The sequence below is a fragment of the Theropithecus gelada genome, chromosome 4 (assembly GCF_003255815.1).
Source record: "Theropithecus gelada isolate Dixy chromosome 4, Tgel_1.0, whole genome shotgun sequence".
NCBI lineage: Eukaryota > Metazoa > Chordata > Mammalia > Primates > Cercopithecidae > Theropithecus > Theropithecus gelada.
Window position 1 is genome coordinate 31,356,801 of NC_037671.1, and position 72,089 is coordinate 31,428,889.

Sequence of the window (72,089 nt, forward strand, 5' to 3'; positions counted from 1 at the left end):
GTATCAAAAAAGAAGAAAGATGTCAAATCAGTGACCTAACTTTCTACCTGTAGCTTTATAATAAGTTTTGAAGTCAGATATTGTGAGCCCTTCTACTTTTATCTTCTTAAGCAATAAGCAGAATCTTTTGGGGGCTTATATATACCCAGATACTTTTTAATATATAAATTAAAAATCTCAGAGAGGAAAACCAAGGAACTGCTGAATATGGTTGCCTCTAAAAGAGTGGCCCTAGACAGACATGCTGTGGATTTAGGCAAGAATAACCAAGTGTTACTTATGTAACACACACACACACACACACACACACAAACACATATTCTCTTGAGTGATATATTCTGTTTAATATGACAGGAGAGGATACCATTGAGCAGCTAACATTATCTCTGTTTTATCATTTATGCAATGATGATATTAAAATAACTGATTTATAAGTCATCTTCCAGCTCTAGCAATAAATATATTGATTATAAGCAAACAAAGTTAGAAAGATGAATCTGGGTTTATGAGAAAAGAGATGAGGTATCAAATTGAAATGTTTTAAAGAACTTTTGTACAGGAACGTTAGTTTCTCTTCTATGAACTAGCTTTGTCATATTTGTTAAGCTGTCATGGTTTGAGGAAATGGTAGTGGGCAGAAAGAAAAAATTTTTGACACAAGGAGATAAGACAAAGAGAAGGAAGAGGAAGAACAGTTGCAGTCCTAAGGCACAAGGTGTCCTAGATGTTTTTCCTGATGCATAGGTACCACTTGAATAGGACAATAGTGAGACACCTTCCCTTGTCCTCCCCACTCCGACCCCTGCCCTATCCCATGGAGCTGAATTCCCCATCGCTGCTGTCCCTACCTCCTATTGCTGAGTTGGGTAAACACCAGGAAGTCACCTATGTGGATTCCTGTCTCATCTTTGGGAGCTTTTCAGAAACTCCAATGTTCAAAAGTAAAATTGAAAATAAGTGAAACAAAGATTTGTTTCATAAATCATTCCCTTTAGCTCTTAAAGCTTCTGTACAATATTGAAGAATAAAAAAGTAAGAAGACTCACATTACCAGACTTCAAGAAATACTGTAAAACTACAGTAATCAAGACAGTGTGGTATTGGTAAAAGAACAGACACATGGAACAATAGAATAGAGACTCCAGAAATAGACCCACACAAAGATAGCCATGTGATCATTGACAAAGAAGCAAATATATAATTCAATGGAAATAAGGACAGTCCTAGATATTTGCCCATTTGATTTTAAAACTCTTGTCCACACAAAATGCCTATACATGAATGTTTATAGTAGCTTTATTCATAACATTCATAGTATTCTTCAAAAACTGGAAGCATCTAAGATGTCCTTCAATGGGCAAATATCTTTACAAGCTGTGGTACATTCATACATTGGAATTTTATACAGAAATTTAAAAGTGTGCCATAAAACCATGAAAAGGCGTAAGTGCATATTGCTAAGTAAAAAAAAAGTCAGCCTGAACAGGTTACAGACTATGATTCCAATTATATGACATTGACCTTCTAAAAAGGCAAATCTACAGAGAGAGTTAAATGATTCTTCATTTCCAGGGGTTTGTGGGGAGGGGAAGAGGGTTGAACAGGTGAAGGGCAATAGATTATCATTTAATTCAGTAAGCTCATATAGAAAAAAGAGGAGGAGGGTCAAGGTGAAACACAAAGTTTCGATATCAAAGTGGAAAACGAAGAGAGAGGGAGATAAAGGAAAAGAGGGTGAGATAGTGAAAGAACAGGACACAGAGGGATAGTAAGAGTGATGACTGGAGCCAGAGTGCAAGGGAGAGAGGAAGGAGAAGGCGGGGAGCTAGAGAGAGAAGGAGGGAAAGGGAGAACAAAGCGAGGGTGAGAGGAATGAGAGAGAAAGAAAACGGAGGAAAGAGGAACAAAGGGAAAGACAGTGTGCCCAGTTATCAATGTATTGGCTGCCAGCTCCAAATCGCCCCTTCCTTGTCCTGCTCTATGATACTGGAGGTGGACCTTGAAAACATTTGTTTCGCCAAATGGTAATGTTTAAGCTGTGCTAGGCGAGTACACTGCAAGAGGAAGGGGCCTCTGGACTCCATAATTTTTCTGCTTGTTCCTGCTGAAACCAAGGTGTTAATCTGATCGGGTATGCCAAATGTAGCCTGCCCTGTTTGCTTTTGGCCGCTGTTATTTTGTGATTTTTTTTTCCCCCATGAAGCTGAGGGCCGCTCCGCTGAACATTAGAACTTAACCCTTACCAGCGACCGTGTAGATAATGTCTGTAAGTCGCCATGGTAACGGTAGCTTCAGTTGTTTTTCAGGAACCTGGGGCAACTCCTGTCCAGTTTAAACCGGTTGAGACCACCGACCCTTCAACGGGATCTGCGCAAGTGCCCAACAGGTGGCCAAAAACTCCACCCTCAGATCATACTAACGCCGTCATTTTCTGTACATTATGTCCAATGCAATACCGTGAAATTTTGCGCAGAACGAACCTGTTACTTCATTTTCCCTCACTGCCAATCACTTTTCCCCACACCTTAGACCACCCCACTTCCCTAACTCGTAATTATCCCTAAGCCTTCTCTTCCGGGAAACGGATCTGAGAGCTGCTCTTCTGCCTCCTCCCTGGGCTGCCCTGTGACTAAATCTTTTCTCTTTTTCACAAACTGTTTATCACAGTGATTGATTTTCTGTGCGCGGGCAGAACAAACCAGGTCAATAACACTGCGGTGTGGGGTGGGCTGTGGGGCACCCAGGGCGATCATCCCTCGCGAGTTTGTGAAACTCCCGGCCGACGACTTTCCAGTGAACCTTACACAAGCCCTAGCAGGCGGCTCCCCAGAGAGCTCATTCCACACTCTAATAATGGGTGATTGCCTGAGTGCCAGCTCCAGCGTATGGCACCTCAGAGAACTTTTCAGCCAATGGCAGGGGGAAGTGCTTTTCCCACTTTGTTCCTGTCTTGGATGCTCTGCCTCAGGCCTAGAGGCAGTGGCTGCTCCGAAGAGTTCTCTACTCTTACTAGACAGTGCCCTGTTACTAGTTAATAATTCTTTAAGTTGAATATTTCTTGTTCAAATTGCCATGCGGTTTCTGTCTTCTGACTAGATCTTAACTGTTAAAAATAAGTAATGGATAATAGAGAAGGAAGCTGGGAGAGGAGGAAAAATGAAAGGGAGAGCAAACGAAATAGAGTAGAAAGTTGAAGTGATTAGTATGGGTCCATACAGCTTGATGGAAAAGGTTCTGACTTTGGATCAGAATCAAGTCTGTAGGAGGAGTCTTTCAGCCTCCTTCTGAGAATACAGCCACAGTGTGTGAATCTGAGTTATCTTAGTTCAGCTCCCTAACTCTACAAAGGGTAGGATCATTTTCCCTTTTATTTGATGCCTATGGAGATGAAGTCCTCTTCTTGTGCATAACAGGTGATCAGTAATTTTGGAGCGAAATGTAAGTAGCTTATGAAAGAGAGTTGTCTTGCTGAAGTCAGCTGATATGCCACCCCCTTTTCCTTTTTTTTTTTTTTTTTCTTTTTTTTTTTTTTAAAGGCCATCTTAGACTCAGACTTCCTTTTTCAAAAGAAGGTCCTTTTCATCATCTAGGTAAATCTGTCCACCTGTGATTTTAACTCTATTTTTACTTGCCTCCTTGAAGTCTAAATCCATCAGTAATCCCCATTTCCATCTCCAGTCTCTTCCTGTCATTCTCTCTCTCTCCCCTTCCTCTCTGAGTCATAGTCTTAGGCACTGCATTGAAAATACCATCTTATCGGCTTCCTTCAAAAAGCTGAGAGTTTCTTAGAGGACTATATCATACTCATCTTTTTTGATTCTGAGTCCCTGGTAAAGTCATATAGTAAGCCCTCAATAAATATTTATTAAGGAAATGAACAAAGCTAAAATCTGTCTACACTAGCTGTTACCTCTTTCTTACTTCTTAATAATTCGACTCACTGTAATGTTTTCTTTTCTACTACTCCACTGAAACCACTTTGAATTAAACAGAGTAATCAATGACCTCTGTTTTTACCAAATTAATAAACTGTATTAATTAAAACTTATGGTGTCAAATGGCACAAATCCTAAACTAACCTAAGCAAAAAGGAGAATTTACTAGCTCCTATTAATAGAATCCAAGGAAATTTCAAATAATTGAACTTTGGAAAGGACAAGAATATAGCGGATTCTAGGTGACAATTGAAACCTGGAACTCTAGTGATGTCAAGGGCTTTCTATTATATCTACTTCCTTCTGCAAGTTGGCTTTACTCTGTCTCTTGTATTATCTCTATTCTGTACTCTACGGAATCGCTGTCTTAACATGAAAAAGAAACTCTCAAGCTTTACATCTTGGCTTAAGCCAAGAGACAGAACGTATCCTGATCCTTTTATTTGCTCTCACATCCAAAATCCTTGAAAGTCCATCACAAGCCTAGCTTATATCAGCTGTGCAACATGAAACAATCAATTCTGGTCAGGTCTGTGGATTTGTGTAAGATCAAGGTACTTGCCAAAGTATCCAAGAGGATGTGGGTGGGGTACATAGGAGAAAATAAGGGTTCCCAGAAGGGCAGGAGAATTACTGAGCAGGCTATCCAAGTTCACTTTAGATCCATCTTACCAAGACTTTATCTTACCAAGAATTTTGTATGGTTGACAATTACTCACATGCATATCTCTCATTTCATGGCTACCATTAAATTATTACTTCCCAGCTGTCTTCTGACTTCTTACCATTTTCTTCTCCCTATCTTTTTTTTCTTTTTTTGAGTACTGTTTTTCTGTCTGAACCTTATATGTGGTGTTACCAAGTGTTTGGCCCTAGAAATATTTCTCCTATCACTTCATACTTTCTCTCTTAGATTATTTTATTCAGTTTCATGCTAGCCAAAAATTTTCACCCTAGCTCCAAACTCATGATGCAGACTCTGGTTGGAGACCTGAATTTCCCAGGAAACACTCCAAACTCATCAAGTCAGAAAAAGGTTACCTTCTTTTTTTTTTTTTTTTTTTTTTCGAGATGGAGTTTTGCTCTCTTGCTCTGTCACCCAGGCTGGAATACAATGGTGTGATCTCAGCTCACTGCAAACTCCTCCTCCCAGGTTCAAGCAATTCCAATCCTCAATCCTCTGCCTTAACCTCCCGAGTAGCTGGGATTACAGGCACCCACCACCAGGCCCAGCTAATTTTTGTAGTTTTAGTAGAGACGGGGTTTCACCATCTTGGCCAGGCTGGTCTTGAACTCCTGACCTCGTGGTCCACCTGCCTCAGCCTCCCAAAGTGCTGGAATTACAGGCATAAGCCACTGTGCCCAGCCAAGATTACCTTCTTTCGTCTATCAATTCCTCCCTTGTTCTCTGATCCCAAATCAGTGAAATAGCAACTATAACTGCACTGAGGTAAAATATAGGCCATCATAAGGGCAAGGCAAAATTCTTATGCTGGTATGATGGAAGTATCCATGTTTAAAAAAAAAAAAAAGGCAGATATTTTGAAGTTTTTTAAGAGACCATTTACACATATAATTACAGATATTTTCTTTGTGAAGTAGATTTTCATCTCTGTGACAGTTGCTTCAGCTTATTCTCTTTCAACACAAAGAAAATTTTCTTCTCCTTTAAAAAATGAAAGGTATGTATTTGTGTCAAGGGTTTAGACAGTATACTTTTCCTAACCCACAAGATAATTTTTGGTTTTGTATATAGTAAAATTAATTATATTACTATTAGTAAGTTCATAGTCAGAGGGTTAGTTAACCAGGATTAGCATGGAAATTCATGAAAAAAGCATAATTTATGACTTTAAGGAAAAATCTCAAAATTCTTTAACATGTATCCTTAACAAACACAGTTTCCTGTGATAAAACATTTTACTAACAAATACTGAAGGTAATTAATATTAAAATCTTTAAATTTTACAGAAAAATTTCTTGTTCATCTCAGTAAATAAATTAGCCAGAAATTAAATTTCATGAGGACTATATATATAAAACTTAAGTATGACTTTAACCTCACCTGGTAAATGCACTATACTTTTACGGCAATTAGGATATAAACATTTTCCAAACTTCTCCCCTTTCTTTATAACAAAGAGTAATGACTGTTTTTTCAAAAGCACTTGAGTCAACAATCATCTTTCACTTTCAAGATTTTTAAACTTGTAATTATAGTTTTAAAAGTAAATTTTATTTTAATCAAAGTTGAATTACAGATTTTGTTTGTTTGTTTGTTTGTTTGTTTGAGACTGAGTCTCACTCTATCGCCCAGGCTGGAGTGCAGTGGTGTGATCTGGACTCACTGCAGCCTCCACCTCCTGGGTTCAAGCAATTCTCCCGCCTCAGCCTCCTGAGTAGCTGGGACTACAAGCGTACGACACCACACCTAGTCAATTTTTGTATTTTTAGTAGAGACAAGGTCTCACCATGTTGCCCAGGATGGTCTTGATTTCCTGACCTCGTGATCTGCCCGCCTCAGCCTCCCAAAGTTCTGGGATTACAGATGTGAGCCACAGCACCTGGCTGAATTAGAGTATTTTAAGCCTATAAATGTATATTCATTAGACTCATCCATCACTTAATGATTTTGCAAACTCTACTATCTCTGTCTCGATTTGCACTGTTGACATTTTTGGGAAATAATTTTTCAGATATTCTTAATACACATAGAATACTATTTCCAAATTAAGACTGTACTATGTAAACTGTTTTATAATCTTCTTTTCCCAGTCAACACAATGTTTTGACCAGCTTCTCATGCAAGAAAATGCATCTCAATCTTTATTATTAGGATTGCTTAATATTTAAATACATGAAAGAAACACTACTTCAGTAAGCAGTTCCTCTAAAGTTGGCCTGTGTAGATGGTTTCCTTCTCTGTCTTAGATTAGACTAATATAAACTATCCTAATGTTTTAATTTCATAATTAGGTTTGTATATATATTATATAATTCTAACAATTATACTTGGTCAACTGTTTTTAAACTCTTCTATGCTTATTTCTAAATCATCCTCCTGAAAGGCTGTAAAAATTTACTCTTTCCAGCAAGTATCCAGAAAGTATTTGCCCTCATATTTATCAATGTTGACAGACATGGAGGATTGCCAACACGAGAGCTATTTTCTGCTTTTCTTGGTAACAGGATTCCTACTGCATGATAAAGTACCCTGGCATAGGGGGTGAATCATGATTTTTCTAAGGTTTTCTTTTATGGCAATCTTATTGCCCTTAAGTAAAGATGTGTAGGGTAAATTATGTGAGCCAATTATGGGTACTTAGTTGAAGGGGGAATCTACTAGAGATTTTTTTTTAAAGACTTTTCCTTATTGATGGAAGAGAGTTCCAAGAAAAAGCTCTTTTGCCTTATGACATTGCCATTCTTAAATGATTTTTTATGAGTAGCTAACACTGAGGGTGACAAAGTCCACTTGTGACCTCTGATGATGAACCTGAGTGCAAAGGCCAACAGATGGAGGAAGGAAGAGAAAATAGGACAAAAACACTCTGTCCCTGGTGACATACATTTCTGGGCCATTCAAATAATGTTTAGACCACTTTATCCTGTGACATAAAATATGTGTTTATGGTTTAAACTACTTTGATCAATTCTAGAATATTCTTATCCTTTATCTTGACAATTACTTCTCCCTGTTCTCTCCTTAGGAGTAGATATTGGAACTCTTTGGTTTCTCCTTGATAACTCTGCTTCTTTCATTATTTTTTAATCTTTCTATTCTGCTTTCAGCATAATTTTGTCAGATTTATATTTAACTAATTCCTTTATATTTAAAACTTCCAAAACAGATAAAATAATATTTATAACATATTCACAAGCCATTTACAAAAAATAATAAGCTGAATATCCTTGTTCCCCACCCATGTTAAGAAACAATATGACCTTAGTAGCTCTGCCAAAATCACAATCCCTGCCTTCTTCTGTCATCCAAGAGAGATAATCCCTATCCAAAATTCTTTGTATTTTGTGGGCTTTCTCTTGCTTTATAGTTTTACCACATAGCATCTCTAGTTTATGCTGTTTAGTCTCTTCACATACATAAAACTTTTTATAAAGTTTTTTTTTAAACATAAGTGGTACAATGTTTGTGTATTCTTCTGCAACTTGGTTTTCTTTTCCAATATTGTATTGTTAAATTTAATCCACATTGATGCATGTAAATGTAGGTCATTTATTTTTAAAGTTGACTTTATTGATGTATAATTTACATAGAATAAATGCACCCATTTTAACTATATAATATGATGATTTTTGACATATATGCATTTACATATATATATATACCCACTACTTAATCAAGATATAGTCCATTTCATTACCCCCAAAATTCTCAGTAAGCATTCATTTTTACTACTGTATTCTAGTTGTTGAATATAGTACAAATTTTAGTTGTTGAATAAATATATTACAACTGTCCTATGAATGGACATTTGGGTTGTTCCCAGTATGGGTTTTTATATTGGTGTTATAAGCACTCAAAGACATGGCTCCTCACAATGCATGTAAATAAGAGTGGATTTGTGGCCGGGCGCAGTGGCTCAAGCCTATAATCCCAGCACTTTGGGAGGCCGAGGCGGGTGGATCACGAGGTCAGGAGATCGAGACCATCCTGGCTAACATGGTGAAACCCCGTCTCTACTAAAAATACAAAAAACTAGCCGGGCGTGGTGGCGGGCGCCTGTAGTCCCAGCTACTCGGAGGCTGAGGCAGGAGAATGGCGTGAACCTGAGAGGCGGAGCTTGCAGTGAGCCGAGATCGCGCCATTGCACTCCAGCCTGGGTGACACAGCGCGAGACTCTGTCTCAAAAAAAAAAAAAAAAAAAAAGAGTGGATTTGTAAGATTGCAGGGCATGCACATCTTCAACTTTACTAGAAAATGTCATATGGTTTCCTAAAATGCTTGTACCAACGTGTACATAAAATGCAGAGTATAAGAGCTTGAGTTTGATTCACATTCTGGCCAACACTTGATACTTTAATTTGGGCCAGTCTGGTGAGTGTAATTGTAATTTAAATATGTATTTATATGATTACCAATTATTTTGACTATCTTTTTTTTTTTTTTTTGAGACAGAGTTTTACTCTATTGCCCAGGCTCACTGCAACCTCCACCTCCTGGGTTCAAGCGATTCTCCTGCCTCAGCCTCCCGAGTAGCTGGGACTACAAGCTTGCGCCACCACGCCCGGCTAATTTTTGTATTTTTAGTAGAAACGGGGTTTCACCATGTTGGCCAGGCTGGTCTCGAACTCCTGACCTCAGGTGATCCACCCTCCTCAGCTTCCCAAAGTGCTGGGATTACAGGCATGAGCCACCACACCCAACCTGGTTACGAATATCTTTTTATATGTCGTTGGGCATTCAGACTTTTTCTTTTTTGAAGTGCCTATTTTGCTAATTTTTCTATTTAGTTGCTTGTTTTTTCTCATTGATTTATAGTAATTCTTATATTCTGAATGATAATCCTTTGTCAAGCACGTGTTGCAGATATATGCTCCAGTTTTAATTAATGGTTTCACATTTGATGGTGTCTTATGGTAGGCAGAAGTTAATCATTTTAATACAGCTAGATTTCTTTTTTATAGTTTGTGTTTCTGCATCATAAGAAACTATTTCCTTCTTCAGGTTCAAAAACGCATTCTCTTTGCCTTTCACATTTAAGCCTAAAATATTTAGAATGCAGGGATCCAATTTCATTTTCTTCCAAATAGACCATCAATTTTTCCTCTTCCTCACTGAGGAGCAAAGTTCTGTTATATACCAAGTTTCCTTATATCCACAAGATTGTTTCTGGATTCCCTACTCTGTTCTAATGGTTTATTGATTGCTGTCTTAATATCACATCTTAAGCACTATAGTTTTATAATAAGTTTTGTTATCTGATAATGCAAATTTTCTCCTGTTTTTGTTTTTAAATGCCTCTAAGCAAGTATTGACCTTTGCTCTTATTTTAGACACAGTTGTAGCATTGTGTGAAACCTCTATTGGTGTATTTGAGGAAAGAGACCATTTTTCCTGGATTTTCCCTCTGCCTCCTATGGCAGAGTTGCAAAGGAGGAAGTAAACGCTGAAAAATAATAGAAGTAGTGTCAGTGGCCAGACTGACTGACGCCACTGACCAGGCCTGAAGGTAAAAGACTAACCCCTACCCTAACTGCTTGTGCAGTTAAGTGCTGGTTGATTCCAGACATTGTATGGAGAAGCATTGTGAAACTTTCTGTTCTGTTCTGGTAGCCCCCACCACTGATGCATGTAGCCCTCAGTCACATAGCCCATGCTTGCATAATCTATCACGACCCTTTCACTTGGACCCCTTAGAGTTGTAAGCCCTTAAAAAGGCCAGGAACGTTTTCAGGGAGCTCGGTTCTTCAGATGCAAGTCTGCCAACGCTTCTGGCCAAACAAAGCCTCTTCCTTCCTAAATCTGGTGTCTGAGAGGTTTTGTCTGCAACCCGTCCTACTACATATTTATTTTATTTTAAAAATATTTTTAATTTAAAAAATCTGAGGGGTAGACAGGACCTTGCTCTGTAGCCCAGGCTGGAGTAGAGTGACATAATCATGTCACCTCACTCCAGTCTCAAACTCCTGGGCCCAAGCGATCCTCCTGCCTCAGCCTCTCAAAGTGCTGGGATTACAGGTGTGAGCTACTTCACTTGCCCCTTACTGGCATTTTCAATACAATTGCTAACTGGCACCTTTATAATATGGAGTCTTTCAAATATATCTGTAGTGGCACAAGCCGCAGACAAAACCCCTCAGACACCGAGTTAAAGGAAGGGCTTTATTCGGCCGAGAGCTTCAGCAAGACTCACATCTCCAACAACCGAGCTCCCTGAGTGATCAATTCCTGTCCCTTTTAAAGGCTCACAACTCTAAGGGGGTCCGCGTGAGAGGGTCGTGATTGATTGAGCAAGCAGCGGGTATGTGACTGGGGGCTGCATGCACGGGTCATTAGAATGGAACAGAACAGACAGGGATTTTCACAGTGCTTTTCTATACAATATCTGTAATCTATAGATAACATAACCGGTTAGGTCAGGGGTCCATCTTTAACTACCAGGCCCAGGGTGCGGTGCCGGGCTGTCTGCTTGTGGATTTCATTTCTGCCTTTTACTTTTTACTTCTTTCTTTGGAGGCAGAAATTGGGCCTAAGACAATATGAGGGGTGGTCTCCTCCCTTGTATCCACTTTCTTGAATCCCTACTCACATTTCTTCAGTTCACACCATTATTATAAATCTATTCCATTACAAAATTCTTCCCAGTGTCCTGCTGTCCTTCAGCATTCCAATCTATTTTTTTCATTGTATTCAGAAAAGCTTTGCTAAAATGTAACTCAAGTCACTTCTACTTATCAATCTTTTATTGACTTCCCAGTGCCCCCAGGATTATGGCTAAACTCCTCAACTTGGTTCATCTATATGAACCAGCTTCTGTTCTGGCCATCTTTTTCCAACCTGCATCATCTTGCATTTCTCTATGCTCCTGTCACTCTGAGTTCAGTTTTGATTCCTCAAATCAGCTGAAAGAAGGTTTTTCTGCTTTCAAGTGAAGAAAATGGCAATTGGAAAAACTTGCTCTCCCAAATATGCAAAAGAGATTTCAGTCACAAATTCATTTGCATTTAAATCCTAAAATAAAGTACATCATTCTTTCAGCATAAACTCTTAAAAGTCATGCAATCCGGCCAGGCACGGTGGCTCATGCCTGTAACCCCAACACTTTGGGAGGCTGAGGCAGGCGGATCACTAGGTCAGGAGTTCGAGACCAACCTGGCCAATATGGTGAAGCCCTGTCTCTACTAAAAATACAAAAATTAGCCTGGCATGGTGGCACATGCCTGTAGTCCCTGCTACTCCGGAGGCTGAGGCAAGAGAATCGCTTGAACCCGGGAGGTGGAGGTTGCAGTGAGCCGAGATTGTGCCAGTGCACTCCAGCCTGGGTAACAGAGTGAGACTCCATCTCAAAAAAAAAGTCATGCAATCCTTAACAACCTCAGGCTTTTCCCCTTTTTATAATTGTAATAAGCCCAAGGTTTGATTATTAAAACAACTTACTCCTAAAACTCTATCAATCATAACAAATTGATCATAAATTCAATTTAACACACATGTCAGAATACAAAGCACATAGTATGTTCTTTGAACCAGTAAATAAATGTCTTATTCTTTATCATAATGATTTCTAATTGTATAATGTTTGAAACTTTTGCAATCTTTCTATCTTGGTGAACACTGGCAAAGACATTCTGGGAGTTATTCAGGAGAGATCCACTGCAGAAAGTACACAGCCATATATCAGAGAAGGGACACTTTCTAACAGGGATCATTTTAGAACCTGACTCAAGATTCTTTTGCCTTTGAAATATCTAAGCAGCCAGCCAAACCAGAAGAACCAAAATCCAAAAGCCCAGAGTTTGCATCACTGAGATCACTCAAGTAATCTCTACCCTTCTCTCTCTGCTATAAAAGCCCCACCTTGGGTTTCCCCTTCACTTTGGTTCTTTCTCAAGTTTCTCACCAGCAGAGCTGAAGGAGAAGTGGTCTTCCACCCAGGTGGCTGGGGCAATACAGAGGAATCTGGACATAAAATTGTACAGGCCATCGGGCCCCTCAGCTGCAATTCCCTCTTGTATCCTGCTTCCTCAAACCAGGGCTAGACCAAAGACTTCAAAACGTGTGTGTGCGCGCACACACACACACCAAGTGTAAATGTGTAATTTGCCTTCTAAGCCCCGGAATTCAAGCTTTCTCATTCTTTCATGAGGAGCATGTGAGAATTCTCCAAGATATTTGTGGGGGCCTTACCCACAAATATATACGTAGATAGAGAACTTAATGGCTTTCACATCCTTCAGCTGTCAATAGCTATAAATGCCCACAGGCTTTGTTGGAGAGTTCTCCAGGCAGGACAGTTTTCCTGAATGTGCCACTAGCTGAGAGGTCAGAATTAATTACATTCCTTGGTGTCACTTGACCCACAGGAAACTTGCATATCTTTGTTACCCCAAATTGTGGGAATACAGACTAAACTACTGCAAGTCTAATCACCTCCCCTCCCCATCCCCACCTTCCCTTTTATTTTCCTGATCAAGTAGGCAGAAAGCAGATGAACAAGTTTGCTGCCTAAATTAACATCCAGTCTGGAAATAAAATACAAGTCTCTCCTTCCTGAAGGCATCTTCAATCACTACCAGCGATTCCCTTGGCAGAAAGCACTATGTTGGGAGCTAGTTCTACCACTTCTTAATCATCCTTCAAGTTAGGTCTGGGTGCTGTGCATGGGGGCAGTGGGTGGTGAGGCTTTCTGATTCTAGTCATTGTCAGATTTCTTTAAAAAGTGAAGTACTTAGCATCTTCTTGACCCATCGTTGACTCCTCCCTAGTTGCTTTTCTTTGAGTAATAGGAAAAGCCCAACACAACCTCCTGTTATACATAAATACAATTTTTTAAAAAACCAGCACATATATACATGATAGATGGAAATAAACACTACTGCATACAGTAGTCATAAGTATACACAAACAAGGTACCTTTGCAGTGTATTCATATACCACATGTTTATAGACATGTGAACTTGCTGCAAAACAAGCAGAAAATAGGAAGAGAAAATCAGGTTATCTACAGAATCACTAGTCATAAAATTCACGTTAATAGGCAGTAAGATTTCACGGTCTCAATAAAGCTGTTGCCCTAAAAAAAATGTACAGTGACACAATAAAACAAGGAGGGAAGGGAGGAAAGACAAATATTCCTATGTCTTGAAAAAAAGGTCAAGCAAGTTAGCCTCCTGGTACTGAATCATTTGCAGAAAAAAATAAAAATAGGTGTTCAAGTATATGAGAAGGCTTTGTACCAATCTCAGATATCCAATACTTTATATTTCTTAGAGAGAACGTGAAGGCTTTGTACCAATCTCAGACATCCAATACCTTATATTTCTTAGAGAGAATGTAAGGGAATTTAGTTCTCTTTTAATATGTAGTCTTAATTCCCTCTTAGTTTATTTCTTCCAGATTACTTTAAGTTTTTATAGAAACAAATATAAAATCACCACGTTGCCTTTTGAAATTAAATATGGGAAACACAATACTTTATTCAATCAATAAAACAAACAGTAAAACATTTTAAAATCCCTTAGTTCCAAAATATGGTCCAAAAGAGGGCATATAATTTGTAAAATCCCTTAGTTCCAAAATATGGTCAGAAAGAGGGCATATAATTTGTCGGTGGGAGAAATTAAACCACTATCTTCTAAATATATCCACCATTGTAAGGTTTTTTGTTTCCGAAAAGTTGTAAGATTTTATTAAAACAAACACACGATAAAACACAATCTAATCGAGGTTTCAGGACTAAATATGAACCTTTCCTCTACTTTCAAAGGTTTGGAGGATCCTTGAAACTTTCATTACCAAAAGGTTAAACTATTAGTAACATTCTGAATCACTGAATAGCCTTCCTTTCCTTAACTTTGAACATTACATTTATTTGAAATGAAGCACTTACTATAAATTGCTACCCTGTCTAGGAAAAGATATTTTCTTCATGGATTCTGTCATGTTTTTATGCTAAAGAGCCTGTCTTATCTGATTAATTTGCTTTCAATCATTTTAAGTGAGTTCACAGACACAAGAGCAGATGTTTGTGGCATTTTTCTGAATCATCTCCAAACAAAATAGAGGTTGTTAAATCTAATTGAGGAGCCAATAATGTCTGACTTTGTCCCAGAGCACCTTAAAGGCAATCAGCTCTAGCAAAATCTAGAAACCTTGTCAGTATGGCCCAATCGCCCATCCTTATGAAATCAGAATTTATCGGCCGGGCGCAGCAGGTCACACCTGTAATTCCAGCAGTTTGGGAGGCCGAGGTGGGAGGATCATCTGAGGTCAGGAGTTCGAGACCAGCCTGGCCAACATGGTGAAACCCCCGTCTCTACTATAAGTACAAAAATTAGCCGGGCTTGGTGGTGGGTGCCTGTAATCCCAGCTACTCGGAAGACTGAGGCAAGAGAATCACTTGAACCCGGGAGGTGGAGGTTGCAGTCAGCAGAGATTGCACCAGTGCACTCCAGCCTGGGTGACAGAGCAAGACCCTGTCTCAAAAGAAAAAAAAAAGAAAGAAAGAAATCAGAATGTATTAATATGAATCCAAGGTCATAACACCATTACAAAATAAGTGTTTCCTTCCATCCCACTCACACACTTTGTCTAAACATGCATCTACAAAACAAACTTAACATCAACTTCCAACCTAACCACTCTGGATCAGCTTAACAAACTTCATATCCTACTGACCTGTCCCCTGCATTTGAGTTCTAAGCCTACCCCCTTGAATTCACTTCCCTTCACTCACCTAGTCTATTTCAAAGAAACCATCCCCCATCCTGAAGTTTTCCTACCATCTTAACGTGCTAATGAAATACAATAAGAAGACACAAGATATATGATCAAATGTTTTAATATTAGAATCAACAGATCTAAAATTATATTTTAATAAATATGACAAATACAACAGGAACAATAAAAGAATTATAAAAACTGTACAGTCTTAATTGAAAATATACATATAGGCAATTTATATAGAAAATTGCTGTTTCACTCATAACTTCATACTTCCATAACTGTAATTAGACAGAAAGTTTAAAGCGAAATAGCAAATTCCTCACACTCAATGCTTATATGCATACTTTGAACAAATACCTTACATATCAATATTTAAAGCTTTTAATGTGATAAGTGAGCTTGCTTCTTGCTTGTTAATTTGTCTAATCTAGGTTGGATTGATGACAATGCTACCCTCAGGGGATAATGTATATTTAAACTGTTTCTATGTTTTGTTTTAATAACACTTAAAGTAGAGAATCCGGTTTCACAGAGGTACGTTGAGGGAAAAAGAAGAAGCGATTTTAAAGCAATCTCAGCAAGCTCAGGATATTCATTTTTAGCTTTTATCCAAAATGAAGGAAGAGATGCTGTATTTTCAAAACTGATTTTCAATCCTTCATCGGTAGCCAGCTTCAACAACTTATCCTGTAGAGTTACAGTTAAATTTAAGTTATCCTTTGATGAAAGAAATGGATTTTGGATCCACAAATTTCCTATGCGTGGATCTTCTTTTGATGGAAAATAAAATTCAAAGCATTCTAACAAATTTGTAAGATGTTCACTGATAACCGTTCGCAGATGTGCAATATCAAGATCATTACCTACTTCATTGATAATTGTTGTTAAATTATGAAACATGTCATAACAATCTGTAGAAATTCTGTTTTTCCAAGCTTCTAACTTTTGTTTTTGTCCTTCAACTTTATCTGCCATTGAAAAATAAGTTGCATTCTTCCCTTGCATAGAAGCATTAAGATCATTAAAAATACTGAAGATATCAGACAAATAAGCAAGTCTGGCTGTCCAATTCACATCTTTAAAAAGTTGGGACCAAATGGGTTTCTTGCCTTGCAGAAACACTAAGAGTTCATTTCGTATTTCAAACATTCTTGACAGAACTTTTCCCCGTGATAACCACCGTATCTCAGCATGCAGTAAGAGTTGCTTATGATCAGCTTCCATATTATCACATAATAAAGAGAATAATCTTGAATTCAATGCATTAGATTTTATGTAATTCACAATTTTTACTATATCATTAAGTACACTATTTAGTTCAGCTGATATTTTTTTCATAGCAAGACTTTCTCGATGAATGAAGCAATGTGTTGTTTTACATTCTGGTGCAAGTTCCTTAATCTGGGTTACCACTTCAGAATGTTTTCCTGTCATTGAAGCTGCGCCATCAGAACATACTCCTACACAAAATTTAAATTCCAAACCACATCTGTTAACAATATAATTCTTTACAGCTTCATATAGTTCTGAGCTAGTTGTGTTTGTAGGCAAAGAGGCTGAAAAAAAGAACTCTTCCTTTATATCATCATCATGTTCAAACCTCACATAGACTAAAAGAATTATCATGTTAGCAATATCTCTGCATTCATCAAGTTGCAATGAAAAATACTTTGCTAGTTTTATTTGTTCTATAAGTTGATCTTCCATATCATTAGCCAGTTCCTGAATACGTCGAGCTATGGTGTCATTGGAAAGTGGTACCTGAGCCACCTTCTTCGCTGCAGATTCACCCAACATTTCCAAGCAAACTTCTTTGATGCAGTCTTTCACTAGTGTCTCAGCAATTGTGTATGGTGTTTTAGACTTAGCAACCGGAAGTGCTACTTTATACGAAGCCCGCAAAGCACTAATGTTTATATGAGAAACGTTGAACACCTGCTTTGGTTGGCTTTTCAATTCACTACTCTTTCTTTCAAAGAATTCTTTTGGTTGTGAACTTATTTCTTTATGTTTTGAATATAAATGTCGCTTAAGCTTTGATGGTTTCATTGCTTCATTAGCCAGTACATCTCCACAAATAATACACTGTGGTTTTAGTACTTCACCATCAATTACAGCTACAAAACCAAACTCAATATATGAAGGATCATATTTCCGAGTGAAACTAGCATGAACTCTTTTGGTTCTCCCTTCTTCAGGATAACTTCTATTGGTAACATTTCTTTTATTACTACTACTGTGTTCAGAAAAGGCATGTCTTTTCTTGACAAAGAAGTCCAGTGAAGCTTGTTTCGCCATCTGAAATTAGGAATAAAAGTAAATAATATGAATTTTACTTTCCTCCTTTAGCTAACAATGTTAAACCACAAGTTAAAAACTAGACTTGATTAAAATAAAAAATTATTTTAAAGTTAAGTTATAAAAATAAATAAATGCCTATATTTTCTCAGTTTTATACATCTTTGGGTTATGGCTGATAAACTAAGCATAAAGTATCACAGGTTGTAATGGGGACCTACTGAGTTTGACTAGTGTGTAACTGCCACCACATGTGACTCACCTTGAGAGTTTAACAATACCTAAATTGGTCTATATTCTATTCGGTAAGGTAAGTCCATTAATCATTTGCTTGAATGTTGCAGTAATGTCAATTGCTATGTTTCTAAATACTTATGCTCAAGTTTTATACTTATTTCCTTACAGACTGGAGTTTTTATACCAGTACTGGTCTACTGATCACACTTTGAGTACCACTAGTTTAAGTCATGAGTAATCTCCATATTTCAAAACATTAACCCTACCTCACAAAGCCTCCTGATGTTAAATTTTTTTGGTTCTATTTCATACTCTCCAATTAAATTCCCAAACTGAAGTCTTTCCCAAGGCAAACCCTTATCTTCCAAGCAAATTTATCATCCCCTACCCCTACAAATACTTCTTCACTTGATTTGAAATGTTTTTTCTTAGCTTACCCCCAACCCAAACTCACAATTGAAACAGAGAAACATTAAATTCATCTGTTACCAAATTCATTCTCTGTAGAAGCATACTAGCATAGACACTATTTATTCCCTCAACCTTAGCTTTCTCATTCTCCCAAGAAATGCGTGACATCAAAAAGGAGTAAAAGAGATACTATTCATCACCCCCAGAATAATAAAAAACTTAACTTTGTACAGAGATCCTGATAATGCATAATAAAAAAGACAGCATTCAAGGTTACAACTTTACAACTTCCAACTTGGGAAAAAAGAGAAGCATTAAAAGTAATTAGGCCTTCTTTGGGGGAAATATATCCAAGGTAATAAAAATGTGTTTTCATATACCTTGTTACACAACACTTATTCACAGTAAAGTGTAATGAGATTCTTCCCCTGCTTTCATCTATGGCAGATATGCAATCTTACCCAATCTCCTACTTTGTCTGGTGAAAATGGTGTCCCTGATGGCTTTAGCATTTTGGAAGGTTGAACAGGCAAACTTCTTTGAATCTCATCACGTTTCCTTTTCATTGTGCTGGTTTCATAGCAAAGGCTACAGGTTATTTGCCGATCACAGCCCTCAGTCTCATGTTGAGAGGGCACTCCACAAATTGCATGGATATTTCCATCACATGATATACAACTATTAACACCTGTGCATTCTTTTTCACAGACTACACAGGATAAAAATCTTAGTCTCCTCTCAGGGGAGCTTTTTTCAGCCATCTTAGGAGTGACAGAAAGATTCTCTTCAATATCACTACTATCTGTTCCAGTCTCAATGTTTTCTTCATAGTGGGCTCTTAAAGTATTTTCTAACTCTTTGTTAGCCTGATCTAATTCATTTTCTGTATGCAAGCTGGCAACAAGTTCTTCAGTTAACTGAGAATGGGACAAGCCCAGTTTAGCTTCAGAGCTAAATGTACTTTCACATGGAGTCTGTTGCATGCTTCTGTGATAGGGTTGATTTTGGGTCATCTGAATGAACCACAAAAATTCAGCCCAGTGTGATGAGTTGTTAGTTTGCATCCAGGAGAAAATCCTCTTTCGGATATCCTCAGTTTGTTCTGCAGAACTCTGGCTTTGGCAGGTCTGAGACTTCCCATGGACAATTTTCAATTCTGGCCAAATATTACTGAGTTCACTGACAACCTGGCTTGAAAATTCCCTCCCACTGTCAGATTGTAGGACACTGGGTGCTCCAATAATTGTAAATATATCTAAAAGAGCATGTGCAACTTCCGTGGGTCTTTTAGACTTTAATGACCGCAAAAAACTTAACTTTGTACGGAGATCCTGATAATGCATAATAAATTTATACTCCCCATCAGGATTCAACTGCATGTCTATAAGATCCACTTGGCATCTTGAACTAACTTCCTTAATTGGTTTTGATGTTAGAACCTTCTTGAGTTTTGAATTTTTCTGTTGGCATGGTTTACAGAGGGTCAGATATAGCATTATAACTTCTTTTGTGATGTTCTTATATTTCGCTTGTAACTCTTTCTCCATGCGCGTACGTCCACCATGTCCAATGCTGAGATGTGTATTATGCAGAATGTCGAATAAGTCCTCACTGTGTAAGTAATACCGTATTTTATCTGTTTCCCCATTTACAGCCTCAATTAGCTTCTCATTTCCTTGTACAAGGATAACATCAAATCTAGCCAAGCGACGGTAGTCAACTGATTCCTTTTTCGCCTTAGCTTTAGCTTCTTTCACTTCCTTTATCAACTGACAGTACTTTGCTTTAGAAAATATCTTAGTATTATTACTTTTGTTTTCCAGTAACATTGCTAAGCTTCTGAAGAACTTTTCTTTCATGTTTTCTGGTTCAATTTCTGCTTCATTAGTATCTAAGCTACTGAGGTTATCATCACCCATGCTTTGAGACATCATGGAAAACCACAAAAATGACCCTAAAAACAAAGGAAAAAATCAATTAGAATATTCAGAAATATAATTTAAAATACATATATTGTCAAAGGAGCCAGTAGTGCTTGAGGTACAAGTAGGGATTATGGGCACACAAAAGGGGATACCATTTTCTTTCTTTTTGAGACAGAGTCTCACTCTGTTGCCCAGGCTAGAGTGCAGTGGCACAATCTCAGCTCACTCACTGCTTCCCAGATTCACGCAATTCTCCTGTCTCAGCCTCCTGAGTAGCTGGGATTACAGGCGCACCACAACATTTGACTAATGTTTTTATTTTTAGTAGAGATGGAGTTTCACCATGTTGGCCAGACTGGTCTTGAACTCCTGGTCTCAAGCAATCTGCCTGCCAGCCTCAGCCTCCCAAAGTGCTGTGATTACAGGCATGAGTTACTGAACCAGGCTAGGGGGATACCATTTTGATTAAGGAATCCAATCTTAGTGGAAGGAAGAGCATAAATGAAGAACTCCAGCCAGTAATAAAAAGTTTCACACAATAAAGAGTAGAAAGCCAGGACATGACTTTCCAGAGCAGTTTTCAGGATTGAAGCATTGTTTTGCGTAAAATAGGATGCAAATTAGCATTTATTTGTTTGTTTACTATGCAAAGACTTTTTTTTTTTTTTTTGGAGGAACCTCAGCAAGCCAATAATAGATTTTTAAAAAAATCTCCACACTACACATTTTCTCTTTTATTCAGTCAGGTTAGCTATTACATCAACATTTGAGGAGTAAGTTCCAACCTGATATATTCATATCAGCTCCCTTTCAGGGCTATTAAGTACAAACTCAATAAAAATAGCTTCATTACTAATTTTAATAAGAGTAGTGGATGAGTCTAAATTAGTGAAAAATTTTTGACTTAATAAAGCTTATTAAAAGAAATTTCTAGAATACTCATAATAACAGAAGCACTAAGAATACTTCAAATTTGGCTAAGTGTTAAGAAAAACTATTTTGGAAAAAATAAAAAATAATAATTTAGAATTAGCATAACATCTCTAGATAGTTTTATAGTTGCTTGGAAAAATACTTTCACTCAAGTCAACATTATTTATACTATCAATTTGCATACCAAATAGTGAGACAGAACAGGGACTCCTCTTAGGGGCCTGACAGCCACCCCTAACCCCAAGCATGGTAATAACAGAAAATCTTGAGTTCCTTCAAGGGAAATTCCACACATCTAACTATCTCTAAGAAGTAAACGAGCAACTTGAGAAACAAGAAGGTAATACCTTAAAACAACATCCAAAAAGTTAGTTATGAGATGTTCCCTATATTAACTAAAGATAACATCTTAACATATATCCCTAAGTTGTTTTTCAGAAACCCATACCTCCACCAAATGGATCCACTGGTCTGAAGACCTCAGATAAGGGGGAACTGAGGACTGAACTCCAACTGCTGCTTTGTTCTAAAGTTCTTCCTGTGGGGCCTGGAAGAAGTCACACCCACAAGCCAGAGCTAACCTTCTTTTCTGCTGATCCCAAATTTTTAGACAAAGCTTTGCCTCCTTAACCAATTGCAAATCAGAAAATCTTTGAATCTATCTATGACCTGTAAGCCCCTTGAGATGTCCGTCCTGCCTTTTTAGGTCAAACAAATGTACAGTGTCCACATATTGATTTATGACTTTGCTTGTAACCTCTGACTCCCTTCTTTTAAAAAATCCTTACTTGCAAATCATCGGGGAGACTGAGTCTTAATTTTGAGGGGACCAATTCTCCTTGCTTGACACTCTGCAAATAAATGCCTTCCTTTCTCCTACTGATATGGATGTTTGGTTTTCCTGTGCCAGGCAAGTGAACCGTAGTTTGGTTCTGTAGCAGTAATGAACTAGTAAATTTAAATCATCTAAAATGTTTATATTTTCTAAAACTAGGTTAAAATTAATGATGTGTTACTGTGTGGTTTGGCTTCATTTAACTCTCAATTGTTCCAGTACGGCTTCTTTGATCATTAAATTGAAGCTCATAGTGAGTTTTCCTTTCCTGAAAATCATAATCTATTTATAACACAAGTTAGCCCTATAGCACTTTCTTCTTTAACTGTTTTATAGGTAGATGCAAAAAGACTAAGTTTCTAAAGAAACAGAGATCACTTATTTCTCTAGTATCTTTCACATTATCTAACACGTTACTACATCGAGTGTTCAGTAGAAAATTGTTGATTAACTTTATAATAAAATAACAATAATGGTAAGTGCTATCTCAAAATGTGATTGAAAAAGACCATCGTATGGATAGCATTTCTTCCCATGCTGATCCATTTTGTGCCATGCTATAGAACTAGAAGCATAGAAGGAAAATAAACAAGAATGAATTAGAAGAAGAAATACAGGGCAACGTCAAGAGAACCAGGAAAATATGAGCCCCATAAGTTTTTGAATCGATATTAATGTCTAAGAAAATTGTTAGGGCTGTAAGAGGAGAAAAACATTGTATCCATTTTACCTAACCCTTTTTAAATGGAAAAGATAGCTGTTCCAGAACCAGGCCAGACTCCGCCTCTACTACACATTATACCAATAACAGACCTTAGAACACTAATAAACATAGACTTCAGAAATTCCATATTCTAACGTAGAATTTTCAAATAGTATTTCCAATGTATACACAGTCATTACGTGACAAAAATCGTGGTCAGAGGCTACAGCAATGGGACCCAAGACTACACTGCCAAGTGCTCAGTATTTACATACAGAGGTATCTGATTTATCCACAGGTACTTACCAACTTCATTACAAAGTATCCATGAAAAATCTTGGGTTCAAGTATTTTTGACATTATTACCTGACTGCTTTAATTCAACTCCCTTAATAACACTACACTATACGGGTTGACTTTTCCTTCAACTATTAATACATTCAGTAGAAGCTGAAATGGAATGAGGTTTGGTAACTTTCAATACTAGACCCTTCACTCTCCCAAGTCTCACCCTCTTTCTTAGAACTAAATTATTCTCACCATTATCTTGAAGTGGGTATGGCTCTGGAGATTCACATTCCATTCTATCTTCCATAGACTGAAGCTGGGTGCCTAAAGACTCCTTTGCAGAATCCAGAGGGGCCATTTCTTCTATAGAAGCTTCCTGACCATATGTGCCCTGTGAGACCTGTGGACAAATAGGTGCATTTAGTAAACAACATAAATAATTGTAGTTTGTCACAGTTAAACTTGTATTTTTCCATTAAAATAGAATGTAAGAAGAAAAAACATCAGTCTTTACTGAATTCTTAAGTACAAGATAAAATATGAAGAGAAATGAAAAATGCTGGGACTAATAAAGCCAGAGCCATACAACAGAAACTGATGTCTTTATAGGACAAGAGTTAAAATGCATCCCTTTGGTTTCTGTTTCTAGGAATAACAATGAAAGCATGTTAAAGAAATCCTCTAAACTGTGATGACTAAAAAAATTGTAAATGAGTTTCAGAGTGGTTAATTAAAAGTAAATATTGGGCCGGGCGCAGTGGCTCACACCTGTAATCCCAGCACTTTGGGAGGCCAAGGCAGATGGATCACCTGAGGTCAGGAGTTTTGAGACCAGTCTGCCCAACATGGCGAAACCCTATCTCTACTAATAATAATGCAGATTCACCAGGCCTAAGAAAATGTTCAAATGGTTCAAGGATTACAAAGTTGTTAATGGTTACACTTACTCTACTACATCCAGTTGGAAAATGTCCATGGATAGTGAATCCCAAAATTGCACATAAACCAGAATATTCTAAAAGGGAATATTCAATGACGTAGGAGGAGATGAAAGCCTACATATTCTTAGAATATCATGTTGCGATTTAAGATTCTGTGTCACGCTCCTTTCCTCCAACTTGGACACCACATTATAAATTTATTTTCGCTGGGCACAGTGGCTCACGCCTGTAATCCCAGCATTTTGGGACTAACAAAAGGAGGCTGAGGTGGGTGGATCACCTGAGGTCAGAAGTTCAGGACCAGCTTAACTAACATAGTAAAACCACATCTCTACTAAAGAGACAAAAATTAGCCAGGTGTGGTGGTGCATGCCTGTAGTCCCAGCTACTCAGGAGGCTGAGGCAGGAGGATCACTTGAACTCAGGAGGCAGAGGTTGCAGTGAGTCAAGATCGCGCCACTGCATGACAGAGCGAGACTCCACCTCAAAAAATAAAATAAAATAAAATAAAATAAAATTCTTAAACTGTGCAAAGGACATTTCAAAAAATCAATTTTCTCAAAATTCATAAAATGGTTAAGCCAGTTCCCTTTGGTATGTTTTTCCCTTCTCTGAGCTTAATAAGGTATCTTATGTAAATTGCTTTGTATAATAAAATAGCATGCATTTCAATTTGCCTAAATGTTTGCATAACTGCCAGAAACAGAATCTGTGAAAGAAGGCCACCTGCTGTTTATAATTAAACAATGTATCAGTTCTGTAATGTTGGTATACACAATCTCAGCTTTTGGAGCAACTAAGAAACAAAATATGGATATGGTTCATTGTGTTGAATTCTTCACTGACTCTCCCCCACCCCCCATACACTCTAAGCACAAACACAAATCTAGCTTCTTGATTCCTTTACTTTTCCACCAGCTGCACTGGACCAAATGGGTGGGCCTGGTCTTAGAACTGGGAGGAACTCCACCTCTGTCTCTACCACAGAAGTTTGAAGTGTACCCTGGGGGGTGGTAATAAATTACAAAACTGAAGTTACTTCAAACGACAGTCATTAGTCTTTCACTATTCAATTCCTGGGTTTGATTTTTTTTAATGCTAGAAAGAGGTTGAGCGCAGTAGCTGACACCTGTAATCTCAGCACTTTGGGAGGCCAAGGTGGGAGGATTGCTTGAGCTCCGGAGTTCGAGACCAGCCTGGACAACATAGTGAAACCTCATCACTGCCAAAAATACAAAAAATTAGCCGGGCATGGTAGCACATATCTGTGGTCCCAGCTACTCAGGAGGCTGAGTAGGGTGGATCGCTTGAGTCTGGGAGGTGGAGGTTGCAGTGAGCCAAGATCGTGCCACTGCACTCCAGCCTGGGTGACAGAGTGAGATTCCATCTCAAATAAATAAATAAATAAAAATGCTGGAAAGAAACTTTTGGTTGTAATATGGTAAATATTGCTGTGTTCATTAGAAATGCACATATTTCCAGTAAGTTAGAACACCTAACTTATAGTGGCACAAATAGGGGTTTATTTTTGTTACATAACAAGAAGTCTAGAAGAAGGTAGTTGCTGGCACCAACTCATTTATCTAACAGTTTTGTTAGGGACCCTAGCTGTCTTCATATGTCTGCTCTGTCACTTTTAACACTAGCATTTGGCCTCATGTTTACCATCACTTAATGGTCACAAGATGGCCAGATATCACATTAGTGTTCAAGACTGGAAGTGGGAAAAGGTGAAACTAAACTAATCTCCCCTATTTTATTAGGAAAATAAAAGCTTCCCCAGGAACCTCCTCCCCGAAATATGCTTATTTCTCCCTGGCCAGAATTCTGTTGCACAGTTAACTCTAGAACAAGGAAGCCTGGAAAAGAATTTAATTAGATACACTGCCAGTATGAACAAAACCAACATTTTGTTGGGAAGAAAGAAGGGTGGAACAGACACTGGATTGCCAGCTAAACATGTCTGCCACAGTGGTATTTCCCCTGTGGGGGAAATCACACAAAAACAAGAAAAATGAGAAACATTTATACAAACCTGATCTTCAACAAGACTAAGAGATATTTATAACTCTGACCACATTAAAAAAAAACTATCAAATATGATCAGCATATAACCTGAACAATACCCAAGTCCTACCAGCAGCTACAGTTTTCAAAAAAGCTAGAAGGGGAAATTTTAAAGCAAGCTTGTCCACCCTGCAGCCTGCGGGCCACATGCAGCCCAGGACAGTTCTGAATGTGGCCCAACACAATTTTGTAAACTTTTTCAAAACATTGTAAGATTGTTTTGTGATTTTTTTTTTTTTTTTTTTAGCTGATCAGTTATTGTTAGTGTATTTTAGTGTGGCCCAAGACAATTATTCTTCCAATGTGGCCCAGGGAATTCAAAAGATTGGATACCCCTATTCTAAAGTAACAGGCATATCTTAAGGGGGGGGAACCCTGTATTTGTTATTTAAAGCAAAAGGAAAAGGGTGTGCTGACTAGACTTGAGAAATTGCTTATATAGGCATTTGTGCTGCAATGTAACAGATGAATGTATTAAAAAACACGCTTTCTGCAAAACTGCAGAAAAGTGACAGGATTTATGGGGAAAATACGGTTAAAGGGTGGACTATTTTAACACCTACACAACTTTGTCACCAGAGCACTATTAAAACTATAACAACTCCCGGCTGGCGCGCGGTGGCTCACGCCTGTAATCCCAGCACTTTGGGAGGCCGAGGCTGGCGGATCACGAGGTCAACAGATCGAGACCATCCTGGCCAACATGGTGAAGCCACGTCTCTACTAAAAATACAAAAATTAGCTGGGCGTGGTAGCGCATGCCTGCAAATCCCAGCTACTTATCAGGCTGAGGCAGGAAAATCCCTTGAACGAGGGAGGCAGAGGTTGCAGTGAGCTGAGATCGTGCCACTGCACTCCTGCCTGGCGACAGTGAGATTCCGTCTCAAAAAATAAAAATAAAAGAAAATAAAACAAACACTATAACAGCGCTAGTAAAAATATAAGACGTTAATAAATCTTACTTTAAGTATAGGATTTTACCTTAGAAAGGTGATGTTATCTTATTAGAAACAAGTGTGAGGAAAGGGCGAGGCAAGGGTGGAAGGATATAATCATCAAAAATTCAAAGGTGGACCAGGCGCGGTGGCTCACGCCTGTAATCCCAGCACTTTGGGAGGCCGAGGCGGGAGGATCACGAGGTCAGGAGATTGAGACCAACCTGGCTAACACGGTGAAACCCCGTCTCTACTAAAAATACAAAAATTAGCCAGGAGTGGTGGCGGGCGCCTGTAGTCCCAGCTACTCGGGAGGCTGAGGCAGGAGAATGGCGTGAGCCCCGGAGGCAGAGCTTGGAGTGAGTGAGCTGAGATCACGCCACTGCACTGCAGCCTGGGGGAGAGCGCGAAATTCTGTCTCAAAACAAACACACAACAACAACAACAATAAAAATTCAAAGGTGGAAAGATATAATCATCAAAAGTGAAGTGAAGAGGCTTGAACATTTGATGTTACATCCTTCCACCCTTGGATACAGTGATACTACAAGAAACATGATGTGGGTTCCGCTCCATCATCTTATTTTTACTTCTTTCACACTGGCTTATAAAAAGATGCCCAGTGTTTGCTGTTTTAACACTTTCCTTCTTTCATAACGAAGCTGTTTATATGGCTCCAAATAGGACTTTATGTCATGAAGTAAAATCATGCTGCGTTCTGCATTGTAGTCATTATCTTTTATCCACTCCAACTGCTTCTCTATCATACTTGAAACAGAAGATAACTGAGCAGTGAAAAGCTCTTGGGACGCAGCTTGTAGCTTGCGGAACTGCATGTTCTTCTTCTTCCACACCTTCCATTTGTGCCTCAGCAACTAACTTGCAGCTCTTCTATAGAAAGATCCTGTATGTCAGACTGCAGCGCTCCGCATTATCCTCACTAGCATCTTCTTCAAATCCAGCCCCCTTTGCAAGAGCAACACAGCTTGGGTTGGTTTTGGAGAGCTCTTCTGAAGGCTCAAAGGCTTTGGAATCATAAATTAAATCAGGGAGAATTGTATATCACACCCCATGCAAACAGGCTTTTGTGAAATCATTCCAGGCGTCTACAATAATATCAACCATAAGTTTAATGTTGAATCATTTACATAATTCAAAAACTGTTAGGGGACTGTCACTCCCTGTATAGACAATCAGTATCTTGAATGTTTGCTTTAAATAATAAGCTTTAAAGATTGCAATCACACCGTGATCAAGGGGCTGCAGTAAAGAAGTTGTATTGGGAGGTAAAATGAGAACTGTGATATTTGAAGAAAGCTCAGTAACTACTGGAGGGTGACTTGGTGTATCACTGAGAATTATAAGAATTTTAAAAGACAATTTTTTCTCTTGCAATGCTTTTTTTTTAATCTACAAAAAAATCACCTGAACGATCAGAAAATGTCTGCCCTGTCATCCAGTCTCTCTTGCTAGACATATAGTAGGCACCAAGGCTAGTCTTTACAACTCATTTTAAAGCTTATAGATTGGCAGAATGACAATCACAGGCTTTAGCTTTAAAATTCCACTGGCATTTGCACCCAGCATCACCATCTGTTGATCCTTTGTAGCCTTAAACCCCACAGTGTGTTTCTAGAGTACTTCCAGTCCTGCTTACTCCATTCTGGATCCATGCACCCAAATTCTCCACATATCCCCTTGAGGGCATCTGCTTCCAACAGAAACTGGTTTCATAAAAACTAAAAATCTGAGCCAGGGGATGGCCTTCTTCATCAATCTAATTTCTTAATGCTGGGGGAAATGTCTTTGCAGCTTCTTCATCTGCACTTACAGCCTTGTCTGCACAGTTTAATACTGTGGAAACTACAGTAGTTCTTGAAGCCACTAAACCAGCCACTACTTCCACTAAATGAAGGCACTTCTGCGGAATTTTCATCTTTTTCTTAATGTCTCCATACATTGTGATGGTATTCTCTTTAATTCTGAGAAACACTGCATTGGATTGCTTCCTTGTTTGGTATTCAATCCACACACTTAACAAATGCTCCATTTCCTCCATTTCCTTATGCCTTGTTCCAATAGATTTCATAACACTGGCAGTTGTTCCAGCTAGATAATTTTCTTTTATTTTTCTCATCATTGTCTCTAATTGTACATACATTTACTCCTTTATGCCAGTTGCATGACCAATCTCACTTTCTTTTCTTTCAAAATATTGTACAGTTTCAAACTTGTCTTCAATTGTTAAAGTTTTTCTTCTTTTATACTCACTAGCAGAAATTGTATCACAAGCACACTTCTATGGCACTTGCAAAACCCTCTGCCTGCTCCTTTTCTGGAATACAAAAAAGTTTAGCAAAAAATACACAAAGATGGGAGGGAACAACGTAAATAGGCACTTCCGAGACAGCCAAGGAAGGATGGGGGGGCAAATGGGAATTATGTACAGTATTGTATGTACTCAGGACTTGCTGTGCTCAGCTAAATCAGATACTTTGAATTCAGCCACTCCCACTTGGTGGCCCCAAACATCAACTTGCTGGGAAAACTCATACATGAGCCCTCACAATTTCAGCTTTTTACTGACTCACTTATGGCATACTGACCTCATTTTAAAAGATTCTGCATTCCAGAAACATGCGTTTTTAACAGATCAGACTGTATACATAAGGGTTCATATTCTGAAACAGTTCAGATAAATGTATGAACAGTATCACTAAAAAATATAAGAATGTCTGGCAATATCCATAATGTTCTAAAATTACTGTCAAAGAAGGCAAATGTACTCCTTTAGAAACAACTCCATTGTAACGGCAAAAAGCTTTTAAAATTCTTCTAAAAATAATTTTGCGCTCAAAACATTTTACATACCAACAACTCTAGATACTGAAAAGAACCAAGGAAATCATGCAACTAGTATTTTCATTGTACAGATGAAGACATTAATGTTCCAGAGAGGCCGGGCGCGGTGGCTCAAGCCTGTAATCCCAGCACTTTGGGAGGCCGAGACAGGCGGATCATGAGGTCAGGAGATCGAGACCATCCTGGCTAACACCGTGAAACCCCGTCTCTACTAAAAATACAAAAAAAAAAAACTAGCCGGGCGAGGTGGCGGGCGCCTGTAGTCCCAGCTACTTGGGAGGCTGAGGCAGGAGAATGGCGTAAACCCGGGAGGCGGAGCTTGCAGTGAGCTGAGATCGGGCCACTGCACTCCAGCCCGGGCTACCGAGCAAGACTCCGTCTCAAAAAAAAAAAAAAAAAAAAAAATGTTCCAGAGAAGGTGTAATATGCCCAAGGTTACACAGCTAATTAGTGACAGAGCCTAGATAGCTTCAAAAGACAGAAATTTAAAAAAGAAAAATAGTATTGTATATTTCTTTAATCTCATAGTCACTACATAAACTATATTTTCTGGTAAAAAATAGATCAAGGTTTTCCATTTGGTTAAATCATTTAATTATTTGTATCATACACAAAGACTGTTATCTCATATGCATGAATCTATTCATCTACACCAGTGATCAAATAAGAAATAATGCCCCAAACCAGGGTTTGGAACCACCAGTGTGAAATTACTCCCATTACTCCATTCTGGATCCATGCACCCAAATTCTCCACAGAAGATGGCACCTCCAATTTCTCACCTGCTGTCTAGGTTCATCAAGCTCCCTCTCCAAATCTTCCAGCAAAGTTACCACCTCTTCTCCACTCTCAGGATTATGCTCCCGCACCCAGGACTGGAGCTCCTCAGGCAGGATGGTCAGGAACTGCTCCAGCACCAACAATTCCAGGATCTGCTCCTTGGTATGTATCTCTGGGTTCAGCCACTGACGGCAAAGTTCCCGCAGTTGACTCAGAGCCTCCCTGGGCCCAGGTGTCTCCTGATAGCAGAACTGCCTGAAGCGCTGACGAGAGAGTTCCCTGGTATAAGACAAATTCCTAGGTAGGCCTGATTCCTGATCCCAAGTATGGTCTTCTTCTTTAACCTTTACTTTGATAATCTCCCCTTGTTCTTCTGGAGCCTGGCCAGCCAAGGCTGGGAAGACCCTGGAGACTGCTTCCATCCCGAGCTTAGACAGCTCAGGGAAAGGCTCTCTCCAGATGGGGTGTAGGCAAATGGGTGATTTTACTCGAGCTCCTTTTTTATTCTTGGTGAGGAAAGTTTTTGATATAAGAAAACACTCAACACAGGACAACTACAGACTCAGTTTAAAAAGACTTGTTTACGTGACAACACAGGTCAGTTACTCGGGCAATTCCATTGAAAGTGAAGACATCCTCTGAAAAGACCAAAAATAGTGAGCACAGAACGACTCACTAAAGCTTCAGGGTCACAAATTGAGCGGCAAGATACTAGCGAGACAGAAAACTGAGGTTATGAAGGATACTTTGGCCCTAAATAAAGCCTGGGTATATAAGCCTAGGCAAGGAAACGAAGATCGGAGCAGCCTGGGCGAGGGCGGAGAGGGAGAGGGGCTCACAAGCTGCCTGGGGAAGAGGCCCGATTGTCGCCGCGCACATGCACCCTTCCCTCGGCCGCAGCTCCCACCTGTGAGGAGCTCAGACCCTGTCGAACCCGGACTAGTGGGTCGAGGGAAACACTCCACGGCTCAGGTGGCGGTTCCGCGGACACACCCGCAGCCGTTCCCGTAGGTTCCGGCCGGGCCCGGTGAGCCACGCTCACTTCCGGTCCGCTCTAGGATTCCAGGTGGTGCAGTCTTCTCACTGGTTGTGCAAACACCTACGGTACCAGTAATTCTGGAGAGGCAAGTACTCTGGAAACTACGGAGAATTAACTCCGGAATTACCTAGTTATCTGGCATCCCAGTGAAAAGAGTTTCACAGTGTGAGTAGTGCTGGCGTAGAGGCTGCTGGTCTGTGTTTTCCTGTCACCATGATAAACTACCGCTGACACTCAGACCCGCGTTGCTCACCGCAGCGACCTGAAACAAAACGGAGAGGAGCATCCCTAAGGACTACCACGTCAGCGAATCTGTAGGCTCCCCCCCCCCACCTTTCCTCGTTAATTTCGGGCCACTTTCACCCTTCCCTTTCACCCTAAATCAGACTTAAAAAGAAATGTAAGAATTAGTCTATTGTTTCCGTTTTACGGATTGGAAAACCAAGACCCACCGAGAATGAGCCTCAGTTGTTTATTCACGGAGCACAGAGCCGTGACTAAACAACTGTGGGGAAACTGGTCCCAGAAATCTAATAAAATCTGGACGGTTTTGATCCAAAATCTGGATCAGCGCCTAGCGAATCACTGGAGTGGAGTAACCAGAACATTCCCTTCAAGCAGTCACTGCGTTCATCCATACCTCTGGTAGCGCAGAGATGCCCCAGGAATATTTGTTGAATTGCTGCCTGGTTCCCTTCTCCATTCTCTGTTTCCTTCTGCTTTGGTCCTTATGTTGATTTCTCACATTTTGGCATTTCTGAGTAGAGAAGCTTTGAATAATCAGAACATTTCTTTCAGAAATCTCTAAAAAAAACAAAAAACAAAAAACAAAAAAAAAACTTATGTTTAGGGTCCATGGATGGTCTTAAGTAAATCGCTAAACCTAACGAAATTGTGTGTGAAATGTTTGTCTGTGTGCCTGTGTCATCCAACCCTGAAAGGATCATTTTCTCAGCCACTATTAACGTGCTGAATTTATCTTTTGTGTTTCCCCCCTAACTAACCTTTGCAGTCAGGGATTCTACTACCTTTTTCTCATTCTGCAAGGCAGTGATCTCTGCCATGGTGAGCACAGTAGGCAGTTAGCATGGAATAAACATGACTTCTAAGTCCTCTACTGACGAGCTTTACTCTTTTTTTTTGGTTTTGTTTTGTAGATTTGCATTTTTTAATTACTACAACAGTGATAGACATTTATTTAAAAAGTCAAATATTCAAAAAGTCAACATGGCAAAAAATGAAGTTTCTTCATCCTCAGTTCCATTCCTCAGAAAAATTCATGCCAAGAGTTTGTTGTACATACCTCCAACCTATTTCTAAAATGTACACATAAAATTGAGTACAATATTATTATGTACAAATATAACTGAGTCACAAGTATAACTCAAAATTTGTAAAACTTAAATCATACTAGACTACAATTCAGCAAGTTACTGGCCTTTTTTGTTTGTTTTAAATTTAAATCCTCCCCCAGAAACTGCCAAGCCAAGATGCGTTAGGTGTATCTATCCCATTCTTTTTAGTGACTGTAGAAGAGACTGTTTTGATAGATATTGCTAAAAGATTTGCACCCCAGAGAGATGTTTATCAGGAGTCTCGGTAAAGTGTGTTAAGATCCTTTCCTTGCACTGTGCTTTCCAAGGCCTTGGGAAGAGGTTGCTCTGTATGAAACGTATTTTGTAAAATTTGCAAAAGTATGCTATTATAATGAAAATTAGTTAAGACAGCTGCCTCTTCCTACTCCACCTTACCCTCAGCTACATCATACAGGCCTTAGAGTACCCACAATTTTATGTTGATAACAGCTATTCTTTTTCTTAAAGAGGATTTTCTAAATTGTTAAGTTTCAGACCTCACAAATCTGCCCCGGTTGATTTCTGGAAGCTAATTTATGCTAACAAAAGCGCAGGAAAAAGTGCACAGATCTCCCTGAATTTTATTTTGCCAGTTACTCCTCCAGCAACAAACAGCTTTCCTATCAGCGTGGTCTCACTGAGGCCTGACCTAACTCTTCCGGATTGGAACAACTAGAAAGTTTATTATCAAGGAGGTATTTAACGACGACTGTATATACCTAGTCTACTCTTGTGGTTGGTCCCATGGTGTAATGGTTAGCACTCTGGACTTTGAATCCAGCAATCCGAGTTCGAATCTCGGTGGGACCTTTCAAAGGTGAACGTTTTACAGTTCCTGGATGGCCTCTGAATGTGAGAAAAACTCGTTCCCCCGCTTCCTATCGAATTCCCTTCGAAAACGCCTTTGTGGCCGCGTGCACGGTATTGGACTCTCCCCCTTCTATCCAAACACAAGTACCAAGAGCCTTAGTCTAGAAGAATGCTTTCAAAGCATATCAAATTCACTGGTTTGGAGACAAAGAGAAAGATGCTGCTCCGACTGACTTACGAAAACCTTCAGCAGTAACGAGGAAACCCAATTCCTGTGATGGAGACAAACGCTTCCTCAAAATTTCCTAGTGTTCGAAGCCCTCCTCGCTGCCACAACTAAGTCCTGCGTGTAAAGTAGCTGAGCCTTGGTCTCAGGCGTGGTTTTTTTCTGTTTTGTTTTGTTTTTTTTTGGGTTTTTTTTTTGGCTGTGGACCTCGCGCCCCGGGTTACTTCTCGCCCCTTTTCCCCATCCCCCATCTCGATGACACAATTCACCCTCATCTGCTTTCTGTAGTCGCCTGTCCTTAGTCTCACCGCTCACCCCGACTGCAACGTCTGGAAATCCCTTCAAAGCCAGCAGCCCCGGAGGGCTCGGGTCCCTGGTATCCACGGCGTCAGGCCTTCCAGCCGGAGAGAAAAACTCACCTCGGGACCGGACCCTGGCCTCGCCGCGCCGGGGAGCTGGCATTCCCAATTTAGGACCATACACGGTGGAGGGGTCCTACAACTTGTGTGGGAGACAAGGGAGATGGGGGTAAAACGACCTCTGCCTTCGGCCGTTCGCCTGGCATCTCGCCTCTTCAGCTCCTAGTGCCAGGGTGAAAGGAGGGGAACTCCCTGACCGAGTCCTCCCCAGACACTACCAAACACTCTGTCCGAAGCACCCGGGAAATAGTCCCTTGGAGCTGAAGGTCAAGAACAGAAAATGTACCCGCTATCTCGCCTCCCCGAACTCTGTGTGTAGACCAGGATAGAATTGGAGATAGAGTTGATGAAACCTGGAAGGTCCGGAAAATTCCTGACAGACACTCATTTAGCTGTTAGAATGAGGTGGGAAATGTGAGGTGGCAAGGTGAGGGAAATATGTGCCCTAGAGGACAGAGAGGACAAGAACTAAATTAGAAACAAGTATTTATGTTTCGTACAAATTAATCTCTTCTATGATGTAAAGGCAACCTTTAAATCCAATTCTTTATTTTCAGATTTCTTACTTTGACATTTTGATTTTCTCATACATACCTAAAAACCAAGTCAAATCCTACTTTCACCAAGTCCATTAAACCATTAATAATTAATTAGCTCATACTATGAATTACCATTGGTAACACAGAGACTCTGTAACTAAGTTTACAAAATTTATGAAAGCATTATTATGGTTCCCATTATGTGTGCTTGATTGTACTTCATATGGTCTGTAATGGTGCTAATTGCAAAGGGAATTAACATTTTCTTGTGGTGTTGCCTTAGCTAGTGTGGCCCCACCTTCTTTCCACTTTGTTCATGCTAGCGTGATGAGATCTCACCCAAAGTGTTCTCCCTTTTCCTAATGGCCTAACAGCCTCTTCTACCTGTTTGGGATGCTTATAAGCCCAGCCATCCTTCCACTCACCACCATAGCCAGCCTGTGGTACTGTGCATATTCATTATGATCACATCCATCATCAAGCATCCACTTATCCTAGCTCAAACCAGTAACTCAGACTTTATCCCAAGCCTCTAAATTAAGGTAATGGACAAGACCTGATTGGAGATGGTGCCTGCACAACGTGACCCAGAACTGAACAGAAGACCAAGGAGCAGCTGCTGTGAGGAGGCAGAAGCAGTCACCAACACTGGGATAGGCTGGGAGCATATGTAGATTCTCCCCCTGGTGGCTTCCATGTTCTTTGGGTCTCCAATTCCTTTAGGAATCTGAGGAAATTCCTGTGGGTGTTTATAAAAACTCCATCCTTGAGCAAACTTTACTTAGGTTCCTCTGAGCCCTCCTCTCAACTAGGTCCCATCCTTGGCTTGTCCAGCCCCATTTCAGCAAATAATCCAGTTGAGCCTAGTTTTAGCAAGAATCCTGCTAAGCCAATTCAGTAAGAATTCCTCACCTCAAAATCCTATCAAGTTTCTGTTTTTCCACCCTTGATATCTAAACAAGTTCCTCATTGTCATTTTCTATCAAATGGTTGTCTTACCCTTACTACTGGCTATAGATCCCCAGATGTCCCTGATGTATCTGGATTTGAGTTTACTTAATCTCTCTCCCCAATTGCAATTGTCTGGAATAAAGTCTTCCTTGCCTATTTAACTCCATCTGGTATAATTTTTCTTTGACAGTTTCATCAAAGAATGTATAGGCATATCCTGGGAAAACTTCTTTTCCAAATAAGAGATCCACCTAAGGATTGAGAATATGATCAGCTGCCCAGAGATAATGTGTTCAGAATTTCCTGAGGAAATAAAAACAGACTTTAAAATCTGTCCGTATCAAAAAATGTGTTATACCACATTAACAAAAATGAAGGATAAAAACCATGTGATTATATCCATAGATACAGAAAAAGTATTTGACAAAATTCAACACCCTTTCGTCTTAAAAATTCTCAAAAGGTTAGTTTTATAGGGAATGTACCTCAACACAATAAAGGCCACATATGACAAATACTTAATGGTGAAAAGTTAAATGCCTTTCCTCTAAGATTAGGGACAAGACAAGGAGGCACACTCTCAACATTTCTTTTTAACATGGTACTGGGAGTCCTAGCCAGAGCAATTAGATAAGAGAAAGACATAAAAGTCATCCTAATAGGAAAGGAATTGAAATTAACTCCATTTGCTGATGACATGATCAGCAAATATAAAACCCTAAAGATGTTACAGAAAAGTTAGAACTGATAAATTCATTAAAGCTGCAGGATACAAAATCAACATTAAACAATCAGTAGCATTTCTATATAATGATGAAGTATCTGAAAAGGAAATTAAGAAAACAATCCCATTTACAATAGCAACAAAAATAAAATAAAATATTTAAGTGTAAATTTAACAAAAGAGATGAAAGACCTGTACACTGAAAACTATAAAACTCTGATAAAATGACAAAAACACAAATAAATGGAAAATATTCCATGTTCATGAAAGAATTAATATCATCAAAATGTCTACCCAAAGCTATCTACAGATTCAATGCAATCCTTGTCAAAATTCCAATGTCATATTTTACACGAATAGTAAAAACAATTCTTAAATTTGTATGGAACAACAAAAGACCTCAAATAGACAAAACGAGCAAAATAAAGCTGGAAGCATCACACTCACTATATCTATTATAAAGTGATTGTAATAAAGCGTGGTACTGACATAAAAACAGACACACTGACCTTTGAAAGAGAGTAGAAAGCCCAGAAATAACCATGTATTTATTGTTGATCGATTTTTGACACAGGTGCCAAGAACATACAATGGAGAAAGGACAGCCTCTTTAATAAATGGTGCTGGGAAAACTGGTTATCCACGTGAAGAAGAATAAAATTAAACTTTTATCTTACACCATATATAAAAATCAACTTAAAATCGATTAAAATGCAAGACTGGAAACTATAAACCTAATACTGAAAATAAATAAATAAGGGAAAAGCTCCATGACATTGTCTGGGCAAAGATTTTTTTTTCTTTTTTTCTTTTCTTTTCTTTTTTTTTTTGGCTCCGAAGCACAAGCAACAGAAGCTAAAGCAGACAGACGGGACTGCATCAAACTAAAAGAAGTTTCTGCACTGCAAAGGAAACAGCAAAGTGAAGAGACAAACCACAGAATGGGAAAACATTTGCAAACCTTATATCTAATAAAACGTTAATATCCAAAATATATAAGGAATTCAAACATCTAAATGGCAAGAAAACAATCAATCTGATTACAAAATAGGTAAAGGACTTGAACAGACATTTCTCAAAAGAAGATATGCAAATGGCAATACATATGAAAAAAAAAATGCTCAGCATCACTAAGCATTGAGGGAATGAAAATTAAAGCCACAATATCACTTCACACCCATTAGAATAACTTTTTTTTTTTTTTTTTTTTTTTTTGCTGGGTGCGGTGGCTCACGCCTCTAATCCCAGCACTTCAGGAGGCTGAGGCGGGCAGATCACCTGAGGTCAGGGGTTCGAGACCAGCCTGGCCACCATGGTGAAACCGCGTCTCTATTAAAAATACAAAAATTAGCCGGGCGTGGTGGTACGCACCTGTAATCCCACCTACTCGGGAGGCTGAGGCATGAGAATCGCTTGAACCCGGGAGGTGGAGGTTGCAGTGAGCAGAGATGCACTCCAGCCTAGGGGACAAGAGTGAGACATTGTCTCAAAAAATAAATAAATAAATAACTTTTTTTGTTTTGCTTTTTGCTTTGTTTTGCTTTTTGTTTTGAGACCGAGCCTGGCTCTGTCGCCCAGGCTGGAGTGAAGTGGCAAGATCACGGCTCACTGCAACCTCAACCTCCTGGGCTCAAGCGATCCCCTTGCCTCGGCTTCCCAATTAGCTGAGACCACAAGTATGTGCCACCACGCCCCGCTGATTTTTATTTATTTTGTAGAGACGGGGACCCCCCTATGTTACCCAGGCTGCTCTCAAACACTTGGGTTGGAACTCCTGGGCTCAAGCAATCCTTCCACCTCGGCCTCCCAAGGTGCTGGGATTACAGGCATGACCCACCACACCTGTAACAATCTTTCATCTTTTTGACAAAATCTTTTTGATAAATGCCAGCTTTTATCAAAAAGATGAAAGATGATAACAAGCGTTGACAAGGCCATGGAGAAAAGGCAACTTTTGTACATTGTTGGTGAAAATGTAAAGTAGTACAATCATTATGGAAAATAGTACATAGATACCTCAAAAACTAAAAATAAAATTATCTTATGAGCCAGCAGTCCCACATCTAGGAATAGATCCAAAGGAATTGAAATCAATATATCAAAGAAATATCTGTACTCTCATGTTAATTGCAGTATTAACATTATTCATAAGAGCCAAGATATGGAATCAACCTAAGTGTCCATCATCAGAGGGATATATAAAGAAAATGTGCTAGGCCAGGCGCAGTGGCTCACACTTGTAATTCCAGCATTTTGGGAGGCCGAGGCGGGTGGATCATCTGAGATCAGCAGTTTGAGACCAGCCTGGCCAATGGTGTGAAACCCCATTTCTACTAAAAATGCAAAAATTAGCCGGGCATGATGGCGCATGCTTGTAATCCCAGCTATTTGGGAAGCTGAGGCAGGAGAATCGCTTGAACCTGGGAGACGGAGGTTGCAGTGAGCTGAGATTGCGCCATTGCACTCCAGCCTGGGCGACAAGAGCAAAACTCAAAAAAAAAAAAAAAAAGAAGAAGAAGAAGAAGAAAAGCTATATATACAATGAAATACTATTCAGACTTTAAAAAGAAAAAAATTCTGTCATTTTTCACAATGTGGATGAACCTGGAGGACATTATGCTGAGAGAAATAGCCAGACCCAAAAAGACAAATACTTCATCATCTCACTTATATGTGGAATCTAAAAAAAAAAAAAAAGTTTGACCTCATAGAAATAGAGAGATTAGAATAATGGTTACCAGATGTTATAGGATGGGGTAGGAGTTGGGGAAGGAATAGCATGGTTAGTCAAAGTGTTACGAAGTTTCAGATAGACAAGAGGAATGTTTGGAGATCTGCACAGTAGGGTGGCTATAGACAAAATTTTAAAAGTGAAATTAAATTAAAAAAAAAAAAAAACCTGTCCAAGTTATGAGATGTGTACCTGGAAACATCAAAGACAGAATCTGGCCAGGAGCGGTAATCCCTCGCCTGCAATCCCAGCACTTTGAGAGGCTGAGGGGGGCAGATCAAGCCTAGGAGTTCAAGACCAGATTGGGCAACATGGTGGGAGGATTGCTTGAGTCTGGGAGGTGGAGGCTGCAGTGAGCAGAGATCACAGAGATCACGCCACTGCACTTCAGCCTGGGTGATAGAGTAAAACTCAGTCTCAAAAAGAAAAAAAAAAAGAAAGAGAAAGAAAATTGTAGATGAATGGATATAGCATGTAGATACTTCAGCCATGTACAAGCCTGAAGACCAACATAGGAAACATCTGAATACTTGGTTAAATCATAGATTCAGGAACACCACACCCCCGCCAATCGCCCCGCCACTGAGGTTATAATGCAATAGATCATGATCGAGGCCCAGAATTCTTCATTCATAACAAACACTTTGGGTCATTCTGATGTAACAGCCCAAAGGAGGGTGAGAGGAACAAGAATTTTAATCATTACTGGGGGAGAGTGTAGACTAATAAAATCCTTTTGGAGGGCCATTTGGCAATATCTATAAATATTTTACATTCGTGTATCCTAAGACACAGCAAACTCACTTCTAAAAATTTATATTGCAGTATTACAGATATATACATTCAAAATTTTATGTATGTATATATAAAGTTATTTGTTGCAGCATAGTTTATAATAGCAAAAGATACAGAAAACCCAAATTGTCCAACAGAGAACTGGTTAAATAATATGTGGTAATGTATGCATTGGGATACAATGCATCCTTAAAAAAGAATAAGTTTTCACTTTTTTGATGATAGGGAAAGCTCTCCAAGATATATTGGTTAGGGGAATGGGGCAGGATAAGGAATAATGTTCATAGTATGTTGTCATTTGTGATTTTTTTGAGACAAAAATAGAAATATATATTTTATGTAATATATATTCATATGTGCTTAGTATAATCCTGGAAAAATTAACAACAGTGGTTATCAGTAAAGAATGTAATAAGATGGTTGGGAAATAAGGGTGGGTGCAAGATTTTATAAAGCTTTATACTTTTGAAATCATGTGAATGCAGTGCCTATTCAAAACCTTAAATAAAATAAATAAAATAAAAACTATATTTTTTTTTCTCCGAAGGCCCACGATGGAAATCACAAGTAGAAACTGTTCAATATGGACATTCCTCTCTGTCTTGTTTATGGAGGCATCTTTAGATCTAACTGGGAATGTTGTATGGAGTATATTTTTCAGCTTTGTGGCATCTCTAAGCAGAGACAAATCCTCCTGAAAGCTAGAGATCAGCAGACACTAATGGTTAAATATTTTGTTGGGGATGGGCACTTTAAAGTTAGCAAACAGTAAAAATTTCAGTTAAACTTAGGCTGAAAATACCTGCAAAACATAGTATCAATAATTTGTTGTACATATTTATGTGGATGATTTTTATCATTTACTTTAAGTTTATTAACAGTATTTTTCTGTAGCCCTCAATTAATTATTCAGTTGCTCTCTCAGAAGAACTGGAAACTCTATGGAGAACATAAATATTTCTCGCCCTTAAGAAGGTTACCATCTAGAGGGAAAAGTAAACACTACCCAAAGTGGTGTCTCAACTGGCTACTTTAACTTACAAGTATGATCAGTGTTGCTGACAAGGAATGGTCGCCAAGATTGAGAGAATCTTATACTCAGAACCGAAAATTAGCAGAGGCCAGTTAAGATACATTTAGTAATTTACTCGGTTTCTTGGCGAATTAATCTACCAAAGATAAACGCTAACTATACAGCATTCAGACCCATCTTTTTAGAGGGTTAAATAAAACCTCACGAAACGACGAGGATGGGATTCGAACCCACGCGTGCAGAGCACAATGGATTAGCAGTCCATCGCCTTAACCACTCGGCCACCTCGTCACATGTTAAGCGTGGCAAAGTCATTTTCTTCCTCCGCACAGTTAGTCCTGTAATAATGCTATATTTATTTATTTAATTTTTTTTTCTGGCTTAATCCTGATTCAGTCCTTACAACCACACTCAGAATCGAGTATTTTTAGGTACATTTCGCAGCAACCACAAAAGTGATAAATGACACCTAGAGTGGTTCAGTTACTCGGCACATATCAAACAACAGATAAAAGCAGTACGCGTAGGTGTTAAACACGTAGATCCTTGCTGAACACCGGAAGGAATGGACATAGGATTTGAACCCTGATTTGCTGACCTGGCTCCAGCCAGCTACTCTGGGTTCTCCCTTTGGAGGGACGGGATTATTCCTTCTCCTGATAAGAACATCTCCAGGGATTCCTGTTTTCTGGGAGGTGCCAGAAATTAGTAAATAAACTACAACGAACAACAAACCGGCTCTGTGATTGCCTTATACGTTTTTGCTTCTGAAATATGCCAGACAGCAAGGAGATGCTTTCATCTCTCTCTTATTCTTTCTCTGGGGTTTGGAATTATTGCATTGCTGCGATATGCAGCAATGGGTCAAAACAGGGTTGGAAAAAAAGTAGAAAGACTCCCCGATGTGAGCATTTTCGTTCTAGAGTAGTTTGGAATGTTACTGCGTAAGATGATTTAGCCTGGCTGCCACCAACACTTAAAGGGTCGGATCGGGAAATCTTTCCTAGAACAGGAGCCAGCTAGCTTGGGTCGGAGTTCTGTCCCACTCACCATGTGACCTGGGCGGGCTACTTCACCAACTTCATCCCATAATTTTTATCTATCCAGGAAAAAGCTGACTTTGACAATTTCAAATAAACCCAGCACCAAGGAACCTATCTACTCACTAGGGCTTCTCGGCTTTTCTGTATCTGGTGGAAAAAATTGGAGATTATTTCTTGCCCGAATGCTGGGTTTTGTTGTTGTTGTTGTTGTTGTTGTTTTGTTTTGTTTTTCCTTCCTTTGAAACCTTTACTTCTGTTTAGGCAGAAGGGACTGTCTTCTCTCCCCATCAAGTTCCTCTACCAAATTTCATATCTCCATCCTCACCATACAACTACCCAGCATGGGAAACTGACCTGTGATCCCTGGGTTAGAGGACTAAAGATTTGTTTATTTAATGATTCAAACAATCGTAGGTATCTATTTAAATGAAGCCAGTTATGATTTTCCAGTCCGAGGTGGGTGTATCACTTGAGGTCAGGAGTTTGAGACCAACCTGGCCAACATGGTGAAACCCTGTTTCTACTAAAACAAACAAACAAACAAAAAACAAACAAACAAAAAAACCATTAGCTGAGTGCGGTGGTGCGCGCTTGTAATCCCAGCTACTCGTGAGGCTGAGGCACAAAAATCGCTTGAACCCAGGAGGTGGAGGTTGCAGTGAGCCGAGATCACACCACTGCACTCCAGCCTGGGTGACAGAGTGAGACTTTGTCGAAAAGAAAAGAAAAGAAAAGAAAAGAAAAGAAAAGAAAAGAAAAGAAAAGAAAAGAAAAGAAAAGAAAAGAAAAGAAAAGAAAAGAAAAGCAGAAAGTAATTATAGCAAGGTTGCAAGATACAAGGTTAATATATAAAATTCAATTTGTTTTCTACATACTAACAATACTCATTTGGAATTTGAAATTAAGAAAGCAACACTATTTATATTAGCACCAAAAGAAGAAACGAAGAAACAGAAAAGAAAACAAAAAAGAAACAGGATACTGAAATATAAATCTAACCAGATATGTACAAGATCTATGTGAGGAAAGCTGCAAAACTCTGATTAAAGCGATCAGAGAATCCAAATAAATGGAGAGATATTCCATGTTCATGGATAGGAAAACTCAATATTGTCAAGACATCAGTTATTTCCATTTGATCTATAGATTCAACACAATCCTAATCAAAACCCCAGTGAGATACTTAGTTTTAGAAAAAACAAACAAACTCAAAATGTACATGGAAAGGCAAAAGAATCAGAATAGCCAACACCATGCAAAAGAACAATGCTGAAAAACTAACAATACCCAATGTCAAAATTACAGTAATCAGGACAGTGTGGTGTTGTGATATGGTTTAGGTGTGTCCCCACTGAAATCTCATCTTGAATTCCCACGTGTTGTGAAAGGGACCTTGTGGGAGGTAATTGAATCATGGGGGCAGGTCTTTCCGTGCTGTTCTCATGATAGTGAACAAGTCTCATGAGATCTGATGGTTTTAAAAAGGGAAGTTTCCCTGCACAAACTCTTCTCTTGTCTGCCACCATGTGAGACATGCCTTTCACCTTCCACCATGATTGTGAGGCCTCCCCAGCTACATGGAACTGTAAGTCCAGTAGACCTCTCTCTTTTGTAAATTGCCCAGTCTTGGGTGTGTCTTTATCAGCAGTGTGAAAATATACTAATACAGTTGTCAAAATAGAAAAATAAATGAATGGGAAGAAGTGAGATTCAGAAATAGACCCATAGTAAACTTATCTTTGACAAGGGAGCAAAAGCAATTCATTGGAGAAAAGCATGATTTTTTAAAAACAAATTTTAATAAAACAATTGGAGATCCATATGTTAAAAAAAAGACTTTAGGGCCGGGCGCGGTGGCTCAAGCCTGTAATCCCAGCACTTTGGGAGGCCGAGGCGGGTGGATCACAAGGTCAGGAGATCGAGACTATCCTGGCTAACATGGTGAAACCCCGTCTCTACTAAAAATACAAAAAACTAGCCGGGCGCGGTAGCGGGCGCCTGTAGTCCCAGCTACTTGGGAGGCTGAGGCGGGAGAATGGCGTGAACCCGGGGGGCGGAGCTTGCAGTGAGCCGAGATCGCGCCACTGCACTCCAGCCTGGGAGACACAGTGAGACTCCGTCTCAAAAAAAAAAAAAAAAAAGACTTTAGACATTGACCTTAACATTTTCATAAAAATTAACCCAAAAATTGATTATACACCTAAATGTAAAACACAAATCTATAGGATTTCTAGCAGATAACATAGGAGAAAATCTAGGTTGTGTTAGCTTTGGCAATTAGTTTATAAAGACAACACCAAACGCAAAACATCTGAAAAAAGAAAAAAGTTGGATTTCATTAAAATTAAAACTTCTCTGTGAAATACACTGTTAAGGGAACGAAAAGAAAATGTACAAGAACTCTCAAAAATTTAACAAGAAAACAAACGACCTAGTTAAAATGTAGGCAAAAGATCTGGACACTTCACTAAAGAAGATGGCAGGTAAGCTTATTTATAGATTCTCAACATCATACGTCACTAGGGAATTGAAAATCAAAACAGTAGGTGGGGAGTGGTGGCTCATGCCCGTAATCCCAGAACTTTGGGAAGCTAAGGCAGGCGGACTACTTGAGGCCAGGAGTTCGAGACCAGGCTGGTCAACATGGCAAACCTCCATCATTACTAAAAATACAATAATTAGGCGGGCATGATGGTGTGTGACTGTAGTCGCAGCTACTTGGGAGGCTGAGGTTAGAGGATTGCTTTAGCCCAGGAGATTGCAGTGAGCTGAGATCCCACCACTGTACTCCAGCCTGGGTGACAAAGTGAGACTGTGTCTCAAAAAAGTAAAATGTAAAAAAGTAAACAGAGTTTTAAGAAATTTATCACCCAGAAACAATATATGAACCTACTTTGGATCATAAGTCGAACAACTCACCTATAAAAAAAATTTTGCATAACTGGGAAAATTGAACATGGACTAGGTATTAGATAATATTAAGAATTTTAGTTAAATATTTTAGAAGTGATAAAGTTATTAAAATTATGGTTTTGTTTGTTCATTCTTTTTGTTTTCTGTGATACAGCCTCAGGAGGTCCTGACAACATAAGCCCATTTTTTAAAATGTTCTTTTCTCTTACACATATACTGAAGTATTTAAACATCAAATTACATGGTGCTTAGAAGTAGCTTAAAATACTTCAGTGGAGAAAAGGAGGGATGAATGAAATAAGAACAGTAAATGCTAATTGTTGTTGAACCTGGTTGATGTGTGCATGGAAAGTCAGTATACCATTCTCTCTAACTTTATGTAAGTTTGAAAGCTTTAATAAACAAAACTAGAAGAACTTTTTTCAATGCAAGCATTAGTTGTCAACTACCTATTTTTGTCAATGATATTCAAAATTACTCTCTTGTTTCGAGAGGAGGAGGGGGACAGGGTCTTGCTCTGTCGCCCACGCTGAACTGCAGTGGTGGGATCTCAGTTCACTGCAGCCTACGCCTCTCAGGCTCAAATGATCCTCTCACCTTAGCCTCCCAAGTTGCTGGAACTACAGGCATGTACCACCACACCTGGCTAATTCGTGTGTGTGTATTTTTAGTGGAGATGGGATTTTGCCTTGTTGGCTAGGCAGGTCTCGAACTTCTGACCTCAAGTGATCCGCTCGCCTCAGCCTCCCGAAGTGATGGGACTACAGACGTGAGCCACTGCGCCCAGACAGAACTCTCACTCTTAAGGCTCCACCGATGTTGAACTGTTTGAGGGGGGAAAAGTCGTTGTTCTGTGGGACCCTGGTACTGAAGACACGATCTGGGTGACCCCTAGCTCTATCCTACTCACCCACCCCTCTATGCTCTCCATTTCTCTCTCTCTTCTGACATAATGAGGCATGCAGGCCTGAGTGAAGGAGTACCTTCTGGCAGCTATGGGAACTATGGCTATGCTGATAGTGCATATAATGCCTGTGAAGAAGAAAGAGAGACTCACTGAAAGTTTGACCTGTATAGGTCCTTTGGTTTATTTTTTAATTTAATTTAATTTTTATTTATTTTTTTCTGATGGGTTATCTTTTCTTACATATGATGATGATAATTCATGACACTTAAATAGTGATGTTTTGTTTTGTTTTTGACACAGAATCTTGCTCTGTCACCCAGGCTGGAGTGCAGTGGCATGATCTCAGCTCACTGAAACCTCAGCGTCCCGGGTTCAAGTGATTCTCCTGCCTTAGCCTTCTGAGTAACTGGGACTACAGGTGCTCACCACTACACCCACCTAGTTTTGTGTTTTTAGTAGAGACAGTGTTTCACCGTGTTGGCCAGGCTGGTCTCAAAACTCCTGAGTTCAGGTGCTCTGCCCACCTCGGCCTCCCAAAGTTCTGGGATTACAGGCGTGAGCCACAGTGCCCAGCCTCTTTTTGCCTAAATCTTTCTAATAATTTTTGATGATAATGACCTCTCTTTCTTCTCTGCCCTAATACCTCATTCTTTAAATAAAGCTTATGATTTTGGCATGTGTCTAGTAGGGCCCAATTCATATATGTATTAGTCTAGTCACTGTTTTATATTAACTTTATAAATTCCATTGACTTGGCTTATAATAGCTTTATGATTTTTGCTACTTCGGTAGGCCATTTGATTATCGTTGGTGACAGAATAACGTAATTACTAAACTCTGAATGGAAATAAAGTATTCAATAAACTCAAATTGAACTTGGAGTATTGTTGCTTTAATTTATGGAAAGCAAATCACAAAGGTGGACTGCTGAGTAAAAGAAAATATTAAAATAATATTAAATACTCTGTATTGCTGCTACTTTGGGATTTATCCATTTATAGGCAACAAAAATACATTTTTAAATAAAATTTTAAACACTTTCTCATCCTTAAAGTTTACTTTGATGGGTACACAAGGCTAGATTGGCAATTATTTTATTTCAGTATTTCCAAAATATATTTTATTGTTTCCTGGATTTTACCATGAAGATGCTTGTTAACATTCTAATTGTTCTTTCTTTGCAGAAAATCTATACATTCTCTCTGGCTGATTTGAGATATCCTCTTATGTTTGGTATAACACAGTTTCAGTATGAGGTGTGTAGTTATAGTTGTTTCTCTTTAACTTGCTTGTGACACATTTGCTTTCTGACTCTCTAAGTGAAAATTCTCTCTCCAATTTGGGAAATTTTCCAGGTATATTATATCTAAATATTACCTCACTTACATTTTTTTCTCTTCTTTTATTCCTGAACTCTAATCATGTATACTTCAGAATTTTCACATAATCTTCTATTTCCATTATTGTTTTTTTAAAATCAGTTTTCTGTGGCTGTGTAATAAAGTACTCCAAACCTGGTGGCTTAAAACAACATAGAACTCAGGTGAAATGTATCATCTCATCTCCTTGTGAAATCAGCTGGATTTACAAATTAATGTGAGTTGGCAGGTCAGCTGGGACTTGCTGCTCCTGGATGCCCTTAATGCCTGGATGTCTGATACTTGGCAAGGGCTATTTTCTGGAGTTCATCAGTTTTCCTTCATGTGATCTCCCCAACAGGACTGCCCAGCTTTCTTAGACAGTGATAATGTCCCAACATGTTGAGAACTGAAGCTGCAAGCTTTCTTGAGACCTGCACTTAGAAGTAACACAACGTCACTGCCACTGTGTTCCAATGGTCAAAGCAGATCACAAAGGCAGCCCACATTCCAGGGTTAGGGGAATAAGATTTGGCTCCACCTTCTGATGGGAGGAGATGCAAATAATTCGCAGTCATGTTTACCTATCTCAGCTTGCTTCATATGTTCCATGTTCTTAACCATTTTTGCTGTATTCTGGGTTAATGTTTTGTCTTTATCTTTCAGCTTAGTAATTCCTTCCCCAGTTGTAGCTAATATGCTATTTAGCCTTGTCCATTAGGAATTATTTTTGGCCGGGCACAGTGGTTCACGCCTATAATCCCAGCACTTTGGGAGGCCGAAGCTGGTGGATTACCTGAGGTCAGGAGTTCAAGACCAGCCTGGCCAACATGGTGAAACCCCGTCTCTACTAAAACTACAAAAATTAGCCGGGCGTGGTGGCACACCCCTGTAATCCCAGCTACTCGGGAGGCTGAGGCAGGAGAATTGCTTGAGCCCAGGAGGCAGAGGTTTTAGTGAGTGGATGTCGTGCCACTACACCCAGTCTGGCTAACAGAGCGAGACTCTGTCTCAAAAAACAAAAATCTTTTTTTAACTATTGTTCTTTATTTACTGAATCTAAATTTTTACATAATTTTACTCACTCTTTTGCATACTTCCATTTGTAATCATATCCTTAATTTATTGCTATATATCATACATAGCTATTATACATTTTGTATCTTAAAATTTAACATCTACAGTTCTTTAGGTTTCAACATGACTTTTTTGTATCTGTTGAGTCTCAAGCATAGTAATTTACCTTCTTAGGTTTGTAGTAATCTTTATTATTAACCTTATTTTGTGATCTTAACATAAGAGCGTTCTGCAGGCCTAACTCGGGGAAGTTTTCTTTCAGGGAGGATATATTTCTACTTCTGCCAGGAGCTAGGGGACAAACTTGACCCTGAACCACTTGGTCTCACTACAGGTTTTGCCCCATAACAAGAGTGTCAGGCTCAGCTCCTCCACCTCTCTGCTTTTCTGACATTAAATATTCATCCTCATAGTTGTAGTATTTCTACTGGTATCTGATTTCAGGTTAAACCCACTCCTCTGTTGGTCCAGGTTGGCTTCCAGCAGTTCTTGCTCCCAACTGTTCTAACTTCCAGGAACTTTAGGCAGAGTTCCAACAGTTACGGCTTTGACTACTCACTGCCCTGACCTGAGCTCCAGGTGTTTCTAAGTCACTTTAGCTCTCAGAAAATATTCACTTATTTTTGTTTTGAGTGACTTCTAAAGAATTCCTTAATCCTTTGTGAGACCAAAAATGTCACAAAAAGTGTACTATCGAGACTTTGTTGGGAAGATTTTTTTAAAGCAAGAACCAGAAAGTACAGACCAATGGCTGAAAAATATATAAGCATGCAAGATTATTTAGTATTCCAATGGATAACGTATACCCTGAGCCTAGTCATGAGAAAGTATCAGTCAGTGAAAGACATTCTATTTTTAAAAATGAAATGAGGCCCGGGTGGTGGCTCACGCCTGAAATCCCAGCACTTCGGGAGGCCAAGGAGGGCGGATCACGAGGTCAGGACTTTGAGACCAGCCTGGCCAACATGGTGAAACACCCGTCTCTACTGAAAATACAAAAAAAAATTAGCCAGACGCAGTGGTGGGCACCTGTAATCCCAGCTACTCAGGAGGCTGAGGCAGGAGAATCATTTGAACCCAGGAGGCAGAGGTTGCAGTGAGCCAAGATCGTGCCATTGCACTCCAGCTGGGCGACAGGGCGAGACTCTGTCTCGGAAAAAAAAAAAAGAAAGAAATGAAAATAACACTATTTTTTAAATGACATATCAATGTCATAAAAAATAAAGACTATGCAAATATTCTTCATTAAAGAAGACTAAAAAAGATATGACAACTAAATGCAACGCCTGACCCTAGACTAGATCCTGTATGAGAGGAAAACATCAAGTCAATTGGTCAACTTGAAATGCAGACTGTAGATTAAATACAGCTATTGTATCAATGTTATATTTACAAAAGTTCCTAATAGTACTGTGGGTATATGGTAAAATACTTAGTAAAGGAAATGGACGTGATGTATGCAACGTACAGGAGCGAGAAGCAGCAAATGATAAGGCAAATGGGGTAAAATATTAATATCTAAATCCAAGTAAAAGATAGAAGGGTATTTTTGTATTATTTCTATTTTTTCAACTTTTTAGTGAGTTATAAATTGTTTCAGAAAGAGAGAGGGAGAGATTTCAACGGAGGTGCCTCAGAAGTCAGTAGTTGTGAATCTGGGTTGGGCTGGGCCAGCTCTTTAAAACGTGGGAAGCTTCCCCCACCTCCCCTCACCATTCGAGAAACCAATAATTTTTCATTGCTCCATGGTTTCCTACAGATCGGTCGCCAAGAAACAGATGCCAGCCCTGCCTTACCTAATTCATCTTTTTTTCAAATAACACTACTACCCCACCCCTACCCCCATCAGCTTGGCTTAGCAGGGGACCCTCAGAGTTTTGTCGGAGGTAAAGTACTCTAGAAGTGCCGATCTGGGTGCCTACGTTATGCCTCTCACTCGGGCCCAGGTTTCCAGTTTGTCCTTGTGATTGATTCATGACATCTTGAGCTCGCAAGAACGTTCCCTGCCATCACCACTAAATGTTCAGTGGACGTTATGGGTTTTTGGAAACGGAAGTGATTTGAGAGTATTTGTTCCAAGAAAGGCAGCGCTGGGCGCGGGGACTGGAACTCGGTAGGCGAGGATCCCCTTTGATGCCCCCCTACAATTCCCCTTCAAACACGTAGGTCTCAGCTGGTACTGCGCTACTGGCTTCGGCCTCCGGAGGGGCCTTATGGTTGAAAAGAGCAGGAAATCAAGCTGGAAAATGCGAGAGACAACAGATTGTCTGCTTTCAGGCTCCTTCCTTTGTAATTTCACTGTGTTGCTTTCTTTGGACGCTGCTTGTGCAGGACGTAGGCTAGCTGTTTCACAAACTGCGGAGTTTGCATTCATGATTTCACTGGAATTTACTGAATCTTTGAGAAATACCGATTATAAATCATGAAAGAAATGCAAAGCAAACTGCCTACGGTTGGGGGTGTAGCTCAGTGGTAGAGCGCGTGCTTAGCATGTACGAGGTCCCGGGTTCAATCCCCGGCACCTCCACCAGTTTTGGGAGTGAGCACTTTCTCCCCCGGCTTTCCACTTTCATTTCTCCCTCCCGTTAAATAAACCTGGTCTCACTCACTCAATTTTCTGCTTGTCTGTACAGCCTTTGCGGTGTTCAATATCTGTATCGATCGATAGAATTGCCACACCAGGAAGTTTTGAACCCTTTGTAACGAGCATTTTTGCAAATTAATCGGCCTGGTTTCTTTGGATTTCATGCTATGGTATTACTGAAAAACAGAAAAAAACAGAAAAAATATAAAAATAATAAGAGACCCTTTGTTTTATTCACTGTTCTTTTCTTTTTTGAATTCTGAAGAGTTCTTGGAGCAAAGAACAGCATGGAAGTTTAATAGCAGAAACATATCTTATTGATGTCTTTCTTCTGAGCTTCCAACCACCCTATACCTTACCTTTTCTTGAATCACCAGATATGGAAGCAGTGGGCCCTGTTAGTATCATGTGGTGATAGGTACATGAAGGACAATAAAATGCTGTCTGTCATAGCATAGGGTGCCTCCCAAGTCTAATCTGAATGAGACAGATGGGATTGGCTGGTTAAATGAAGCCAGAAGTACTGCCCCTTTGCTGAAATAGCTTAGTGGGAGTGTGAGAGACTAGGCATCCAAATATCTCTTGTTCAAGAAAATGTCATTAAACATAAATGACATGTTGTTGGGAAAAGGGCTTGTGGGAAAAGAGCTTGTGGGGTGCCTGCATAAACTGGCCATAAAAATATGAGACAATAAGTTGTGGAAAGCCACAAGAGGCCTCTGAGGAGGAAAGCCTCCTAATTGCCATCATGTTCCCATGCTCAGAGCGAGACCCCCTCTCTTATCTGTAAACACTGTGTTCAAGGAGAAAGACACTCCTTCGAAACACTGGAATGTGGACAGACGTGCAGGCTCTAGTTAAGCCTGCTCCCACTAGCTACTCTCTGATAAGTTAAAGATACGCTGTTTGAGCACAAAGGAGATTCATTTAAACCACTATTGCTATAGATTATGGCTATGACGCACTGCCACCTATTCACTTTTTCGCCCCGAACATCTGCTTGTTAGATCTAAGTGATTGTACTCTTAGCGTGGAGATCAGAGCCCTGAGCCTTTTGCAGCCTCCATTTTGCAACTGGCCCCCTGGCTCCCCACCTTTACTCTTAACTTGTCTCTTCTCAATCCTTTGTCACCACTGAACTTTGGGTACCCTACGGGGGGTGTTGAGGCTGGTCCCCAACACATGTTGAACTCATTTTACAAACATATTTAACTAGAAGACCACCTCCACTGCCCCTAACACAAAAAAGTCTCCCACAACACCTACATATGTTAATCAATCCAAATTAAAGGTGATTTACCTACACCAGAGCTAGTATGAAATATTGATCAAATATATAGTATGAGAGGAAAGAAACCAGTTTTTCCCTTTTTAACTTATTGATTTCTAGAAATTATGTTTTATTCTGATAAATAATTCTGTATAATATATAATGTTAATAGATGTTTATGAGGCTGGGCATGGTGGCTTATGCCTGTAATCCCAGAACTTTGAAAAGCTGAGGCAGAAGAATTGCTTGAGCCCAGGAGTTCCAGACCAGCCTGGGCAACATAGAGAGACCTCATCTCTACAAACAATCCTTTTTTTTTTTTATTAGCAGGTCATGGTGGTGCATGCCTGTATTCCCAGCTAGCTACTTGGGAGGCTGAGGCAGGAGGATCACTTGAGCCCAGGAGGTTAAGGCTGCAGTGAGCTGTGATTGTGCCACTGCACTCCAGCCTGGGCAAAGAGAGCAAAACATCGTCTGAAAAAAAAAGCGGGGGAGGTGTTTATGGTATATTTAAGTCTTTTTACAGTATTTTGTGATCAAATACATTTAAATTATTTTTCATGACAAGACAAGTATATTCATTATCTTCACTACTACTAAACATTGTAACGGAGGTATTAGCCAAAGCATTTAGACATGAAAAAGTAATTAAAGGATTAACTGTTGGATAGAATGGGATAAAGCTGTCTATGTATCTTGGTAGGATTATATATCTGGAAGCCACCCCTCAAAATGAAAAACTAATTATAAATAGAGAATTTGGTAAAGAAGCTGGATGCAAAGTTAGCATAAACATACACACTCATACACACACACACAAAAAATAGCTTTTCCATATTCAACCTTTGAATGTTTTTGAATATCAGTTTTATTTTGAAAGCTAACAAATGAAGGAAAAGAATCAAGTATTTATCCTATCTCTCCTGTATGGAATGTATTTCAGGATAAACATATAGTTGATGAGGGAAAGATTTTTCTTCTCGGGAAATAACAGCTAATAAATGCAGGAGAGATTACGAAATTAGAGTCAACATTTTGCACCTGGTATTACTGTAACGCATCCAGGTCACAATTGGCAATGGCTGCTATAACCATGAGGTGAAATTGGATGAAATACTCTAGAATGGTTGGAGCAGGCTGATGTCACCTAAAACCAAAGCTAAATTTTATATCATCAGATGTGAGACAACCACAAATCATGTGACCCATAATAAAGTAGAACATAACCAGGACCGCAATAAAATACTGGTGTTGAAAATTAAATTTCTATAATCAAATAGATAAAAACCATTTGTTTACAGTAAATATTGGAGATACAGAAATGTGTTTAATAACATTATAATGATGCAATCAGCTAAATCCAGAATGTGGAAAATTCTCCTGGACAAATTGACCTTCAAGAAAGAAATGGCATGGAGTCTGGGCACATTGACACATGCCTGAAATCCAAGCTTTTTGGGAGGCGAGGAGGGCTGATCACTTGAGGTCGGGAGTTCAAGACCAGCCTAGCTACATGTTGCAACCCCGTCTCTACTAAAAATACAAAAATTAGCCGGCTGTGGTGGCAGGCGCCTGTAATCCCAACTACTTGGGATGCTGAGGTACAAGAATCGCTTAAAACCATTAGGGCTTTTTATTCCCCAGGTTTTTAAAATAACCTTTTTTTTTTTTTAAAGGTAATATGTGCATTATAGGAAATTAAAAAACACAAGAGGCCAGGCGTGGTGGCTCATGCCTGTAATCGCTGCACTTTGGGAGTCTGAGGTGGGTGGATCACCTGAAGTCAGGAGTTTGAGACCAGCCTGGCCAACATGATGAAACCCCATCTCTACTAAAAATACAAAAAAATTAGCTGGGTGTGGTGGTGTGCGCCTGTAATCCCAGCTACTCAGGAGGCTGAGGCAGGAGAATTGCTTGAATCTGGGAGGTGGAGGTTGCAGTGAGCCAAGGTCACACCACTGCACTCCAGCCTGGGTGACAGAGCGAGACTCCAAAAAAAAAGAAAGAAAGAGACAGAAGGAAGGAAGGAAGGAAGGAAGGAAGGAAAGAAGGAAGGAAGAAAGGAAAAAAAAAACCCACAAGAAACAAAGAACAAAGTCATCCACAATCACAAGTAGTTTATATTTTGATGTGTCCTTCTAGGTCCCGTGTGTGTGTGTAGACATAACATCCAGTTATATGGGATTGAGATTGCACAGTATATAGTATATGCTTTTTTACACATTATAAATATTTACCAATTCAGAATTGCAAAGCTATATGAGTATTTTGATGACTAAGAATATACAGCACCAACTCAGTCTGTTAGAAAAAAAATGTAATCCTGCTTTTTTGGGGGACAAAAATTTTATAGAAGGCAAAAATGGCAACATGCCTCTCGATAAAAGCATTAGCAGAGTTCTGATTAAAATACTGCATTCCCTTAGTGCTCAATTTAAAATAAAACATAAAGCAACTGAATACACTAAGTATAAGGTTTCTAAGAGAATTCATTAACAGATCTATACCATTAAAATATTAGCAAGAAGATATGTTTCCCTTGAATTACTTCATGTATTCCTATAGTACAGCCAAAGGAGATGCACATGTATCAATGGTTCTCATCAAAATGGAAATATGGACACATCTGCATTCATCTCTCCCTTTATACTTCCTTCTGCCCCTCTGCTGCTAACCTGATGAACAAGTCCTGATATACACTGCCCAGTGGTGGTTTCACAATTCCATGTCCAAGATACATCTTTTCTAAAGATGTTTACTGAAAAGTAAAGTGCTCATATAGACATATGGTTATCATCTAAAACCATGTTCTAGATAATGGAGATACTAGCAAAGAGCCTTTCCCTTCACCTTTCCTCTTCTCCCTCTTCCACCATCCAAGTGGCTATGTCCAGCTCCAAGAGGTGGATTAACAAAGGTCACTCCCAGAAGACAGGCCTTCCTAAAAACTAATAAAAGGATATAAAAGGATGGTTTTACTACCTCTACTTCCAACACACTTTGAGCAAAAGGACTTACCTTTTAATATACAACAATATTAACTAAAATGCACGTATAGAACAATGGTTAGACCATCTGAACTAATCTAACTCACCTGTACAGAACTCTTCCCCCTACATACTTCTTCCTCCACAACTTGCCACTACCCAGTGAAAAGTCAATATACTCTCCAAAACATCAAGTTTAACAATTCCATTCCCAAATACAACCACTCCTAGGCAATTTTAGTGAAAGATGTTACTTAGTCTCTACTTTTAACCTATGTTGTGTGCTTTTACACATCTAGAAAGACAAGATGTTTCAGATCGGAGTTGTTTTCCACTGTATATACAGTAGCATTGAATAAATGGTGCACATACATAGCACAGGCTATAATTTAAAAGTGTCTTCTAAATAGGAACATTATGGCCTAGAATCCTTCCCCTTCTCACCTCTAAATTAACCCTGTGGACAGGTACGAGCATCCAGAAGAGGTATAAGCATCCAGTTAGAGATTTTAACAATTTCACTTCTGTGGGGGTTTTTTTTGTTTTGTTTTGAGACGGAATCTCACTCTGTTGCCCAGGCTGGAGTGTAGTGGCGTGATCTTGGCTCACTGCAACTTCTGCCTCCCAGGTTCAAGCAATTCTCCTGCCTCAGCATCCCGATTAGCTGGGACTACAGGCGTGTGCCAACATGCCCGGCTAATTCTTTTGTATTTTTAGTAGAGACGGGGTTTCATCGCGTTAGCCAGGATGGTCTCGATCTCCCAAGCTCGTGATCCGCCCGCCTCGGTCTCCCAAAGTGCTGGGATTACAGGCGTGAGCCACCGCGCCCAGCTCATTTCTGTGTTTTTAGGAACACTCTATGAATTTTAACACAAACTGTACTCAATGTATCAGTTTACTAACTCTACTTTTGTCACACACTAGCAACCTCCTTACCATCTGGAAAGACTAGATGTTGTAAATTAGGACTCCTTTGTGGATTTATATACACTATATACACAGCACTGTAAAAGACTATAAACACACTGGTATAAAGCCCTTTGCACTTTCTTCTCCTTCCTCCCTGAACCAGCACAAATATAATAATGTGTACTGCTCAGGGAAGTAGTTTGATCAATTTTCAAAAGATAATATTTCATATGAATCAAAAGGGTATCTACAATGCATTTTGTGCACTTCTAAACACTTAGAAAGCCTAGACTTTTCAAATAAGGACTTAAGTTTGTCCACTATATACACAGTAGTGTTGAATAAACTACATACATGTAACAGTGGTTATATCTGAAAGTGTCTTCTAAATTGAAACATTCTAGTCTAGAATCCTTAATTTCTTCCAACTCCTCTCCACCACAAACCCAGTGGATATAGGCACGTGTGTCACTTAGCCGATGTTATCATTTCATTTCCAAAAGTCCTTTTCAGAAGACAGTCTTTAAATGAATTTTAACACAAAGTGTACAAAATGTGTTAGTTTATTAACACTACTTTTGTCATAAACTGGCAACCTCTTTAATATCTAGAGACTAGATGTTATAAAAATTAACTAGATATTATAAAGTTTAATATCTAGAGACTGGGCCGGGCGCGGTGGCTCAAGCCTGTAATCCCAGCACTTTGGGAGGCCGAGACAGGCGGATCATGAGGTCAGGAGATCGAGACCATCCTTGCTAACACGGTGAAACCCCATCTCTACTAAAAAATACAAAAAACTAGCCGGGCGAGGTGGCAGGCGCCTGTAGTCCCAGCTACTCGGGAGGCTGAGGCAAGAGAATGGCGTGAACCCGGGAGGTGGAGCTTCAGTGAGCTGAGATCCGGCCACTGCACTCCAGCCTGGGCAACAGAGCGAGACTCTGTCTCAAAAAATAAAAATAAAAATAAAAATAAATATCTAGAGACTGTATATTATAAAATACACACTTGACAACTCATTTGTCCAGTATATACACAATATGCACAATATAGAAAAGTTAAATGAAATGCACATAACATATAAGGCAATGAATAAGCTGAAATTTTCTAGTACTAACAACACACCTTTTGCAGTTTCTTTCCACCCACCTCCCTCAACTCAACGAACAAGTAGAGAGCACACTGTTCAGAGAGGTGGTTTAACAATTCCACTTCCAAACACAGTATTTCCCATCAGTCTTTAAAAGCTATTTAAAAGTGTTGTTCAACTACTTCTACTTTTAAATACATCAAGCAGTTCTAAATAGCTGAACATACTAGATATTTCATATGACTTTTCCACCATGTACACAGCACTGTGAAATAAAATTGCATACATGCAACAATAGTTGTAATCTGAGGTATCTTCCAAATATGATCATTTTGGTCTTGAACCATTCCCTCCTCACTTCCTTCTCTCTGACTTCAATTCAGTGGACATGTACAGGCACATGTAATGCTTAGAGATGGTGGAACAAATTTGTATCCAAAAGTCATTTACAGAAGACAAGCTTTCCAATGAATTTCAACACAAAGTGTACAAAAGGTGCTAATTTTACTGAGTACTTTGTCATACACTGGCAACCTCTAACATCTAAGGGACTAGATGTTGCAAAATTATGACTCATTTGTTTATTATAAAGTTTATACACTGCAAAACAAAATCCACAAAACTTACAGAAAAATGGTGTCTAAAAAGTCCAAGTATAAACACACTAGCATATTACCTTTTGCGATATCTTCCCTCCCACTTCCACTAAACCATTAAACAAGTATAGACACTACTATGCCGCTCACAGAGGTGGTTTAATAATTCCACTTTCTTTTCTTTTCTTTTCTTTTTTTTTGAAATGGAGTTTTGCTCTTGTTGCCCAGGATGGAGTGCAATGGCATGATCTTGGCTCACTGAAATCTCTGCCTCCCAGGTTCAAGTGATGCTCTGTATTCCCAAGAAGCTGGGAATACAGACATGCGCCACCATGCCCAGCTGATTTTGTATTTTCAGTAGAGACAGAGTTTCACCATGTTGACCATGGCTGGTTTCGAACTCCTGACCTCAGATCATCCACCCACCTTGGCCTCCCAAAGTGGTGGGATTACAGGCGTGAGCCACCGCGCCCGGCAACAATTCCACTTTCAAAAGACACTATTTCTTATGAATTTTAGCAAAAAGATATTTTTAAGTGATTATTTTACTCTTACTTTTACAATAGAGGTTAAATGTTACCTGTACATTTAACATATGCCAGGCACTTCTAAACATCTAGATAGGCTAGATGTTTCAGGCAAGGAGTATATTTGCCCACTATATACAAAGCAGTCTTTTTTTTTTTTTTTGGAGACAGGGTCTTGCTCCATCACCCAGCCTGGAGTGCAGTGGTATGATCTTGGCTCACTGCAACCTCCACCTCCCAGGTTCAAGTGATTCTCCTGTCTCAGTCTTCCAAGTAGCTGGGATTACAGGCGTGCAACACCACACCCAGCTAATTTTTCTATTTTTAGTAGAGATGGGGTTTTACCATGTTGGCCAGGCTGGTCTTGAACTCCTGGCCTCAAGCAATCCACCCACCTCGGCCTCCTAAAGTGCTGGGATTACAGGCGTGAGTCACCGTGCTGGTCCTGCAAAGCAGTCTTGAATAAACTGTACACATGTAACAATAGTTAAAATCTGAAAGAGTCTTTCAAATAAAAATATTCCAGCCTAGAACCCTTCCCATCTCAACCCAGTGGCCAATAATGTTCAAATTTTCAGAAGACAATCTTCCCAAGGAATTTTAAAACAAAATGTTCAAAATATATTAGTTTACTAACTCTACTTTTGTCATATACTGGAAACCTCTTTAATGTCTAGAAAGTCTACATGTAAATTAGGACTTGTTTTCCTCTATAAACACTGTATAAACAGGTAAGGAAAACAAAGTGAACAGACATGAGAGACAATAGCTAATCTTGCCTCACTGTAAGCACACTGGTGGCATAGGGGTGTCTGCACAGCCTCCCTCTCCTCCTCCCCTGAACTAGCGTATAAACACAACGTGTGTTACTGAACTGGTGGTTGGCCATTCTCCTCTTAAAACGTTTCATACGAATTTTAACCAAAAGATATTTACCAAATGGGTTACTTTACTATTTCTAATTTTAACACAAATAGACACTTCAGAACATCTAAAAAGACTAGACATTTCCAGGAGCAGTGGCTCAGGCCTGTAATCCCAGCATTTTGGGAGGCCAAGGTGGGCGGATCACTTGAGGTCAGGAGTTCAAAACCAGCCTGGCCAAATGGTGAAACCCTGTTTCTACTAAAAATACAAAAATTAGCTGGGCATGGTGGCACGTGCCTGTAATCCCAGCTACTTGGAAGACTGAGGCAGGAGAATCACTTGTACATGGGAGGCTACCACGATCGTGCCACTGCACTCCAGCCTGGGCAACAGAGAGAGACTCCATATCAAAAAAAAAAAAAAAAAAAAAAACTGGACATTTCAAAAAGTACTTGGAGTTGTCAGCTACATAAACAGTAGTGAGGAATAAAGTGCACACACAAGACAATGATTATAATATGTAAACGTCTTCTAAATATGACCAGTCTGGCATAGGACCTTCTTCTCTTCCTTCTCACTTCTCCATGTCCTAGTCTAACCCACTGAACAAACGTGTATGTGTCTACTCCTGGTGTTGCTTCCAGAGGTGGTGCAAAAACTCCATTTCAAAAAGTCATCTACAGAAGATGTTTATTTTCCTTTTTTAAAACAAATGGGAATTTACAAGATGTGTGATATTCTTACTCTATCATACGTCGGCAGCTTCTTTCCATCTGGAAGGGCTAGATGTGGCAAATGTTATCTTGTAAAAGTTTTGGGGGAAGCTGAGAGCAGCTTTCTCACATTATATACGCAGACCTTCTATAAACGCCGGTACATCTTCCCAAAGCGTGGGCATCTCCCAAGCGCCAAATGGGGCCTATTACCCCATTTCTCTCTTCCCACATCAAGGTCTGGTAGAAGGAGGGTCAACCGCCCCACGGCCATTACCGTTCCACTCGTCCTCATCCGGGACTCCGCTGACCTTCCAGCCGTTAAGGCCGTTGTCCGTTGTCATCAGGACCAGGTAGGTCTCGCCCGATTGGGACAGAGCGGTCGCCCGAAGACCGGATCTGCGCCGCGCCGTGGCCTAAAGAGGTGGCCGAGCCCGTCCTTAGCTCCGTCTTCCGGGGCTCTGCGCTCCAGTGGCCTCTGCGCGGTTCTTCCCGCCCCGCACACACGCCACCATCCAAAGGCTCTGTGTCCCGGCAGCCACCAGATCACCGAGGTGTGAAGAGAGGTTTCCCGCCGCTTCCAGCCGGGCCTGACAAGTGGGAGGCGAGACAGCGGCCTCTGCTGGAGCTCCGGAGCGCGAGTCGGGCTTTCTTAAGAGGCAAAGCGCGGGAACTGACATCAGGGGTAGGGCGTGCAGAGCGGCATACCTACTTGCTCTGGTTATCTTGAGTTAAAGGGCCACCCTGTGGTCTGGCTGGAGGCAACAGACTGTAAATCAATCGATTGTTCAACATTCCTTCCCAAAGTGGGACACTCGGCAGCCGTGGTTGTCTCCTAAGGTCAGTTCCTGGAATTCTTTTAAATGCATGGTTCTAACATTATGGCGTCACTGAGGCAGTGGGGTAGATTTTGTAATCAGTGGAGATGCATGAAGGAATGGCCTAGTAGGGGTAGGCTGAAGCCAAACCCCCTTCCCACTCTGCCTCATTTTATTCTATTTTTATTTCAGGTGGATTTAAGATAATCATGGTCTTATCTTCTCTTCCACAGCAGTTTGTAGAAGGCTCCTCTCTTATTTTATTTATTTATTTATTTTTAATTTTTATTTTTTGTTTTTTTAGATGGTGTCTCTATCACCCAGGCTGGAGTGCAGTGACACGATCTCGGCTCACTGCAACCTCCGCCTCCCGAGTTCAAGCGATTCTCCTGCCTCAGCCTCCTGAGTAGCTGGATTACAGGCACGCCACCACGCCCGGCTAATTTTTTATATTTTTGGTAGAGACGGGGTTTCACCATGTTGGCCAGGCTGGCTTTGAACTCCTGACCTCAAGTGATCTGCCAGCCTCGGCCTCCCAAAGTGCTGGGATTAGGTGTGAGCCACAGCGCCCAGCCTATTTATTTATTTATTTATGTATCTCGGTTCACTGCCACTCGACCTCTTAGGCGCAGGTGATTCTCCCACCTCAGCCTTTTGACTAGCTGGGACTATAGACATGCACCGCCATGCCCTGCTCATTTTTTTGTATTTGTTGTAGAAATGCGGTTTCCCCATGTTGCCCAGACTGGTCTCCAAGAGCCTCCCACCTGGGCCTCCCAAAGTGTTGGGATTCCAGGCCTGAGCCACGGCGCTCTGCCTATTTGTTCCTTTTAAAAAAATCTAATTTTCCCTTTCTTGTCTCAGATTTCTCCCATAATTTGAATGTATTTAGTGTGCCTTTTTATTTGTATGTCTTATTGTAACTTGTGTTGCTTTTGTGCATATATTTTTAATAATGTAAATGCTATGATTTATAGAGTTCAGTATTATTTCTTACTCTTTAAACATGATGCTTTGTATGTTACTACATCTATATTTTCTTCACTGTTCTAATTGTTTCTGCACCAAACTAAGGGTCTGGCTGCTGTTTCTCCATGCCCAATAACAAGATGCAGATGAACTGGGGAGGAAGAGGGTTTTTATTCCTGTAACCAGTTACAGGCAGAAGGCCTGGAAATTATTGCCAGACCAACTCGAAATGTCAAAGTTTTCCAGAGCTTATATACCTTTTAAGCTATATGTCTACGTGTAAGTGTGCATTCATCTAAAGACATAAGTGATTAACTTCTTTTAATCTATAACTAAGGTCTGAGTCTTGAAGATTTCCTCTGGAGCCTCAGTAAGTTTACTTAATCTAAATGGGTCTAGGTGCTGGGGTGATTACCCTTATCTTGTCTCCTGCTAAATCACGGAAGTTTGGGGAGTTCCTTCAGACCTCCAATAAGCTTGTTTGTGGAGGCCTGGGGAGTTTCTTCAGACTCCCAATAAAACTTGTTTAATCCTAAATGGGTCCTGTTAAGAACTCCTTCATTGTTTTGTCATGCTTTAAGGCCCACGGAAGTCCTAGGCAAAACTCTGAGGGGCTTTTGTTACATTCTAGCCTTTGTATGAGGGCACTGGCTTTTTTAAGCTTTTAATATTTAACTTAACCACTCGGTCAGTACTGAAACAGTTGTGATGCAGGCCTGAGTTGGTGAAACCTGGCCTGCCACATAATGGATGCAGAGTAGTTCGTGTGTAGGTCTACCACTATGATATTTTGATACAAGAAATACAGACCAGCACAGTGGCTCACGCCTGTAATCCCAGCACTTTGGGAGGCTGAGGTGGGAGAATTGCTTGAGTCTAGGAGTTCAGAGACCAGCCTAGGCAACTCCGTCTCTACCAAAAATAATTTCTTTAAAAATTAGCCGTGGCTGGCGGCGCGCACCTGTAGTCCCAGCTATTTGTGGGGGGCTGCAGTGGGACTTAGCTTCAGCCAGGAAGATCGAGGCTGCCGCGAGTTACAGTCATACCACTGCACTCCAGGCTGGGTGACAGAGACCCTCTCTCAAAAAAAAAAAGAAAAATGAAAGAAATATATATCTATATTATATATATGTGTGTGTGTGTATGTGTGTATATATATTATATGTGTGTGTATATATGTGTATATATATACACACAAAAATATATATGTATCTGTGCCCCTGGTTACTGACATAGAACTTCTGAAACCGTTAGGTGGGCAGTAGGAAAATCTTTTGTTCTAATATTTGATCTTTGACCCCAGTTCCTGACACAGAGCTCCTAAGACCTTTTTTTCTGATGAGGAGACCCTTGCTGGGCTCCTGGATAGCCTCAGGGGCTGGTTGTCAGGGAAACCGACCATGTGATCAGAGGGATAGAACTTTCAGCTCCAACCCCAAACCTCCAGGGAGAAGAGAGGCACTAAAGGCTGAGCTGATCACCAATGGCCAATGATTTAACCAGTCATGCCTATGTAATGAAACCTCCATAAAAACCCAGAAGGAGAGTGTTGATAATAATATATAAATACAAATTACTTATACTAATATATAAATATGTATACAAATAAAGATGTAATATATAAATATCTGATAATAAATGATGTAATAAAAATCTTTCCTCATGTCCCTGTACATGTATGTGTAAGAATTTTCTTACAATTTTCCACATATACACAGGAGCATAGTGGCTTGGTGTCACAGGTTTGATTATCTGTGAAGTGGACCTTGAGATAGAGTTGTTTTGTTTTGTTCTGTTTTGTTTTGTTTTTTTGAGACAAGGTCTCACTCTGTCACCCAGGCTGGAGTGCAGTGGCACGATCCCTGCTAACTACAACCTCCACCTCCCAGATTCAAGCGATTCTTGTGCCTCAGCCTCCCAACTAGCTGGGATTACAGGCTCATACCACCACGCCCAGATAATTTGTGTGTGTGTGTGCATTTTTTTGGTAGAGACTGAGTTTCACCATGTTGGCCAGGCTGGTCTTGAACTCCTGACCTCAAATGATCCACCCACCTTGGCCTCCCAATAAGCGTGAGCCACTGTGCCCAACGAGGTAGAGTTTAATGTGCAGGATGTTTATTATGCAGTATCTTTGAGATCCACATCTGTGGAAGGCAGAGAGTAGACTCAAGACTGAGAAGAAGTCAAGCTAGGATGCCTGCAAGGTAGGATGCATGCCTGACAGCCTCAGCTAACACCATGGGGAGTTCTGAGGCTAAGTGGTCCATCTGATCCACTTTGGGGCCTTAATATTCTTGCCCCTTTTCCGGGCACGGTAGCTCACGCCTGTAATCCCAGCACTTTGGGAGGCCGAGGTGGGCAGATCACCTGAGGTGGGGAGTTCGAGACCAGCCTGACCAACATGGAGAAACCTCATCTCTTCAAAATTAGCCAGGTGTGGTGGCACATGCTTGTAATCCCAGCTACTTGGGAAGCTGAGGCAAGAGAATTGCTTGAACCCAGGCGGAAGAGGTTATAGTGAGCCAAGATCGCACCATTGCATTTCAGCCTGGGCAACAAGAGTGAAACTCTGTCTTAAAAGAAATATATACATATATGTGTGTGTGTGTGTGTATGTGTGTATATATATATTCTTGCCCCTTCACTCATTTGATGTGAACAGCCTCAGAAAGGATGTGATCTTGGGCAGGCAGCTCTGCAGCTGAGACAATCCCTGAAAGTCCTGACAGTTGTGGATTGTCTGCTGAATGCACTTGTATTAGCTGAGGCAACAAGTCCAGGTAGATCTGGGCAGAGCATCTGCGTCTATTACATTTGGTCATAGAGAATGTGTTAACATGTTTGCCTAAATACTAGCCAATTTCTCTGAGGATGGCTGTGTGTTATTCTGCACTTTACTCAGCAGTGCAAACCAAAAACAAACAAATAGAAAGTCAAATAAGGATATAAACACACATTTACAAAAAGAAAAGATACAAGAGGCTAATGAGGATGTGAAGATGCACTATTAATTCATTAGTAATCAACAATAAATAACAATAAAACTTCATTTCACACTACTGAAACAGGCAAAATTTAGAAGTCTCAATAATCTCATAGCAAAAGAAAACAACAGAATAAAAAGGTAACCTACAGAATGGGAGGAAACATTTGCACATCATATACCTGTAAAGCAGCTAATTTTCAAAATATATAAAGGACTCATACAACACAACACCAAAAAAAGAATACAAACAAAAACCAAATAACCTAATTAAACAATGGGCAAAAAACTTGAACACATTTCTCCAAAAAAGACATACAAATGACCAACAAGTATATAAAAAGATGCTCAACATCATTAATTATCAGGAAAATGCAAATCAAAACTACGATGACATGTCATTTCATACTTGTAAAGATGGCTATTGTAAAAAACGACAACAAGAAAGATAACAAGTGTTGGCAAGGATGTGGAGAAATTGAAACCCCTGTATACTTGTTGGTGGGAATGTAAAATGGTGAAGCAGCAATGGAAAACAATATGGAGGTTCTCCCAAAAATTAAAAATAAGACTACCATGTGATCCTGCAATCCCACTTTTGGGTATATTTCCAAAAAAATTGAAATTAGGATCTCAAGGAGATATATGCACTTCCATGTTCCTTGTAGCATTATTCACAGTAGCCAAGTTATGGAAACAACCTGTATCCATTGACAGATGAATGAAAAAAGAAAGTGTGGCATATATATCCAATGGAAAATTATTAGGCCTTAGAAAAGAAGAAAATCCTGCCATTTGCAACAATACTGATGAACCTGGAGGACATTATGGGAATTGAAATAAACCAGTCACAGCACAAATACTGCATGATTCCACTTACATGAGGTATGTAACAGTTAAACTCAGAAATGGAGAATGCAGTAGTGGCTGCCAGGGGCTGGGAGGCTGAAGAAGGTGGGGAATTGTTGCTCAATGGATATATTTCAGTTATGCTACACGAATAAGTTCTAGAGATCTACTGTACAACATAGCACCTATGGTTAACAATAAAGTATTGTACGCTTCAAAATTCGTTAAGATGACAGATCTCATGTTAAATGTTTGTACCACATACAAAAAATAAAGACAAAACAAAACCAAAAAAACCCAAAGAGACAAAAGGATATTTTGGTTGGTGGATATGTCTATTACCTTGATTGCGTTGATGGATCATGGGTATTTCCCTATGCCCAAATTCATCATATTGTACACATTTTGTGCAGTTCTTTGTATACCAATTATGCCTCAATAAATCTGTTTTTTTGTTGTTATTGCTTTTTGTTTTTGAGACGGAGTCTTGCTCTGTTGCCCAGGCTGGAGTGCAGTGGCGCAATCTCGGTTCACTGCAACCTCCGCCTCCTGGGTTCAAGTGATTCTCCTTCCTCAGCCTCCTGAGTAGCTGGGATTACAGGTGCCTGCCACCGTGCCCGGCTAATTTTTGTATTTTTAGTAAAGATGGTGTTTCACCATCTTGGTCAGGCTGGTCTCGAACTCCTGACCTCATGATCCACCCTCCTCAGTCTCCCAAAGTGCTGGGATTACAGGTGTGAGCTACTGTGCCCAGCCAATAAATGTTTTTTTAAAATAAATCTAACGTTAAGAGTTGGCAGATTTGTTATTGCTTTGCAATTGTTCTTTGTATATTCTAAGAATGATTTCATTGCTGGTTTTAAATGTTGCAAATAACTTCTCCAAATCTGTCGTTGTGTTAGTCCGAGTTCTCCAGAGTAACAGATTATATAGGTATATATTATTATACTATAATTTATTATATGCACATTTTATAACATTGTAGTATAATTATAATTAGTATATATTATACCATATCCTAACATAATGAACAATACTTATTATGTTACTATAATAAATATTATGCATATGTATTACATGTATAAGGAGACTTATTTTAAGGTTTTGCTTTACACAATTCTGGAGGCTGAGAGGTTCCATGATCTACCATCTGCAAGCTGGAGACCCAAAAAAGCTAGTGGTATATTTGGAAGGCCTAAGAGCTGGAGGGTGGGTGGCATAGATTCTTATCAAGTCTGAGGGCCTGAGAACCAGGTGCATCAAGGACAGAATATCAGTGTTCCTGCACAACCTGTCAAGCAGAGGGAAGGTGAATCCAACCTTCCCCCTCCTTCTGTTCTATTCAGACCCTCAATGGATTGGATTATGTCCACCCACATTGAGGAAAGCCATCCGCTTTATCAGTCCAGCAATTCAAATGCTACTGTCTTCTGGAAACACCCTCACAGACATACCCAGAAACAACGTTTAAACACATGTCTGGGCATCCTGTGGCCCAGTCAAGTTGACCTATAAAATTATCAGATTCATCAATGTGTTAATTTTGTTCTAAGGTATTCTTTGTCTCTAAGGTGTTCAAAATCTTTAACAATCTCCAATTTCTTTAAAACTAAAGGCTTGGCCGGGCGTGGTGGCTCACGCCTGTAATCCCAGCACTTTGGGAGGCTGAGGCGGGTGGATCACGAGGTCAGGAGATCAAAACCAACCTGGCTAACACAGTGAAACCCCGTCTCTACTAAAAATACAAAAAATTAGCCAGGCGTGGTGGTGGGCGCCTGTAGTCCCAGATACTCGGGAGGCTGAGGCAGGAGAATGGCGTGAACCTGGGAGGTGGAGCTTGCAGTAAGCCGAGATAGTGCCACTGCACTCCAGCCTGGGCGACAGAGCGAGACTCCATCTCAAAAAAAATAAAAAATAAAATAAAATAAAATAAAATAAACCTAAAGGCTAAAATTAATTTTTTAAATACATTTTATATTTTGATTTAATCAAATTTATCTCTCCTTTTTTTGACTTTAGGGACTGTGCTTGTTAGCGTGTGGCATGCCAATGGATAATAATGATAATGAAAACTATGATGATGACAAAAATGAGAATGATGATAGCGTGTAATTTACTATGTGCATAATAGGGAATAAAGATTTTTTATTATTATTCCTTATTAAATGTCTTATTTCTTTTAAAATTGTTTCTTACTATTTCTTATTAAAACTGGGTTGGCCAGGCACAATGGCTTACACCTGTAATCCCAGCACTTTGGGAGGTCGAGGTGGGTTGATCACTTGAGATCAGGAGTTCGAGACCAGCCTGGCTAACAAAGCGAAGCCCCATCTCTACTAAAAACACAAAAATTAGCTGGGCATGGTGATGTGCATCTGTAATCCCAGCTACTACGGAGGCTAAGGCAGGAGAATCTCTTGAACCTGGGAGGTGGAAGTTGCAGTGAGCTAAGATCGTGCCACTGCACTCCAGCCTGGGCGAAAGAGTGAGACTCTGTCTCAAAAGTAAAAAATAAAATAAAAATAAAACTGGGTCATTATTATAAGTTATTATGAAGAAACAGAACCAAACCATTAATCACAACAACACAGTAACAGCCGGGCATACAATGGCAGCCCTTGCCTATAGTCCCAGCTACTCAGGAGGCTGAGAGGCATGAGGATCACTTGAGCCTGAGTTGGAGGCCAGCCTGGGCAACATAGCAAGACTACATCTATAAAATTTAAAAAACAAAAATGACAAAAAGCAATGTAATAACTCCTTTGCCTACTGATAGGGCAACCAGAGTGGAGTGAATATGGAAAGCTAGTTTACATATTGATATGATTTGGTTCTGTGTCACCACCCAAATCTCACCTTGACTTGTAATAATCTTCACGTGTCATGGCAGGTACCTGGTGGGAAGTAATTGAATCATGGGGGCAGGTTTTTCCCCTGCAGTTCTCATGACAGTGAATAATTCTCATGAACTCTGATGTTTTTATAAAAGGCAGTTCCCCCCACATGCCTTCTTACCTGCCACCATGTAAGATATGCCTTTGCTTCTCCTTTGCCTTCTGCCATAATTGTGAGGCCTCTCCAGCCATGTGGAACTGTAAGTCCATTAAACCTCTTTCCTTTATAAATTACCCAGTCTTGGGTATGTCTTTCTTAGCAGCATGAGAACAGACTAATATATATGTTCAGTTACCTTTCTCACGAGAAACTTTTTGTTTCCTGCAGAACCAGTTCTCTTCATTAAAGTCTTGTTCTAATCTATCATGAGAATCCATTCTACTTCAGCTTATGTGTGTTCCATGGTACATATATTTTAAAAGCAGTTGGCTTCAATGGGAAACCAGGAAGAGGAGAAATTAGAGTAAATGACATAGTGGCAATAATCATAGTGTTACTGAAAGACAAATGGCTGAGTGGGATACATACCCATGCATTATTCTCCCCTATCCTGCTCCCTCCACCACCAAAAATTGATGGAGCCAGAGGTCCTAGCATTGCAAGCAATGTGGCTTTATTTCACCATCTGCATGCACTCCTATTTAAAACTAAGATAAAGAAAGGTGGTAGTGACTTAGTTGCTTTACATTTAGATTACTTGGAAATGTTCGATGTTTACATGTCATAGAACACAAGAACTGAAAGGCATATAAGGTCAGTATGATATCAGTAATTTGTCAAGTTCTCATCCCTTAGGTCAACAGCTGGTACACCAGAGCAAGTGTGCTATATTGAAAATAAAATAACAGGACAGGCCGGGCACGCTGGCTCACGCCTGTAATCCCAGCACTTTGGGGAGCCGAGGTGGGTGGATCACCTGAGGTCAGACATTTGAGACCAGCCTGGTCAACATGGTGAAACCCCATCTCAACTAAAAATACCAAAAAAATTAGCTGGGCGTGGTGGTGGGCACCTGTAATCTCAGCTAGTCAGGAGGCTGAGGCAGGAGAATTGCTTGAACCCAGGAGGCGGAGGTTGCAGTGAGCCGAGATTGCGCCATTGCACTCCAGCCTGGGTGACAGAGTGAGACTCTGTCTGAAAAAAGAAAGAAAGAAAGAATAGGACAATAACTGAAAATAAAGAAATTTGTTTGCTGGAATCAAAAGGGAGAAAACATTCATCATGTGGTATTAGACAGGACATAAAGAGATGTTGGGAGCTTTGCAAAAAAATCAATTAAATTCACCACACAAGGCTGGGCCCGGTGACTCACACCTGTAATTCCAGCACTTTGGGAGGCCGAGGTGGGCGGATCATGAGGTCAGGAGATAGAGACCATCCTGGCTAACACAGTGAAACCCCGTCTCTACTAAAAGTACAAAAAATTAGCCGGGTGTGGTGGCCTGCGCCTGGAGTCCTAGCTACTTGGGAGACTGAGGCAGAAGAATTGCTAGAACCCGGGAGGGAGAGGTTTCAGTGAGCCAAGATCATGCCACTGCACTCCAGCCTGGCGACAGAGCAAGACTCCTTCTCAATAAATAAATAAATAAATAAATAAATTCACCACACACAAAAAGAGGCCCTTGCAAAGATCAAAAATCCACTCAGTATCAGCATCTAATCTACTAAGCCAGCCAGCACATGAAATGATACATCAATAAAAAACTAAATAAACATATATGTCTGTATTTAACTGCCTCAACTTCTGATGTTTTAACCTATTTTCGAAATTGTTAAGGGGAGAAAGACGAAGGCCTTGTTTTGTTTACAGAATTCATGCAATGTCTCACTCTTTAAAGAGGTAGATGGGAAAAGGAAGTTCTGCGGATCAAATCTGGGTCTTCCAATCTTTACCACTGAACCACATCCCCACTGTAGGTATTACTGACTGTTCTGATTGTTGACCAAAATTGCCACAAAAATGGCATCTTTATATAGTTTCTTGGAGAGTAACTACCAGGAAGTGGGAATGAAGACAGAAAGTAAACACCAGCAGTGACATCGAAAGAGGAATGAAATAACCTATGAACAAACAGAATAGGTTTTGCTTCATTTGCTCCTTGTGGGGAAGACAAAGTGGAGATACCAAGGATCGAATTGGGAACCCTAGGCATGCAAATTGTAAGCTCTACCACTTGTTATACCCTTGCAACCACCTCTGTTCTCCCCCCAATCTTGAGTCCAAAAAATTCTGTAAACATAATTTGCATAGTTGTTTCTTCAAGATTGTGTCAATAATTCGGGCCTTATTTTTTAGAAGAAAAAGTTACCCTTTAGGTCATTCTAATGGCCTTAAATTCAATTGAACCAGACCAGGTCTCATTCAACAAGCAACTGAAAAAATGGCTTACAATACAATATATGCTATATAAACCGATACTATAGATTGTATATATGACAGCCGCCCCCACCAAGAAAAAGTAGCATATTGGTGAAAAGACCAGGGTAACAACCGCAGAAAAGGTATCTTAAGGCAAATAGTTCAGACAATTCCTGATATAAAGCTCAAAGCTAACTTTTTAAAAGTGCTTCAGTTGTATTTAACACTTAAGCAAAACATTTTTGACGGCCGGGCGCGGTGGCTCAAGCCTGTAATCCCAGCACTTTGGGAGGCCGAGGCGGGTGGATCACGAGGTCAGGAGATCGAGATCATCCTGGCTAACATGGTGAAACCCCCGTCTCTACTAAAAATACAAAAACTAGCCGGGCGTGGTGGCGGGCGCCTGTAGTCCCAGCTACTCGGAGGCTGAGGCGGGAGAATGGCGTGAACCCGGGAGGCGGAGCTTGCAGTGAGCCGAGATCGCGCCACTGCACTCCAGCCTGGGCGACACAGCGAGACTCCGTCTCAAAAAAAAAAAAAAAAAAAAACATTTTTGACTATACATCTCTATAATGCACAGTACTAAAAAAGTACAAAATTTTTATCACAAAGATGATTATGCAACTGAATACCACAATGTTTGTAAGGTGGTATTACAGTTTATGAAGACAGTTTTTGCTTTTTACTTTTTTTTTTCTGAAAGTTTTTTGGACATTAACAGGCGCTCAACATCTTCCATCTACTCCTTTCTGAACTGGCTCAGACTGCTTAGCACACATGCAGAAGATGTTAAGAAGGTCGTAAAACACAATTCCAACAGCCATATTTCCGTGGCATACATGGGCTGGCACGGAGACTTAGAGTGGGGGAGGCAGGGGTCGGGCTGCAGGGCAAGCACAGCCACACAGCGATGGTGGCAGAGTTGAGGACAGAGCCCGGGTAGGCGAGACATGGCGCGTCAGGTGAGACAAAGCCAGGCAAGCTAACGGGAGGGACAGCACGAGTGAGGTGAGGCCAAGCGGCGCGAACTCCAGCGCTGGTGAGGCAGGTGGTTTGCTCTGGAGCCCCAGCCACGAGGACGCGCCTGCTCTGCCCTCGCCCCTGCCCAGCCCTTCTGCCTCAAAACTCGGAGTCTCGCTCTGTCGCCCAGGTTGGAGTGCAGTGGCGCAATCTCGGCTCACTGCAAGCTCCGC

General features: G+C 40.0%; 1 protein-coding gene and 3 non-coding genes across 5 annotated transcripts; 2 read left to right on the forward strand and 2 right to left on the reverse strand.

Annotated features, from left to right (window-relative positions):
• Positions 1-15,444: 15,444 nt before the first annotated feature.
• Positions 15,445-60,300, reverse strand: ZBED9 (zinc finger BED-type containing 9). Of its 2 annotated transcripts, XM_025383445.1 has the most exons (6): positions 60,151-60,300; positions 32,237-32,400; positions 31,724-31,858; positions 23,225-23,372; positions 18,750-20,242; positions 15,445-17,640 (listed from the first exon to the last, which is right to left on the reverse strand). In XM_025383445.1, the coding sequence occupies exons 4-6, from the start codon at positions 23,328-23,330 to the stop codon at positions 15,724-15,726; spliced, it is 3,516 nt and encodes a 1,171-aa protein (XP_025239230.1). In that variant the 5' UTR covers positions 23,331-23,372; positions 31,724-31,858; positions 32,237-32,400; positions 60,151-60,300; the 3' UTR covers positions 15,445-15,723. The 2 variants fall into 2 exon arrangements, with proteins under 2 accessions (XP_025239230.1, XP_025239229.1); XM_025383444.1 differs by lacking the exons at positions 31,724-31,858; positions 32,237-32,400; positions 60,151-60,300 and adding an exon at positions 30,560-31,597.
• On the forward strand, positions 33,690-33,761 carry TRNAQ-UUG. Its single transcript has one exon. It is a non-coding gene; the product is annotated as a tRNA-Gln (tRNA).
• On the reverse strand, positions 41,389-41,470 carry TRNAS-GCU. The gene has a single exon. It is a non-coding gene; the product is annotated as a tRNA-Ser (tRNA).
• Positions 50,933-51,004, forward strand: TRNAA-AGC. The gene has a single exon. It is a non-coding gene; the product is annotated as a tRNA-Ala (tRNA).
• Positions 60,301-72,089: the final 11,789 nt, after the last annotated feature.

Coding starts and splice junctions, on each gene's coding strand:
- ZBED9 (XM_025383444.1), bottom strand. CDS start 30,979: ATGGAAGCAGTCTCCAGGGTCTTCCCAGCCTTGGCTGGCCAGGCTCCA. Junction 20,243..23,224: donor ATACCCACTTCAAGATAATG/GTGAGAATAATT, acceptor CTTTGTTTTTAG/GGTCATTTTTGTGGTTTTCC. Junction 17,641..18,749: donor CAGACAAAGTAGGAGATTGG/GTAAGATTGCAT, acceptor TCCTAATTTCAG/ATGGCGAAACAAGCTTCACT.